Raw genomic sequence first — 72,089 nt, 5'->3', positions numbered from 1 at the left:
AGACATGACAAAGGGGTCATAGGGGAGAGCAAAACAAATCCAGTCTTACTTTGCCGGACACCACTGAGTGTTAAGGTATTTGAAGAATGTGTTGTTACCAGGAGCGGGTTCTTGGAGAACATCTGATTGACGGACACAATAAATATAAATCACCAAAGAATCCCGTAATGCAGTTTATTATTTGTTTTTACCCTCATGTTGGCAAGTTTAAATAGCGGTTCAAACTACAGGAGACTAGAATATTCCTCTGTTAAACGTACAAAAGTTTAGGATTAATGGCAGCAAGACCTGCTTTTAATACATAGAAGTGAAATGTGTTGGGCGCAAACCTCTAGTGGACTGAATGAGTAAAAGTATACATATTGATAGAGAATTGAAATAAGCATAATACTATTCTATCAACCATTTACTAGGTTTTCCAGCATCAGATGGTGAATCGACAGACTAAGGGCTTATCATCATGTTACTGTGTTTCTTACTTTGATTTATCCAATTAAAAAAAGAGCCATGAAGAGCTGTTAATACCCATATACAACAATTAGTGATGAGCGAATTTTTTCGGCAGGCATGGATCCGTAGTGAATTTCCGCATTTTGCCATTGGCGAATTGTTCCGCGAAACTTCTGTGAAAATTTGCTGCAGAAAAAAATCGCCATATGTAAAAAAATTTGTTGCTCGTCAAAAAAGGGGGTGTGGTCGTGTCAAATTGGGTGCTGTCACTTCAAAAAGTGAGGGCAACCAAAAAAGATGGGGGCAAAAAAAAAAAATTGTGCGACAAATGCGTTTTGCGAATTTTTCGTCGCTTCGCAAATCGGGACAGATTCGCTCATCTCTAACCACAATATGTTTGGTTCAGGCTACAGCTCTTATGTATTTCTTCCAAAATAACAATATAGACTCTCCCCAACCACACACCATACTTCACAAATCCCTCAGCACATGCAGGGTCTGTTTCTGTTATAAGGAGATACTTAATGGTAAAAGTATTCTAGCTACCTGCCAACTCTGTTTAGTGATTTCTAATACTTTTGGGTTAGGTGGCATGTAGAAATTTGTATTTCTCTATATCCTCTCAACTGCTAGTAAAGAGTGAAATTAGAGTTCACCACAGTAAAATTCTCCTATGATCTGCTCATTTGGCATAGTCACTAAATGAGCAGATTTTCCCCCAAAATGGCCGCCAAAGGTGCGGCCATAATCCGATTATTTGGCCATAGGGGATACAGGCCATTGGGGTGAGGACAGCATCAACAAACCAATGTGGTACTCAATCCAACAGGAAAATCAAACCTAATGTGCATCTGCCCAATTTTCAACCAGATAATGGTTGCATAGACCAATCGAATGACCACATATAAGCTGCCAAATTGGTCTAAAGGGGCCCCCTTCTTGGCCAAAATTAGTGATTCCTGCTCTGCCCTGAACCTACTTCTAGAAGAGATGTAATATTAAGCATTGAGCTCCTGTGCTACTATGGTCAACTACCCATAACTCCCCCACCCACACCAATTTTTTGCACCCTTGAGGCAAACTAGCATGGATGTAAAAGAGTTATCTCTCCCATTTCTTTTGCCCTAGACACCCTATTTCCTGTACAACCTGGGTGGATGGTATTGGCGTTTTCATTTTTTCGCACAAGTGAAATGTTGCAAGCTGATACCTTGCTAAGGGCAGGAAATCAACTACAGGGAATGTATAACTTGTGTGTTACAGAATGATAGATTTCTGTTGGTCTGGATTTTAGATGATTAGACTGACCGGGCTGCATAACATTAAGGTAATTTTATATTAAAGAATTAGGTATTTTGCAATGAGTATACAATTAATGAGCTGCTAAGGGAATGAATTTTCCTGTCAATTCTCAGTGTGATTTCTTCTTAAGAAACAATACGTATCAATAAGCAGTTAAATAGCTTGGATGGAACATTCTGCTGTGCAATTTTGTCTCATAGAAGCTCCATTGTCCCACAAGCATCGTGCTGACAGGCACATTCCTTCAGGTGCAGCGGGGCAGATGGATGAAGACCTGGCTTTTGTACAGGAGATGCAGGTGTACAGATTACTGCTTAGTTTTCCCGGCATTATGCCCAACAGCTGGTAATTAACCCTTGCATTGCTCAGTATCCCAGTGAATGGCTGTGGGGCTTGTTAGGTGCAATACAGTGATCAACAAACAATGGCACACTAGGTTTTTTTTATTAAATGTGCTCCTTGCACTTCCCTATAGTTAAGCTTGGTGCCACTTAATCTGTCCTGCCTTTTCTTTTCAATCGAGCGCTGCTATATCTATTGAAACAGGGGAATCCTATAGCCATCACTACCTCCTGACAAGATGGCAGCTCCATAGTTTCCTCAGAGCCCTGCACCAATCTTTGCAGTTTAGTTGTGCCAAAAGAATAAGGCATACACATCACTCACACGCTAAACACCAGATATGGAAATGACCCCAGGCAGAGTTAAAATATTGGGCCCAATTGCATACAATTTGCAACAAAGTGCAAGTAGTTGTGTTCATTTTGGCAAATCGCAAGCAATTGCAGTAGGGTGTTGCACTTGATGACAACTGAAATGACACTGGATTTTTGGGTAAAAACACTGAATTTTGGGAAAAATAACAAGGCGATTTCGCTCTCAATTGCCCTTTGCTCACTGCACATGTAGACATATGATGTGTGGGAGCATCCATATCTGTCTGCTTGAAATGGAGCAGGATCTGCTGTTGCTTCCAGTGTGCATGAGAGTAGTACCCCTTCTGTAGCTTTCAGCTGCCCCTACAAATGAAATAAGTGAAGAATGCTGATAGTACCAACTTGGACTCACTGGAGGGCAGAACATTTCCAACCTCTTTCCTTTGCTATCTAATTAATAAAAGCATAATTAATGCTAAAAGACTTTTCAAATATCAAGCAAATAAGGAGGTTTAGTTATAAAACATTGCAGGGGAAGAAATAACTGTGCTGTACAACCCTTTATTGTAAATAAAAAGTAAGTTTTCAAAATCATTGATCAACTCTTTATATGGTGAAAATGTTCAGGACAGAATGAGAATGTATGAAGTAGAATAGTTAGATAGAGTGGTGTAGAATGGTTAGATTGAGTTGGATAGAATGAATCCCATTTGTAGAAAGAAAGAAGTGTGTGGGGCTAAAGGAGAGAAGGTGCTGCAGTGTTGAAGTCAATCATTTTAAAGGGTGGCCTTTGGATTACTATACAGTATCTTAAGCCACTTAGTAAAGAATGGACCAAAGCCTATTCTGGTGATGACCTCCCAAAGATATGACCATTCAATAGAATCAAATAGAAGCTGTTATTTAGCATGTACTATATGAAATAACCTGTATAGTTGACTTTGGATTCTTCTTAACATCTTTAGTATGCTTTCACTCTGATTTTGTTTCAGGGAATAGGCTAAAATACAAAACAAAACAAAAGTCCTGTAAAAACAGTATATTGTCTTTTGTCTTTAGTTCTGTGTTCCTTTTTATAGACTTTTAACAGTCCATGCAGTTCTGTGCCTGCCAAGCCAAGCAGTGCTGAGCCGGAGTTCCCCCTCCCCACTCACGGTATGAAGCCGCTCATATATAGCCAGAGCTGGAAAAATATAATGGTCATTAGCCTGGAATGAAAGGTCATAGGAGAAGGAAGTGAGTGCAAAGTATTAGGAAAAATGCTTCTCAGGCAAGTTTTTTTATTGACGTGAACTTAATGTGATGTGAACCTTGCTAAACACGCATTATCACTGTGTATACATTTTAATGTGATCTTCTATAAATGACTTTGGAGGGTGAGGCTCTTTCGCTCCTAGATAGACAGGACTCTGTACCATGACCCATTTTCAGACACTTACTAGTTACTAGAGCAGAATGGAAATTGCTGGTGGTTAGTAGATCAGACAACTCCCATACACCCTAATGTATAAGTTACAGAGTCCTCTCTCTACAGTTTGAGAACCAAAGAAAACAGTGATATTCTGTGATGATTTGCAATTGGTCTTTATTCTGTGTGTTTTTTTTTTTGTGTTTACTTTTTGTTCAGCAACTCTCTAGTTTGGAACTAAAACAGCTATCTGGTTGCTTCGGTCCAGTATACCCTAGCAACCAGTGAACAGAAGATGAATAAAGGAGGGTTTGAATAGAATAAGTAATAAAAGCAACAATAGGAATAAAGTTGTAGCCTTACAGAGCAATAGTTTTTTAGCTGTTGGTGTCAGTGACCCCCATTTGAAAGATGGAGAGTCAGAAGAGGAATAAGTTTAAAGAGCATTGAAAATACTCAAAGTGGATAGCTCTTATAGTCTGAGGAAACATTTTAAATTGTAGCATAAAAAATTAGCACTACTACTGACACTTGTATATAGGGTGTTAATACGAATAAGTGCAACGTTTTTAAAATGATTTGTGACTCCTATTTTGAAAGGGGGAAGAATTGATCTGTTAATATTGCCCCATTTGCCACCCAATTAACTGCATTAAATTTGGGAGACAACTTATCTGCTTATTGTATAAATATAGCAAATTCAGCCCAGTTCAGAACACTACTTTTAGCTTTCCAAGCACCCAGCAGCAGAGAAAACACACAATTTGGCGTATATATTGCCAAGGAGCATTATATCTATATCAATATCACTATACAGTACATGCTATATTAATAAACTGTATGGTCATTTTCTTTTTGTTATACAGGTATGGGACCCATTATCCAGAATGCTCGGGACCAAGGGTATTTCGGATAAGGGGTCTTTCCGTAATTTGGATCTCAGTACCTTAAGTCTACTAAAAAATCAATAAAACATTAATTAAACCCAATAGTATTGTTTTGCATCCAATAAGGATTAATTATATCTTAGTTGGGATCAATTAAAAGGTTCTGTTTTATTTCTACATAGAAAAAGGAAATCAGTTTTAAAATTTTGAATTATTTGATTAAAATGGAGTCTATGGGAGACGGGCATTCCGTAATTCGGATTTCTGGATAACGGGTTTCCGGATAAGGGGTCCGATACCTGTATTTATATTTTTATTGAGTTTACCGAAAAAATAAGAGTGGAGATAGAAACCAAGATAATGTTTGTTATACCATCATGGAATATGAAGGAGTAAGGCTGAATAAAGAAACTTAAGCTTACTGCCTGGCTTGTTTGGTGCAAAATAATGTTGCTGGGGAATGAGCTGCATAAAATATGTGGATCCATGGCGGCTAAATAATACATTTTAGAAAGAACTGCAAGTGCCAAAAATGGAACATTTGCAATAGAATATAGACATACGATATACTAGTACAGGTTAGGAATTCTTTATCCAAAAACCTGTTGTCCAGAAAGCTCTGAATTACGAGAAAGGCCATACCGCATAGGCTCCATTTTAAGAAATTAATTCTAATTTTAAAAAATGATTTCCTTAATGCCGAATTATTTTTTAGTGGATTTGGGAGATCCAAATTACAGAAAGATCGTTAATCTGGAAAACCCAAGGTCCCCCACATACTGGATCACAGGTCCCATACCTGTATCGTATAATAGTAAATTTCTATTTTTAATACAGTTTATATCAACCTGCAACTGGAAATCAAACTCCTTTGAAAGAATATTCTCTCTTGCAAATTTCCACTATAGGACACATGTGGTCCTCTGCGCCACAGTAAAGGAGTTTATATAGTGTCTCCTTTGTATGAACAAGAACCAGGGGAATCCCCCCAGAGAGTTGTCAGTTGTTATTTTGTGGCATTGTTTCATCACCCCAGCATTTCATTTAAAAAAAAAAACTACACAAGTGGAAGTTGTCATCGCACCTCTATTTGCCCAATAAACCTACCCCCAAATAGAAGTAAGTGGGGATACTTGCTTTTCATTTTTATTTATAACATGGCAGTTTGCAATTCTTTCAATGTAGGAACAACTGAGCTCAAATGTTCCCATCTGTGGGGGAAGGTAAAGGAAGTCCAAAGCAGGCCGGGTTGCCCCGAACTATCATTTTCTATATGCACCCACTTGGAAGTAGCCATATAAGTGACCCTGTCTAGCTGGTTTTACTTGTGCCGCTGTCTAAACTTTCATAAACTTCTCCTTGGGGGGAATTCACAAAAGTGGTGATATTGAGACAAAATAAAAGTGGAGATAGATTTGTCAGATTTACCACCTTATTCACAAACCTCTATCTCCACTTCTGTGAATTTGTATTTTAAACACACACTTTTTAGATGTTGTCTTTCATGCAACATTTCAACCACATTTTTTGTGACTTTGTGCCTTGTACTAATGATTCTGCCTTACACAGTGCCAGTGCACAGACCCTTCATCCCCCTTCCCAACCGCATAAGTTACACTTGCACCCATTTACCTGGGACCCATTCCACATCCAGAACTGTAGAGACACACCACCATCTTTGGTCATGTGGCTTTTTGTAGCCATAAAATGTAGGCTGCACATAGCACCATGTGTCATTGCCATAATACAGAGTGCTTCTTCTATGTGCATTGTCTTAGCTGAAACTAACAGAAACTCATGAAGCATATATGCTGAATGAGTGTTATAGCTTACAACCTTTATTTTATCAATAAAACATAATGATGAAAAAACTTTGTACTAAAGAAGTTTAAAAGTCAGCATAACATTTTAGCAGAGAACACTTATACTATGTAGGTTGCAGTAACCTTTACTTAATGTTTTATTTTTCACAGTGTGATCCTTACCTACCAAAAAAACCCAGATCATTCAGTGGTTTGGACTCTGCGCTTTTAGTAAGCAGCTAAAGTACTGCTTCAAACCGCGCAGAAAAGAGAAAAAGCCTCTTGTCTGTGTCAAAGTGGTTGTGCTGTTACGGAAAATACTCCTCAATATACTATATATAATCACATTTATCAGTAAGCCACATACTTCCCCACATAATGTATATTTCCTGTAAATCATAAACCCATCTTGTGCTTGGCTATACTTCAACATTGATCAGTAGATTATATTGCTGTCTATAGTGAAAGTTGTAACAAAAACCAATATATACAGTATACTCCCACACATACCTGAAACATCATACATGTGCTTGCCTCCTATAATATAGTGCCTTGATAGATATTTTGGCCTCAGTGAACAAGTCACATTTCTCTAAATGCAAAATCAGACATTGTGTTCTATCTTTACAGACTTTTTGATAAAAATGTATTAATAGAACTATTATTTGTACAGGTGTAACCTTCCAGACCCCTCACATTATGTTGCAAGGTGCTCTTTGCAGCAATAGCTTTCATTCTTATTGTGCACAGAGCTAGCTGTGACCAACTAGTCACCATGCAACTGCCATGCTGTTTAGCTTTGTTAAAAGTAAAGATTTACAATTCAAAGGTATAAATAGTACAGGATACACTCTATGTAGTGGTAAAAATGTATTTTTCACAGAGGGGTTCCAAAACATATAACTGAGAAAGTAATAGCTATATTTGTAGTCCCTGCTGCTACTGATTCGTAAGTCAAATCAGACAGTCCCTGTGACATTTTCTCTTCTTTTGTGCTATTAACTGGCTTCACAACAGGAAATCTGCTGAACACCAGATTTAATTCTATATTAAATGTATAACTATACTCTCTTGAAGTCATCTTTGGTTTCTGTTACTAATATTTTTATCTTTAAGGGGAGCAGATTGTGGAATCAATGACACTGGCTTTAAAGAAACTAGCTACCAACACTTAGCTCTACTGCTGCCTACAATGTTTGATCCAAACAATAATATATTTTCTTCATAAATACTGACACCACACATGGGCCAACAAGCTACATTAGATAAATACATTTTTTTTTTATCCACATTGTAAAATCACAAAGTTGCACCACTTTCAAAGTTTATGCAGTTACTGGAATTTCCATTGGAATTAAAAGACAGTACAGGGGAATTCGGGAATTACTCAGCAATAGTGCAGCAGACATAAAGGGCACTGCCTCAGTGATTTGGGAACTCCCAGGGCATCAGAGTTTGGATGAGCGGTGTGTAAAAAAAAAAAAAAAGCCTAGTACTGAGTATGGTGTATAAATTTAACACAAAAACTAGCTAGGTGGCTACTGGGGCAACGAATGCACAAATTCATGTTCCTTAAAAAACTACATAAACCTGTGTATAAAGAGCCGATACTGCTTAGAAACAGGCCGATTGCATGGAGAGACAGAATACCCCCTTGTGAGTGCAGTGAATAATTCTTCGACTTGACTTATATCATGTGCCTTATAAGAACCATTTAGGTTTAATAAATAAAACTTGATCTTCATGATCACATATACTGAAACAAGTAGTTTTTGTCTGCATGTGTGCTCCTTAATTCAGATTAGGGTATTATTGGGTGCATGGCCATAGTACAAGGGGCAGAATGAACCTAGGGCATTTATCTATCTTAAAAGACAAGCCTTAAGTCACAAATTAGATATTTGAACCACCGGTCTCAAAATTGGCACTTCCAGTGATTTTAGTTTGCAGTTATATTACAAGTTATAAAGGTTTGATTTTCTTTTACCCTTACAAATATCTTTAGGAAGGAGTGAAAAGCTATCTGACCTGCACAGGGCATCTCAGTCTGCGCCTTAGGTTTACAGTAGGTAGTTCATTACACAGGTTTGTTATCTGGACACATTCTCCTAAGAACCAAGGTGAAGTAAATCGCAACACTTTTCCCAACACCATGCTAGTTACCCTGACCTTATGTCTCAGCCCTCCCTTTTAGAATGTAAGCTCTTGTGAGCATGGCCCTCCCCCTAGTGTCTCCGATCCTCATCCAATGCAACTGCAAACCATTTTTGTGAATTGTTTATATGTACATGTTAACTGTTCTGTCTTTTGAGCCCCTCTATTCTGTAAAGCACTGTGTAAATTGATGGCATTATATAAATAATAATAGTTCCATAGTTGAGTATAAAATAAAGCCCCACACAAGCAGTATTTATTGGTTTATTGTTGAAAGCAGGTAAGAGTTATCTGCAATTTGGAGCCCTAACCAAGTGTGCAGAGGCTTGTAAAAGACTACCACAAGGCAAGGCATAAAAAGAAAAAACCCACAACACAAGTTTGTTACAATGCTTTATTGACATGTATACAATCCCTTAATCATTGCAGAAATAGAGCAAAAGAATTACATTTAGGGCATGGGCATGGCATACAGTGAAGGTTTAAAGCAGAATTTAAAATAGCCCCTGCCTAACATAAAAAGCCATGTAAACATTAGGATTTTTCCTCTTAAAAACTAGTATTTGCAGTCATTCTAATTACCTATAACCTACATTACACATTAATATATGATAATTTGCAGTTATACTGCTAGTAGCCACTATATATTTCTTTGGCCTAAGTGCTATATTTTTGTCTACACTGCACCAACTTTAAGGTGAAAATCCACCATTTTGTTTGATATTAAAGGAAATTAACTTATCGCTGGAGAAACACCAGAAGGGAAAGATGCTGTAACACATTAAACTGTAGCGGCTACTTAATTCTTTCACAAATATGTTTGATCTTTTTCTTTTAGCTTGTTAAGCATTTGCTTCCTCAGCCTAACCTTTTCTCTACGTTAGGAAACGTAGGATTATTCATTTCTCTAAGTCCCTGCCAAAATGGGGCCATAGAACACAATCTCCCTGCAATACAAGAGAAACCACATAACATACAAGTAGGTTTTATTGAAGGTGGATATTGTCCCCATACTGCTACACACCAATATGGATTGCTATATCAAAAGAGGACTTTTACCCAATCACTCCTGACAACTGCTTCTTCAGCTGCTTTAATTTCAGACAGCAAACAAAGGTTCCACACTCCACACAACCTGCAAGACAAGAAAAGTATAAGAACCTTTGCATTTATAAGAATCCACAAAAACTAACAATCTATAAAATGTTTGAAGATCCTTTTTTGCCTCCAGCAATAAAAGCGGGATGGCAAGCCAATTATCTGCAATAACTTCTAAACACAAATTATCACCCAGAAAGTCAAGTAGTTAATCAACATTATCACTGAAACTTTCAGTGACTGGATATATTAACCGCCAAAAACGCTCCCATTTTGAGTTTTAAAATGGGGAAAAAGGTGAAGCCAACAGTGGAACATTGTACTTGGAAGGAAATTACAAAAATAGGCATTGCACCTTCCCAGTAAGCAGATTTTTAACAAGCTTGTATTGCTCACGACAGGATTCAGAGCAAAAACTTCCATTTTGCTTAGAGTTTTAGAGAGCTCTTTAATATACCCCCCTGTGTTGGCCACTTAAAAGAATGTAGCCTTAAAGTGGGCAAAGCTAAAAGGGGATGTGAAAGTCCTGCCCAACACAACAGTAAAATATCAGTCAGAAGGCCTGCAGGATTGTCAGTACCAAGTGCTCACTGACAAGTCCTCTTTTATTAAGTAAAGACACAGTAGAAACAAATCTCACGCTTTACCTATGTTTGATGGCAGCAAGGCTCCAAGAATCTGTCGGCATCTTAAAGCAGCCTGTGGAGAAGATAGACATCACATTAGCATCCTTTTTTTATTTAGAAGGGAAATTTAAAGATTTAGTAGGAGGTAGATGAGAAATGGAACATATGGTCCTGGGGCAGGCCAAGGGTTGAGAGAATGGGTTAAGGTATATGGCACACTGACAATAACAGCCTATTCTGGGGAGATCTTAAGGGTAATAAAAGCCTTAACTGCAACCACATCCCCTTAGTAGGAAAGGAGCCGACAATGCTCCTTTCCAAATACTTTTCCAGAAGTAAACAGACAACTGGCTAAGAACTAGCATTAATATAAGCAAAAAAGGCCCAGCAGAATTATACCTTTCAGAAAGATACACCCAGCTCACAGCCATACCATCCCCAGGCAGATTGGACAGTGTGTACCTCACGACAGGATACAGGGGGAAGTGTTTGCCCTCAATCCCTGTGTTTTAGTGAGGCCATGATCTACCCCCCTGTGTTAGCCACTGCGATGCATCAGGAGAAAGCGTCGAATGGGCAATGAAGGGGCTGCCGGGATCAGCGACACAAACACACAGCCAGCATGCATCCATGCTTAATAAACAGCAATAGCAGGCATTGCAAGAAAGATCATACACAGTTAGGGCTATGTCATTAAACACCACAGGAAATCTTGAGTTTTTTTTAAAAAATGAGGGCAAGGAAAATCTGCATCAGCCTCTTGTGTTGTCTGACTGATAATCACACACATCTGGATAGAAGGATTAGGGCATATTAGGGTGAAAATGACAGTTAGCTGGCCTATACAGTACCATAGCCGATTTCTGAGAGTTAAAGACTAGGACGTTGGGGGAGGAAGTTATTTGATGCAGTGATCATTAAGGCAGGCTGGGTAAGTAATCATGTGTAACGGGCCCCGGCCAAACATTAGGCCTCAAAGGGCTGTAAAGGGCTAGAAAGCCCCTGCCCTGGGGAGCAGACGCTAAGACACCACATGGAAGCAACTGCTTGTGTTATACAGAGGGGAAAAAGACATGGCCGCATGTATAAAACACTGCCCCACCCCTATACCGCTACAGTTGAGTTTATGTGTAAACAAACAGCTATATTTTACTGCGATAGTTATTTTTCCCTAACAAGCGCCCTGCGAGGGTCTAGGCCCAGGGTAAAGGCCCCCTCCGCACTTATCTAAATCGGGCCTACACGTTTGGATGGAGAAGGCACACGATGAGAAAGCAGCCCCACATGCCCCCATACACCGCAAGGCTATAATAACCTTCGCAATTACGATGATTTATCGCTACCAACTAGGCCTGCGTTGCACTCAAGGAAAAGGAACATACACGCTCACTCACCGCCGCCAAGTACGGAAAGGAACGCACCGCCCCTCTCGCTCTTACTTAAACAATGTGAAATATCGCGATACTAGCCTGTGACGTGCCCGGTACATATCACGTGATGATTAGTGAGGCCGCGGAGGGCTAAGATGACGCAAACGTCGCTGCGGCAGGGAATTAAGGCGCAGGCTTTGTCCAGCGTTCTAATAAAGGGCCCTGCCCTGCCCAGTTCTGATTATTATTCCGAGTAGTTTGTGTGTGCAGTTTGGATTTTCTGAGAAATAAACATGTTTAGCGAAAGCAGCTTTAGTCTTTTGGTTAAAGCAACAGGTTGTTTAATATAGTGTAGTACTGAATGATAGGGTCATGCAATGAATACTTATGCACTAAAAAAACCTGACCAAAGTATATGAAGTAGTGTAGTTCTGCAAGCTAACGTGAGCAAACATATGTTTTGTACATTGCTTGAAGCTATTAAATTATTTCTTGTTATTATAAAGTCCACAAAGCTCCAGAACAGAAGGCTGTATGTTCAACATAATAATAGGGGCACATTTATCCACGAACGTTCCGAGCGTTCCGATCTGTTCAATAGTATTTTCCGCAACTTTCTCATACCTTGTGCGACTTTTTAGTATTTTTAGCACGAAAAAATCGGATCGGTTTTCCCGCTGTTTACAATCATTCGGTATGAAAATTTTGTGACTTTCGGATCGGCAATACGATATTATTGTGACTAATACGTTTTTTTCATAAGCATTTTCCTGATATTTGCGATCTTCGGAAATTTTTGTTTCCAATCCAAATTTTTACCATTTGTGGTTTGAACGCATGTTTTGATAAATCTGCCCCATAGAATACAAAATACTGATAGAGTTAAGGTGGCCATACACAGTAAAATTCACTCATTTGGCAAGGTCGTGAAATCAGCGGATCTTCTCCCGATATGTCTAAAGGTTGGTGATATCAGTCTAATTCGATTATTTGGCCCTAGGGCCAAACGATTGAATTACAATGACGGGCGTAGGCGCAGTTGGACCGAGGATCGCAACAATGAGCCAGTCAGGCAGATGTCAGGTAAGCTGCTGTATCAGTCTAAAGGGCCAGAATCAGCAGCTTAAATCTGTCCATGTATGGTCACCTTTAAAGAGAATCCTCCTACTTAATTGGAGAAGGTGTGGGAAAATAGCCTTCCTTTCTAAGTTAAGCTGGCCATATGTTAAAAGATACACTTGTTTGGTGAGGTTGCACAACACGTAGATCTTTCAATGTTTTGTCCACCTTGAGGTGGGTGATATGGGCCAATGGGGTGAGGACTCCATCACCAATGTGAAAATTGGCTAGATATCGATCAGGCGGGTTTAAATAATCCGATGGGGGCAATGCACACATCATCTTGTTGATACGGCCCTCGTCCAAACAGCCGACATCCTGTCAATGTGATCCAATTGTTTGACCCAAGAGCCAAATCATCGCATCTATAAGATATTGCCCACCTCAAGGTGGGCTGATTGGGAAAAGAACAATCTTGCCAAACAAGCGGCCAGCAACAATGTATGGCCAGCTTAAGGAGTGCCTTAACATAAGTAAGGGGAAAGGCATTTTTCCTAGTCTACCATGACCCTAAATGATTTAGAGCCAAATAATTCTAATTACAGGAACTCAAAAATGTATTGTATTTTTTTTAATGTGTTACTACATCCCCAATATGGGAGGCACTAGGACCCAGAGATTGCATAATGCAGTAGCAGGTTTACCTGCTCCATGGTGACCAGTTCTCACAGCAATAGAAGAATAACACTGCTGCCAGGTATGGATTGTTTCAGCTCTTTCTCTTCTTCTGAGAAACTTTAGATTCACTTTCACACATTAATTACTGTAACTTTGTATTAACTGGCCTTCCCCTCCAAACACTGTCACCTATCCACTCTATAATGAATACTACTGCTAAGCTTAAACACGTCAGAAACCGCTCCTTCTCTGCCATGCAGCCTCTGCACTGGCTTCCGCTACCATCCAGAATCAAATTCAAACTATTGACCCTCAGTAGTTCTTAGCTCTGATACTCACCTAACCTTTTGTTATGCTCCTCTAATGCCCTGCTCCTCAGTTCCTCACTCACTGCCCCCTCAAACATTTGCACCCCATCTCTGGGATTGTCTCTCATGTTCTGTTTAACTGTTTCCCAAACTCTTTGCCTTTAAAAGATCTCAAACCACATTTCATGGTTTGCCCTCATCTATCCTAGCAGGGATTCAGTGTGCGCTATATGCAATGCTCTGTGCCACATCTCTTACCCGATATTGCCCATCCTCACTCCTCATGTCTTAAAGGGGAAGGAAAGGCAAAGTCACTTGGGGGTGCCAAAATGTTAAGCACCCCCAAGTGACTTTAACCGCTAACCTTGTACCCCGGGCTGGTGCCCCTGTTAGGAGAAAATAGCACCAGCCCGGGGCACCTGGAGCGCAGCGCTTCCTCCTTCCGCCTTCCACTTCCTAAACTGCCGGTGGCCGGGCATGCACAGTAGAGCGAAAAAGCCGACTTAAATGTTTAAGTTCGGCTTTTCACTCTACTGCGCATGCGCGCGAAGCGAAGCCGGAAGGAGGAAGCGCCGGCAGCTACCCCGGGCTGGTGCTGTTTTCTCCTGACAGCGGCACCAGCCCGGGGTAAAAGGTAGGCGGTTAAAGTCACTTGGGGGTGCCTAACATTTTGGCACCCCCAAGTGACTTTACCTTTCTTTTTCCTTTAATCTTTTAGATCGAAAGCTTTCTTGGCAGGGCCCCCTTTCCCTCTTGTATTTGTTGTTTTGTATGTTTTTTTTTGTATACAGGTATGGGATCCGTTATCCGGAAACCCATTATCCTGAAAGTGCCGAATTACGGAAAGGCCGTGTCCCATATACTCCATTTTAATCAAATAATTCAGATTTTTAAAATTTATTTCCTTTTTCTCTGTAATAATAAAATTGTATCTTGTATTTGACCCCCAACTAAGATATAACAAATCCTTATTGGATGCAACACAATCCTATTGGGTTTAATTAACCTTTCGATTTTTTTAATAGACTTAAGGTATGAAGATCCAAATTACAGAAAGACCCCTTATCCAGAAAACCCTTGGTCCCGAGCATTCTGGATAACAAGTCCCATACCTGTATTTAATGTATTTTATAAATATTTTATAATAATAATAGTAATAAGATGTACTCAACACTTGATCATTAGGAAGTGCTGTCACTGATAGGTATGATTAGCTGAAGCAGTTTGTCAGCTGAACTAGAATTACTGAATGGCACCCTTCAACATTTGCGGGCCGCAAATGGTAGAACAGAGGAACAAAAAATTCAGAAAACTAGAAATAGCAAGATGTACTTAACAAAAAAAGACTATGGTTAAACATGTACCATCTGTAATTATTTTGTTCCAAGATTCTAAAAAAAAAAAAAAAAGGTTTAGCGGGGAACTGCAAGTAAAATATACACATAGGATTTTCCTTTGAGCTATAGAATGCATTCATCTCTGCTGGCCGTAGTCTAAAGTTGACTAAGGATTTATAGTTTACATATTTTATAGAAATTGTTTAAAAAAAAAGATGTGTAAATTTCTAAGCTTTTTTGTTTTTAAATTGTGCTGCCATCTCTCCACAATTATAATAATTACATATGACCAGATGTTTAGATAGACAGATACAGTACATCTATAAACCTGTGTCTTTTTTTGTTTCTTCTCTTGCCTGCTAGAAACTTGTTTACACCAGTGCAACTAATCAAATATTTGGTTTTATAATTTTACCTGTGGGTGACTGATCACAGCTTATTGTTGACTGGTTGTCATAAACAGGTTCAGACTCAGATTCAAAATAGTCCCTGGCACTTCAAGTATGCAGAGGGCCAAACAGCCTGGCACTAGGCCACTAAATAGGTGTTTTATCTTTTGCTTTCCCAAACTGAATGGAGACCTTGAACCTACCTCTATCAACAGTGGATTTTACTTACCTCTGCATATCTTAACTACCATCTGGTGAGTGTGCAACTACACCACTCTGCCATTTGTATATTTTATCTGCACTTTGCCATTATTTAGAGTTATAGGCATAACTCTTTCTTTTCAGTTTCATTAACTTTTGAAACATATTGCACTATTTTGTATTTTTATTTTTTATTTTTCATGCGCTTCCAACACACTGGGTCTGCACACTAAATAGGGACTGTCTGTGGATTGCCAGTCCAGTCCTGACCATAAGATTTAAAATTGGGCAGTTTTAATATTCTGGTTTGGCCACTGTCTTATGTGTATAATATGACCATGTATAACACACTATGACCTTCACTAAGTCCTTCATTAAATGTAAACCAAAAAGTATATGAAGCAAAAGTATATACATATATACCTTATATACTCGAGTATAAGCAGAGTTTTTCAGCACCAAAAATGTGTACTTTTATACTTAGTATGGCAGCTTCGATGGGAGCGCACACAGCAGGATGGCATAAACTGAGAGCAGAGAAATCCTGTTAGGCTAATGCCAGACGAGGCATAGGGCAGATATTTTCGGCAAGCGGAAAAGTGCTTGCTGAAAATTCCGCCCTACGCCTCCTTCATGTGCCTGCACCCGAATGAATGAGATACGCTCGGGTGCAGGCACATGTAGCCGATATACGCATGAAAACGCGAGATAATGCAAAGTCTCGCGTTTTTATGCGTATATCGGCTACATGTGCCTGCACCTGAGCGTATCTCATTCATTCGGGTGCAGGAGGCGTAGGGCGGACTTTTCAGCATGCGCTTTTCCACTTGCCGAAAATATCCGTCCTAAGCCTCGTCTGGCATTAGCCTTACAGGTAATCAGTTCCCCACTTTTAGAGGACCTGGCTGGATGAAAAGCACAGGTGGGCTGAGAATAAATAGCCAGGAAGAAGGTAGTGCCCTCAGTGGTTTTATTCCATCACTCTAGAGTGTGCATTCCGCCCATTACAGATTCCTTAGCCTCCCCAAACTTGCCTGACAGTTAAAAAAATAAATAAAAGGTAAAACAATGAAAACTATGCAGCAAACTTTTCTCACCCCCATCCAGAAACTTGTTAATCTGAAGGATCTTTACCTAGAACTTCTGACAAGCAGCAGTTGAGAACACTGCTCTGATTGGTGGGAGATTCAGTGCTTTGCTCACAGTAGCTGCTTATCAGAAGTTCTAGGCATCGGGCACAGCCTTACAGATGGGGGTGAGTAAAATTATCTAGGCTCCAACTCCATGCTGTTTATGTATTTAACCTAGCCCCATAGTAAAACCTGCTTTTGTCTGCAGCTGTAGCGTTTTTTCTTTCCCTGAAGTTATCAGCAGTGCCGTAACTCTTTAAGGCAGGAGGGTCAAAGGGTCCTCCATCCACCTTTCCCTAATCACCTTTCCCTAATCTGCAGCTGCCAACATTATATATTTATGAAGAGTTCACAGGGGGTCACGCTGAGTGTCCTTTATTAATTATTTGATTATTGAAACTTAGCAGTAGCTGCTGCATTTCCCACCCTAGGCTTAAACTCGAGTCAATAAGTTTTTCCAGTTTTCTTAGGTAAAATTAGGTACCTCGGCTTCTATTCAGATCGGCTTATACAGTACGCTTTTCTTTTCAGGGTAATGCGTATTTTGTTCTAGTGTTTTTCAGCAGATGAGGAAGCGTATAAACCCAGCCATGCAGCCTTTCACTTTAACAAAAAACTGTCTGTCAAATACATGTTTTTGGGTTGATATCCACCCAGTGGTTTCTATTAAACCAAATAACAGGCTGTATGGCAGGTTCAGGCCCCTTTTCCCCAAATGAAAAATGTCATGGGAGAATAAACCATGTGTGCCATGATCTTAAAAATTCAGTCTTATCTGCATTATCTTATCATATAGCCATTCAAGTCTAATTGAGATCTTAAAGGAGAAAGAAAGGTAAAAACTAAGTAAGCTTTATCAGAAAGGTCAGCCATAAGCACTCACAGAAACGCTGCACTGACTTCTCTGTCAAAAGATTTCTTGTGTCTGTAATACATGTGCCAGAGACAGGCAGCTCTCTGCTCTCTCCCCTTTCCTGCTCCCCCCCTCAAGAATGCTAAGAACTCACCCCCCCTTAGGAATGTGGATCTGAGCCAATCAGCAGGAAGCTGACACATAGGGGCTGATTAACTAATCCACAAATCCGAATCCCGAATGGGAAAAAATCGGATTGGAAACGAACATTTTGCAACTTTTTCGTATTTTTTGTGATTTTTTCGTCGCCGTTGCTACTTTTTCATGAATTGTCGCGACTTTTTCTTAGCCGTTATGACTTGCGCAAATTGTTGCGACATTTTCGTAGCCATTACGACTTGCGCGAATTGTCGTGACTTTTTCGTATTGAGCGCTAGTAAACAGCGGGCAAACCTTTCCGATTTTTTCGCGACGGCTACGAAAAAGTTGCGACAATTCGCGCAAGTCGTAACGGCTACGAAAAAGTCGCAACAATTTACGAAAAAGTCGCAACAATTTACGAAAAAGTCGCGACGGCGACAAAAAAAACGCAAAATACCGATCTTTACGAAAAAAATGCATTCAAACGCTTTTGATCTGTTCGTGGATTAGTAAATGTGCCCCATAGTCTTACTAACTGAGCATGTACACTTGGTCTCGGTCTCGGTGCAGGAGTGAGGAACTTTCTTTACACAGCTCAACGTTTTTTCTTCCTGTTTGGTTTCTGATCATCTGAACAGGTGAAATATGGGGAGACTTAAGGGCACTATTGAGAGAACTGAAGGTATGCCTGCAGCTTGAGATGAACTCTTTATTAGCCTTTCCTTCTCCTATAATACATTTGTAGAGATAATCTGCACCTATGTATTGTTGTATCTAAAGTAAATGCCAGATGCCTGGATAAAGGCAGACCAAGAATCAGCCCCTATGCTGACCTTTCCCTTTGCCTACACCTAGAGCCATTGTGTTGGCCTGGGTGCAGGCACATAGAGTGGATTTAAGCACCAAAATGCATACTTCTATGTATGTATGTATAACTTTATTTATAAAGCGCCACAAGGGTACACAGTGCTGTACAATCTTACAAAATACAAAATTACACACAGGGAGGACAAGTGTTATAATAAATAAATACAATAAATATATATAAATGCACAGGAAATAAGTGCCATGTGCTATGAGACAACAGTAGGAAGAAGGTCCCTGCCCCGTAGAGCTTACAATCTAAGTACTTGTGCATTTCAAAGCCCAAATCTGCTCAGTGTACCTGTACCTGGGCTGACGTAATGACTTGGTGCAGGCACAGAAAAAGGCTGATGCCAGCAATGGGGCTGATTCTCAGACTGACATGAGCCTTAGAATACTAAAAGGGCTACTTTCAATAATGTTTGGGGTCTTTTCAGCGAAGCCATTTTCAACTCTTTTCGCCACCTAGTGGCAGAATGCAGAATCTAGTGTTCTATAAATTGAAAGGCTGTATATCTGGCTCAAGTCACTTACACTGCATAAGTGGCACCTTCTCTTGCTGTTCATTTTGATTTAAAATCCATTTATACAGTGTCAGCTAGGGCATTTATGGGCCAAAAGAAACATAAATATGCCTTATATATATGTAACTTGTTTTCATTTCCTCTGCTCCTCTTAGAAGACAGAGAGCCCGTTCTGGCACACTTTGACAAATGCCAGAAACGTCTGTATGAGCACTTGGAACATTGTGAGTACATTGTTTCTAAAGAGTGTTGTAAATAATGGTGTCACTTGTAGTTAAACTGCTACAGGAAGGCAAGTGTGCGTGCCATGGCCCTTCTTCTTACACTGCACTTCCTATGTTGAAATAAGGTACAAACCCACAAATTATACTGTCTATGCTTATGAGTTTCAAATGGTGGTTTCTTGTGCAGCTCTGCAATGTATTTTTCTTTAGCATTGCTCAAACACCTTTTACTGGAAGACTGGAAAACTGTTCATGATCTTTCTGTCCATAAGGCTATATACTTTTATATGGCATAGGTGCAGGCATTCATAAACGCAGGCCAAGAATCATCCCCCTATAGCAGTAGCCTTATACCCATACAACTATTCTAGTAGCAGAGGATTACTGAAAAAGGAGACATATTAATTCAGAATTGAAGACATTACTTAAATCTTTTTTTGGGGAATCCAAACATACAGCGCCAGCACAGACGTTTCAACTCCCATACTGAGTAGTGGGGAGAGGACCCCATTGCTCCTTATGGGACCAAAATTTCAAATCAAATTTCACCCTCATTAAAGAGTGCCAGAATATGCCACAATAGAACGCTGTGTTATGGACAGGGCCACTTTGTGCTCACTAGGGCATTTTGCAGCCAGACCCTATATGCAAGTGCACTTTGAATGAACACTAGCACTTGCATCCAGGGTCATAGTAAATGACCACTATGGGCTATCAAGCCCTGTGTAATATGTTCCCACTGTATAAATTAATAATGTCATTACAATTACTTATTGCCAAAGTCTTAAATAATTCTAATTCTTTCTGTATACCCCAATAATAAGTAGGTTAAATTAGTTTCTACACCTGTGTGCTACTAGAGAAGAGGTCACCCTGCAATTTTCTGTATGTTGACCTCTTCCTGGTATGTCAGATGCAGAGGTAGGTACCCATAATCCTACCCAAACCAAATCATACTGTCCTTACAGACTTGAATATAGCAATAAATGGCATTTTATTATACCACGCTCACACACTGTACTTGCCTTTTGTTACTCCCAGCAAAATGTTCCAAAGAATAAAATGTCTGTTTTTAGCATGATGCCAAGCGGTAATTGCAGTTATTTTTGTCGTACTTTCATTGCATTGCAGTGGTTTCAGCAGTCTGTGCTAAGCCACGGAACACTCCATGCCTTTCCTAAAATAAATGTGTAATTGATATGTGGGGTAGTAAAAGTGTTATATTTACAGTGAAATCTTTCTCATTTCCTCAGAACACTGAATCAGGCTCATTCTTTGGAATTGGGGGTTGGACATTGTAAATGTGTGGAAACAAGAACAGCAGAAGGAAGTTTATAATATCTCTACTGTATCCAGTCAGCTTGAAGCTATTCACTGTGCCCTTTCATTTTTAGCAACGTTTAAGCAAATTGAAACACTGAGCCCAAAGGAGGTGAGATTCGGAGGGCTATTTGCCATATAATTACCGTCTGCACTAAAGCTGGTTATAACTATAGGGCATTTGTTCCTGCACCATTTTCTCTCTGGTTACACACCTCATATAGTATAGGATGAAGACTAGACACCCAGGAACCCAGACAGTACCCTACTTTCTCTATGGTTATTCAAGGCCACAAGAGGGCACAGAAGTTGATGCAAGAAGAGGTGAAACCAAGGGGGAAGCAGCAAAGACAACCGAGATGCCATGTGGGCTACTTTGGCTCCAGATACATTTGTGCAAAATGTGGTTAACCCCTGCTGCACTGCACTGCTCAACCAAACTTTACTCAGTTGTTGCTGGACTTCAAATCCCAGAATAATGTAACATTTTATCAAGGCAGAGGCATGCTGGGAGCTGTAGTCCAGCAACAGCAAGGTTGTATTCTTAAAGCAATATTGCACAAAAAAACTTTCCCTGAACTTTTCCCCAAATCTCTAGGGTCAGCGGCTGAAATAAAAATCCACCAATGAGAATCCCAGCTCATCTGTGTAAATCTAGCTCCATGTTCTTTGTTCCTGCAATTGGGAGCTTTAAGCTCAGTTTCCCAGCATTGAACAAGTCTATCCTTTATCCCCATGTCTGATTTCAGTGTAATATATTGAAGACCAAATTACATATTTGTTTTTTTGTATGTGAGGTAACAGCAAGATGCCTGACACAGTGCTGGAAATCAGCATTCTCATTGGTCAGTTTTCATTGGTGAATTTTCTTTTATCTATAATTACATTATTTTGGCAACTTCTATAGCAAATCTAGGGGGCGCAGTTTGACAGCATCATGGTTGAGTTTACAACCCCTTTTTATCACACAAGTTGTGGTGCCTGCTAGAGTCATGTGTTCATGATTGTTATGATTCAAATAACCAAGAGTATTTCGCCTGATGGAGGGGCCTAGGTGCTCCAAAAGCTTGTAGTGTATTTTTTTGTTAGCCAATATAGGTATCATTCGACAATACTTTTGTTCTTGTTTGATCATAATTTTTGCCACTTGCTAACACTGTACCAGTTTTTGTTTTGTGAACGCAATGATTCTCAATTCAGTTCTCAATTTTTTTTGTAGATGGATGAAATTCGTTTAATTCAGAGCTGGTCTAGGTACAATGCTAAAGTGCATACTCTCCAGCAGACTCTGGGGCTTCATTCAACACAAAAAGCAAAGGTAATAGTGATATGGCAATTTAGCCATATTTCAGCAACTGAATTGTGTGCAGTTAAATTATTTTCAAGTGTTTTTGTAAATACAATTGTAACTGAAAGCAATATTTGTTTATCCCTCTCTGTTCCTTGTTTCTAACTCTTGAAAAACTCTAGCAGACAGTTTTCCCCCCTCAATCTGTTTGGCTTTTAACACATTGATTCAGGAGTCAAAACTAGCAGTGCAGAGAATAGAAATGGGCAGACGGATACTGCTTTCAATAACAATTACATTTATAAATAACTTTCAATTAATTGTTATTTATAAGTGGTAGGAATTACATGCATTATTCAAAAACAGTTGAAAAAACAAGTTAAAAAACATCTATCTATCTTAACCTATCCTGATATAGGTATCTATCTATCTTTACACCCTTTATCCTCATTAGTGATCCACATGTGTCTGGTTCTGGCATTGTTAAATAATCGGATAAGGGATCCGTTGGTAATTTGGAATTCAATACTCTAAAGGTCCCCATACACGGCCGATTCTAGCTGCCGATAACAGTCCCTTAGACTGATTCGTCTGTATGGGCACTACCGATGGGCCTGCTCTAAAATCGGCCAGATCTCCATCGGGCAGGTTAAAAAATCTAGTCGGATCGGGGACTAGATGCAGTCCCCGGACCAACTTTGCCTATACCCGCCGTAATAATTTGATCGTTTGGCCCCAGGGCCATGTGAAATATGTTGGTGCTTTATAAATACATGTTAGTAATAGTAATAATAATAATCCAGTGGCCAACTCTCCGCGGTGTATAGTTTACTGATCCATTAGGAGAGCACACAGATTATAGTATTAGTTTGCTAAATGTAGATTGTGTTTTACTTTTCTAGAATAATGGCTGGGAAAAGGGCCAGAGGTGGAGCAGGTACAATGATCAAGTGAATACTCTGCAACAAAAACTTGGACTCCAGTCATATGACTTCCAAAGGGTAACTTTTTAGCTGAATTTGGAATCAGGTTGTAGCATGACAAACCCAAAACAGACCATTTTGTGTCATATTTTAGAGTGTTATTTAAAAGATTAACAGACAACTGTAATAAACCCAAAGAAATTATAGCTTATTGCTTACATTGTAGAAGTATAATTTTAAATTCTTTCAATTGCCCTGAAAATTTTGGGTTTATTCCCTATGTGTTTTCATATTTTATGTGTGGGATTTTTAGAAGACCCTGTGACATTAGGACATTGGGCTTCATGTTTATAAAGATTAATTTACTCAATCTGATGTCGATCACTGATGTTGGCAATACTGAATTAGGACTGTACTCCTTCACTAGGGCCACCATTATTAATTGTGGGGCTCCATAGTTACACCCTCCCTAGGGGGTCTCCATTATTTGCCCACCAGTCCTCTGGGCTCCCTGGGTGGTGGGCCCTGCCAACAAGAAAAATGTGGCCCAACTAAAAAAAAAAAATGCCCCTCACACACACACAGTCATACCTCTGATCAGACAAGGTCACTCCCAAATTATAATCTACCCAAACTCCACCCACTCTCCCACAAAATCCACCCCTTTGGTAGCCCATGATTTATGCTTTTCCATCTTGGGGTCACCCTATGCCATACAGCCTCTGACTGTTTACCCACATGATGACGGTTTTTACTGTGCTAAGGAAGCCTACTAAAACCAAAACATTTGATGATAATAGATGCAAAACAAATGGCATTTACATTTATTTAAATGCTATATACTACATGCAAAGCATTGCCTTTACTCTTTTTTTTGTCCCAGTGGCCAGTGGCCCCTTTACAGAGCGCTGGTAAGGCCCCATCTAGAATATGCTGTTCAGTTTTGGTCTCCAGTGCTCAAACGGGACATTATTGAATTAGAGAGGGTCCAGAGAAGGGCAACTAAGCTGGTAAAGGGTATGGAAAGTCTCAGTTATGAAGAAAGGCCAAGTTGGGTTTGTTTACACTGGAGAAGAGGCGCTTAAGAGGTGACATGATAACTATGTATAAATATGTAAGGGGATCAATAACCTCTCTAATGCCTTATTTACCCGTAGGTCCTTCCAAAGGACACAAGGGCACCCACTCCGTTTAGAAGAAGGGAGGTTCCGTTTAAATATTCGGAAAGGATTTTTTACTGTGAGAGCTGTGAAGTTGTGGAATTCCCTCCCCGGGAGGCTGATACATTATATAACTTTAAGAAGGGGCTGGATGGATTCTTAGCAAGTGAGGGAATACAGGGTTATGGGAGATAGCTCTTAGTACAAGTTGATCCAGGGACTGGTCCGATTGACATCTTGGAGTCAGGAATGAATTTTTTTCCCCTTTGATGCAAATTAGAGAGGCTTCAGATGGGGTTTTTGCCTTCCTCTGGATCAACTAGAAGTTAGGCATTATGGTTGAACGTGATGGACGTACGTCTTTTTTCAACCTAACTTACTATGTTACTATACAGTGGCTTGCAAAAGTATTTTGCAGTTTGCAGTTATTTATTTGCAGTATATTACATTTATTTGTAAAAAATGTTTGGAATCATGTATGATTTTCGTTCCACTTCTCACGTGTACACCACTTTGTATTGGTCTTTCACGTGGAATTCCAATAAAATTGATTCATGTTTGTGGCTGTAATGTGACAAAATGTGGAAAAGTTCAAGGGGGCCGAATACTTTTGCAAGCCACTGTATATGCTGAACTAATGGTTTAATACCTAAATTGTGGATGTAGAAATCCAAACTTGCAGAGAGCTGTTTCTGATATCTTGCACAGATATTACAGTTCTCCACAGGTCTTGATTTTTGGCTCTGAGCTATTAAACCAGGGCATCTGAATGCATAGTTGGTCATAGTAATAATTTGAGAGCCCTCTTTAACTGCCCAACCCATGCAATATTAGGGACTGCCAGAAAAGAAATCTAAGCTATTGTTAAAGTGATACTGGCACATTCCTATGCTTATGTGGAATGTGTCTGTATTGCCAGTCATGCAGCACAAAGTAACAAAACTACCGTACTTCTAAGCTGCCCCCATTCTAGCACTACTTACCCCTTGGGCTGCAACCTGGCCAATATTTTAGCACTTGCCCCCTGGGGAATGAAAAATGAGTCCTAAAGTGTATCAAGAAGTCAGTTTCCCCCCCAAAAAAAAATATTACCAGGAATAATATAAGACTTATGACAGTTGATTCACTAAAGGTCGATAAGTTTTATCGCACGTTTTTTGCGTTAAAATTGACACGAAAAAAAAAACCACGCGATTCGCGAAAGTATTAACGCACGCGGTATGTCGCATATCGCGTGCGGTAAATTTCGCGCTACCGCATGCATTAATTTGAGCGCCGAAATAATACTAACACATGATTCACAAACACTTAGACACACGCTAAATATCGCATTTGTCTGTGTGAAAATTAACACCTACTTGGGGCAGGCGGTAATTATAGAAAAGTACAGTTAATGAGCTTTTGGCAACACAATATGGACTTTGCAGTGGGATTTATTCAAGTCTGTGTTGGCCCTAGAGTGATGCAGCCTCCAGTTTGCAGGGAAATGGGCATTTTCATAAAAGTAGTTTTACGAAAGTAATGCCGGTTATGGCTAATATGGTGTGCGTTTTTTATTTGTGCGCGATGCGTTGATTAGCGCGTCTTTGCGACTTAAATAACGCAAACAGCATCGCATCTAAATTAACGCAAGTATCCTTTTAGTGAATCGTGCGTTAAGACGTAAAAAATTAGACGCAATAACATTTTTAACGCATGCTATAAATAGCGCACGTTTTAACGCACTTTAGTGAATCAGCCCTATGATGTCGTATTTAAGTGACTGGTATAAGTTGAAAAAAAATAAACCATTTAATGTCTTTCTCAAATAAACCACTTATGTGACATGCGCCACCAAGTCTAAGAGTGTGCCCTTTTCAGAGATTCCTTACATTGCTAGCAGCTGATATAAGCACCGGATGGACAAGGCAGGCCTGCAGCTGATTAAGAGAAGCCATGGTGTGTTACTATAGTCTTCAAACACTGCACTTATATCAGATGGAACACACACAGCTGGGGAAATCCACGTTTTCAAGCAGATACGTTTGACATATATTTCCTGTTCTCTCATGGCAGCGTCAAATGTTTGGCCAAGCATCTACTCCACTTACACCTACAGCTTCAGCAGCAGCGTTTCTGCCCAGTAAGCAGTATACGACTGGACGGGCCCTGTCAAAGGAGGTTCTGAAATACTTTGGCCCTAGAGCACATGAAACAATGATACAGAGTTACTGTGAAGGTTAGCAGTATATGAGCAAAATAATTGTATTTTTTATTATTATTTTCCTGTTATTAATATACCGTATGTAAAAGCTGCCCCATATTAAAGAGATACTAAAACCAGAAAGTAAACCTTTTTTTAAACCTAGCATAACATTGTTGTTGCATTTAAATTAGAATTTTGCCATAAAAGTATTTTCCTGATGCTTTTACATTTCTTATCTGATCCCCTGTGTTCCTCTATGAGGGGGCGGCCATGTTTGTGCAGCAGGAGTCCGTTAGCATTAGAAGCTATAACTGACAGGCTGAGAAGGGACAGTCAGGTTGACAAAAAAGTCAGGTTTAGGAAGTTCAAGTAACAATTACAAAAGCAGCCATATCAGTGAAAAACAATCAACATGGTAAATTGTAATGTACAGTAATATTTTAAAGTTTTTTAGTCACATTATCACTTTAAAATGGGCGTAACAGAATAACAATGTCAAAAAGTTATGAAGTTTTTTTTTTTAGATGTCTAGTAATCATTAGCAACCAATTAGCATTTACTGGCCTAGTATGCTCTGAATGACTAGCAGTGGTCTAATGAGCAGGGCCTATTTTATATATAACTGCAGGCTTACTGGTCTTGAGTGTCTGCATTAAGTAGTCATAAGTAGTAATATGTGCTGCCACACCCCCCTGTACTGTATCCTGAATGACTGCATTGGTCTAAGGGCCAAAACTGAATAGCAAGTAATGGACTCCTCCCTTGATACAGAATCAGAATGTTAGCTCCTGCCTAGCTATCTTGATGACGTGTGAGAGAAGTTTGTAATGCAGTATTACCATAAAGTTAGTGGTGAAGATCTGTGCCTCTGAAGTTGCCTTCCCCTCCCGCCTCCAGTAGCTTCCCAATTTCTCTTATGTTGATTTTCACACGTGCTCTGTGCTGCTGTCAGTTACCTGAGCTTAGGGATTGAATCACAATATACTGTGTATATGGAATATAAAGGTTGGTAATTAATTCACATTCACATTAAATGGCAGCTTAGAAACCAGTGTTATTAGCATCAGTATTTAATAATCAGCTCTTTAGCATCAGCTTCTATGAAACGTGAATCTCATTTTCTGCTGGATAATTTGCAACAACTCCTAATCTTAAATTCTCGACAGCTACTCAGACCACACTGAGCATGTACAGTGTTACTGAGACTCCAAACAAAATCTAAGATGGTGCCCCCCCATGCACAACTTTAAAGGCCTGAATCATTCCTGTTATAGAGATTCTAAAACGTAAGGCGTGTGCAGCAGTATATAAAATGCAGCATTTCTAGCCATATTTGTTTTTAGGGGTTAGTGCTCCTTTAAAGAGCCAATAAAACAGGTTGTAGGGGAAAATTCACTGAACGTTTTGATGTCATTAAATCAGAATCTGTTCAGTGCATTACCTAAAGCTCTTGTACATATGTTTCTCCAAAGGTACTGCACACCGTGCTGCTGTTTCTCCTCCAGGCCAAAAGATGATTGACAGAATTTTGATCAGAAGAAACAATGCACGAGCAGAACAGCAAAAAAACAATGATAAAGCTCTCAGGTCTCTGATAAAAATACTTTATGGGTTCTGAATATAAACATGGACACTCAAGAATTCAATCAGTTTTCACGTTATCACCCTTCCCTCATATTAATGAATGCAAATGATAAATAAAGCTCTGTGAGCAGACTGTTATGCATGGCTATAATTTGTAATGAACATTTAGAGAAAAATAAAGATAAAGCCAACATTGCAGATACATTATCTGTTTAAAATGTGGGTTTTTATTATTTAACATCTACCCCTCCCCAAAAACATGTTCTCTTATATACTGTATTTTTTTATTTATTTTAGAAAACTGAACAAGGACAAAGAGCGTTTAAGTAAAGCAATTAAGACTTTGGAAATGCAGAATGAATTCTTCAGAAATGGTAGGTCCAGTGAGCTAAGTTACTTAAGTTACAATTTACATGCTTATTAAAAAAACATATTAAAATGATTCGAATATAGCAACAATATACAGCATGGACCTATTGTTTGATGTCGTTTAAAAAGTGGAAAACTGGAAGCCATGTAAAAGAAAAGCATTTTACTTTATTGATAATTCTGTTTAAAGAAAAACTATACCACTAAACAATGTAGGTCTCTATAAAAATGTATTGCACAAAGCAATGAACCATCTAAATAAACCATTTTCATAAAAAATTACTTTTTTAGTAGTATGTGCCATTACTAAGGGCCGCCCCCAGGAATCATACAATTCACAGTGCACACAAACAAACCAAGGGCACATGTATATATGTTAGGTCACATTAGGCAATTAATAGACAAAATTCTTTCTTTTACTCCCACACTTCTTCCTGTTACAGTTAGAGCTGCATCACTTCCTGTCAGCTGATCTCTGAGGGAGCACACAGCCCATCACTAAATGGCGGCTCAAGGGAGAGGATGTAAAAGGGCAATATTTATCGATATATATATATTCCAGTTTAGCAAGATTCTTTAATAGGTCACTTAACATGATATAAAGGATATCTTGTACTCATTATGGGGGTATAGTGTCCCTTTAATATTTATGCAGGCTTACTTTTTTATCCTGTAATTACATGGTGTGTATATGCTTTCATTTAATTTGGTCAGTCAGTCACATCAACCCCTGTCTAAAGAATGCTCACAAATATAATTGTCTTGTCACAGTTACGCACTATGATAAATGTTTTAATCAGAAGCCAATAAGCCTACCAGTAAGTTTTTAGACTGCAGTTAGAAACTAGCACACCCAAAAGACACCAGCATAATCACAGGGGGAACATGTACATAGCATTTGCTTGGAAGTTGCTATCAAACCCAAGAACCCAAACCCTGTAAGGCTGCTCTACTAATTCATTTTCATGAGTTTGGTTCCTCCGTTTACATTGTTTTCTGACTCAATAATTATTCTTTTTACACTCTGAAGTAGTATAAGCAATGTATTTAGGTAAAGAACGCTAACTGGTGACTGAACTGGGGTCCTTCACCTTTAAGTTAACTTTTAGTATGTTATAGAATGGCTAGTTCTTAGCAACATTTCTATTGGTCTTAACTTTTTAGTTTTTATTGTTTTTTTTTTAAACAAATCCTTGCCTTCGTCTTCTGACTCTTCAGCTTTTAAAAGGGGGTCACTGACCCCGGGTTGCGAAAAACTATCACTCTGTGAGGCTACAACAGGGATCTTCAAACTATGGCTCGTGGCCCGTATACAGCCCCCCAAGGTGATTTACCTGGCCCCTGTTGCGTCCTCACCCCTGGCTACTACCTGTCTGCAGACGCAGCGGGGACCAGGGAGCCGGAGCACGCAGCACGGAGCGGGTGAGCAGGGAGTGGGAGGACGCAGCAGGGAGGGAGCCGGAGTTTTGAGGATGCACAGGGGTGGGGGGGGGGGGGTCGTAGTTTGAGGACTACAGTTTGGCCCCCAACAGTCTGAGGGACCATTAACTGGGCCCATGATTAAAAAGTTTGAGGACCCCTGGGCTACAATTTCACTGTTATGGTTACTTTTTATTACTTATCTTTCTATTCAGACCTACTCCTATTTATATTCTAGTTTCTACCATGCCTGGTTGCTATGGTAATTTGGACCCTAGCAACCATATAGCTGCTAAAATTCCAAACTGGAGGCTTGCTGAATAAAAAGTTAAATAATTAAAATACAAATAATAAAAATAAAGACTAATTGCAATTTTTTTTCAGGATAACACTATCTACAACATACTAAAAGTTAATTAAAAGGTGAACAACTCCTTTAAATGTATGTACAAATAAAATGATGAACATTAGTACATCATGTAGATACATGGAGAAGTAAGTAGAATTTTGGGTGGAGATATACAGTACAGACAGTGCATTTTGCAACTGCTTTGCCAAGCCTATCAGATAGTACAATGACACTACAGCTGAATCGTACATTCCCGCACTTCTTTAATAGGCCGAGAACATGCCAGGTGTGCCATAGTCCAAAATGTTAGGCCCATGCACCTCAAATGGAGGCAGGATGGCCTTTACAAAAACGTGATACCATTGTACATCATTCAACTATTTCTCTTTGTGGATTTCTAATTAGCATTTTATTTGGCTCATCATGGTAGGGTAGCAAAATAAGCAACTGCAAATGACATACATCATGGCATGCAATATTTATCTCACATGATTAAGGAAACTCATGAGAATGTGTCTGGGAATTTTAGAGCTAACTGCCACATTAACGAGTGCAGTCTCCCAAAAAAGCTGCATGCCAACTGACTGGACTCAGGGTCCCGTGTTATGCGACTACGGTACTTATTCTTTATGTTTATTCCCATCTTTACTATGTGCTGTCTGCTTGCAGAAAGAACCAATGTCTTTCAGCCCGAGACACCCCCTGCAGAGCAACGTCCAACTGACCCCAGGTTAGTTTATTGCTTTGTTTGTTTTTATTTACAGCACAGTTCATGAGGAATGTCTTAATTAATTCAGGGCAAGACTAGTAAAATAGACAGGGCCACAAACAGGGGCATTGTTTATTATAACAGGGTAGCTATTAAATTCAAACCTACTTGGCCAGACAAAGTACATTTTCAGTTAACTTCCACTTATAGCAACATTTTAAGTGAGTCCCGATATGGCAGAACAGAGACTGCATTATGGAAGTAGCTGAGTACACTGGCATGCAAATTCTTGCTTTTGTTGATAGCATAAGCAATTTTTAATTTTGGCTTGAAAGCACAGTATAAATCACTGCATGTGTTATAAATATACATATCACATAAGAAGCATGCTGCTGTTTCATACAGTTAAAGATGTAAATATTTAGGGCAATAAATGAAAGGGTTTCATTTATATAAGATATACTGTTACACTGATTTTGCACAAATTGTGTATATGCTTCAGCAGCTATGTTAGCATTTACATAAATATCCTCCATTAATCAGTAGAGATCACCATGCACGGCTATAGAATATGCCTGATTTTAACACAAATGCTATTTCATATACAGGTACTTATTTATAGACACTGAACAGAGAGAAATTATCTTTGAAAGTGCACTTTTTGATGATACTAGTGAATCAGGCAAAAGCTGGCCATACATAAGCCAATAAAAGTTACTGATGTAGCTTATCCGCCCGTGTTTGGGGCCCTCAGACGGGCATGGCCTACCAATATCTGGAAAAACTCATTTGGCAACCTTGTCAAACAAGCAGATCTTAATGTGTATGGATGCCTAAAGATGTGATTATTACGCTGTAGGGGATAATGCTGCTGGTTTTCTGAGTTCTCTCACCCACACCATATTATTTGGGGTGGGGGGCAAGATAAGTCCATAATAACAACTGCAGGCCTTTAATGTATCATGCAATTCATGTGACACAGGTTTTTAAGTGAAACTCACATGTATTACAAGGTAACAGATAGATGAGTAGTGGGTTGAAACCATCTCCCCTATTGGAATCTATGGCAAATAAATAGACTCTCTGTGCAAGTAACCATTGCCATATGCAGGACTGTCCTTAGAAATTGTAAGGCTCTGGGGAAATTGCCTGTTTGATGGACTATTTACATTTACAAGGTAAAAAAACTATGCTATGTAGTACTCCAGCAGTTTTTTAACTATTTCCAGCATCCAAAGACAGCCTTTAATGTTGGTGGATATTAGATATTACTTCAGCAGTAGCTAGAAGACACAATCTTACTGTTCATACCACATTTGCAGTTGCATTGCATATTGCATGTACATGCTTACAGTTATAGCCTCTGCCTCTAGCACTGTCTCAGCTTATTATGCACTCCATTCCACAGAATATAGACGAGCCTATTAAGAGCACTGATGATTCTTTACTTTCCATCAGTGTTTAACCTCTGCTGATAGCTCCACATACAGTGGCTTGCAAAAGTATTCGGCCCCTTGAACTTTTCCACATTTTGTCACATTACAGCCACAAACATGAATCAATTTTATTAGAATTCCACGTGAAAGACCAATACAAAGTGGTGTACACGTGAGAAGTGGAACGAAAATCATACATGATTCCAAACATTTTTTACAAATAAATAACTGCAAAGTGGGTTGTGCGTAATTATTCAGCCCCCTGAGTCAATACTTTGTAGAACCACCTTTTGCTGCAATTACAGCTGCCAGGCTTTTAGGGTATGTCTCTACCAGCTTTGCACATCTAGAGACTGAAATCCTTGCCCATTCTTCTTTGCAAAACAGCTCCAGCTCAGTCAGATTAGATGGACAGCGTTTGTGAACAGCAGTTTTCAGATCTTGCCACAGATTCTCGATTGGATTTAGATCTGGACTTTGACTGGGCCATTCTAACACATGGATATGTTTTGGTTTAAACCATTCCATTGTTGCCCTGGCTTTATGTTCAGGGTTGTTGTCCAGCTGGAAGGTGAACCTCCGCCCCTGTGTTCAGAGTGATGTGCAGTGTTAGTTTTCCGCCACACATAGCGTTTTGCATTTTGGGCAAAAAGTTCCATTTTGGCCTCATCTGACCAGAGCACCTTCTTCCACATGTTTGCTGTGTCCCCCACATGGCTTGTGGCAAACTGCAAACGGGACTTCTTATGGTTTTCTGTTAACAATGGCTTTCTTCTTGCCACTCTTCCATAAAGGCCAACTTTGTGCAGTGCACGACTAATAGTTGCCCTATGGACAGATTCCCCCACCTGAGCTGTAGATCTCTGCAGCTCATCCTGAGTCACCATGGGCCTCTTGGCTGCATTTCTGATCAGCGCTCTACTTGTTCGGCCTGTGAGTTTAGGGGGACGGCCTTGTCTTGGTAGGTTTACAGTTGTGCCATACTCCTTCCATTTCTGAATGATCGCTTGAACAGTGTTCCGTGGGATGTTCAAGGCTTTGGAAATCTTTTTGTAGCCTAAGCCTGCTTTAAATTTCAGGCAATGTCTATGGGCAACTGACTGCACTCAGACCAAAGGGGGCTGAATAATTACGCACACCCCACTTTGCAGTTATTTATTTGAAAAAAAATGTTTGGAATCATGTATGATTTTCGTTCCACTTCTCACGTGTACACAACTTTGTATTGGTCTTTCACGTGGAATTCCAATAAAATTGATTCATGTTTGTGGCTGTAATATGACAAAATGTGGAAAAGTTCAAGGGGGCCGAATACTTTTGCAAGCCACTGTATAAATGGTGCTTTTGCTCAGGCCAACCCTAAGGCAGCTTGGCTCATATATTTTTGTAAAGAATTTAAAAACACTAATTAAACAACCCCTGAATGTATTTATGTTGCAATCTTTGCTACTAGAGCAACTTCTGTACAGTCTGTTTAAAGGAATACATTTATTAGAGGCTGATTTATTAATGCTTGTGTGTCCTGGCTATCTGTGTCTGTGTAAAAGTACATTTATACTGATTTCTGGATGTTCAGATAGTGTTTATGCACTTTTTCTGCATAAATCCAAATGAATGAGCTCATGTCAAAAAGGGAATATATTTTCCCTTTAAATTCATTATAAAAAAACAATAAGAATATGGCACAACCACCACTCTACTTAGGGAATGCCATCCACCAAAACTTAGTGGCTGAATAAGGACAACACTAAGCAGAGAAGTAACGAAGAGGCTAGGGGTAACTGGAGGAGCTAAAGATCCACAGCTGAGATGGTAGAAACATACACGGGATGATTATACTGAGTAAATCTGAGCTTTACTGAAGAGCAGAGAGAAGAAATCCATTGCTGAAAAAAAATCATATCTCGGCCCATTCAGAGTTTGCCAAATGGCACACTGGATGTTCAGCAAATATTAAACAATTGTTGATTGCTGAAAACTGCTGTCTATCAGTGATCCCCACTTGCCATGCACACCTTGACCTATTTTGCCAATAATGCCTAAGAACTGCAGGATCCAGATGGGCAAAGCTTGAAGAGCCTCGGGGGATACATTTGTGTCTGATTAACTTTTGCACCTCTAAAGTCTTGAGTATTTTTTTCGTAACACAAGTAAATGTGAAAACATGCAAAGTACTGTATTGTAAAATATGCATGGTTAGTGACAGAGTGGCCATAGGTTAAAATTCATTTTACACTATATGAGCCAGATGAATGAAATCAGATGGGAAGACAGGCAAAGCTTTAAAGAATTATTTTGTGGGATGCGTACAGCTCTGGAAACCTGCCAGGGTACATTACACTCAGCACATCCAATAAAATACCATGAGATGCTCATTAATTTAAACAAAGGCTCTCACAATAAATCTAATATGTTACAGTTTTTCAGCTGGCTTTTATGAAACAATATTGCCAGCGGTATTTGCATGCATTTTGTCAGATACAAGACCAACAAGAGAAATCCGTAACATTTAGCAATTTTCTTCAAGTATTGGACAACCTTACTGCCTTTCATTACACTTGGGATATTAGCATTAGCATTAGTGGTGCATCTGTACTTTAGTATATGATATAAAGTGCTGCATGCTCACATTCCATATCACCAAAAGGCAGTAGATAAGTGTTGTTCAGTGACTTCTTTGGCCTATTTAAAATCCATTGAAATTAAATTTCAATACTCTGACAACTGGGGCGGAAACAGAAATGGCTGTTTATACGGTAAGCAAGCAAATCTGTTGAATTACTGTCAATATTGGAAACTATATAAAAAAGCTATAGTGTTAGTTGAAATGTGCTTTCATTATATCAGACCTGGAGAAATACCTGCCAGATGTGGCAGTCAAAGGCATTTTATGGTTCCCAGCCTGCCCATTGGCTCCACTGACTTTTGCATGACATCATCTAATAAATTGTATCTGGCCAGCAAACATGTATATTGGATTAGCCCACAGCTTAGAAAAAGCTGATCAGCGCTGCTTTATTCCATTTCAATTACACATTTTCTTTGAAGAAAACAGAACGCAATGAAACGGAATGTACTATATAAACAGGCCGAAATGATTCACAAAAAAAGGAAAATCGTATCATAAATAAAACATATTTTATCAATGTAACACTTTTATAAATAATAGTGGTGAAGAAGCAATATAAGATAACTATACCATTGTGACCAAACTGTGAAGGCAGAGTCATTTATGAGATTCAGCTGCAAATTTTGTGTGGCTGTAGTCTGGCTCCTTGCTTCTTGTATATATTCCAAACACTATTCGGTCCCTTAAGGCTAATGTCCCACACAGAGATTAGTCACACAGTGAAAAATCTCTGCTACTGTGGTTGACTAATCTCTCTGTAATGCCTTTTCACCTCCAACAAACTGAATCACCGGTGGAAAGGCATGCACGTTGCTTTGTTTTCCGAAGTCTTGTGAAGTTGACTGCAAGAGGAAAAAACATGGTGATATGAAATTGCATAAATGATCTTTAGTTTCTACATTGGAAAATTAACATGGTGATAGCATTTACTTTAATGTATAGGACCGGGTAAATGTAGGGTATATGGTAGAAAGAGGATATGGGTCTGGTCTCTAGTAATGGATTTCAACTATCCAAAACTACATCTGCCATCTTAACCTTAAGCCTATGGACAGACCAGGCTGGGGATAAACACAGGCAGAGGAACTGTTTGACTGCTTACTTCCACTCCATGATGGTTCTGCACCTGTAGGCACAGTGTCAGCCTGGGTGCAGACACACACACAGAGCGGATTTTGGCATAAAAATGCAATCTCTGGTGTGCAGAGCTGTCACAAAGCAGAGGTAAGCGGTCAAGCCAAGAAACAGCCTTGTCTTACTATAGCCTAATTATATCCATAAAATCTGCATAAGTTTGCCATATAATGAAGACATTCAAACCAGTTATTACACAGTAATGGAAAATGCAATATGTTTATGTCACATACAAAAACTGTTTGATAACAATCAGTCTTTCTATTATGTTTTTATAGGAAAAAAAATCAAATCATAAAGCCAGCTGGGACTGACCTTCTAAAAAACGTTGACATGGTATGCTTATTTGGATGGCAGGGATGATTTTTTTTTTTTAAAATATTTATGTTGCTTTTATACAGTATATGTTGTATTAGAGTTAACTGGCCTTAACACAAACATAAAGCCTGTAGAAAGACAGAATGCTGTGATGGGGATAGTGAACATTAACTTATTTCTTAAACAGTATTATTAGTGATTAAATGTTGACAGTTCATTTCCATGAGCTACAACATATAGTAAATTTTGGTTTTCATGATAATTTCCATTGAGCTGTCTTATAAATGGTCACATCTTCAACTGATCATGTAATTTTTGCCAACGGATCTTGTAAAATTTGGCAAATTTTTGCCAAAACAAGTATGTTTTTCATCCTTCAGTCCAACAAATACAGTAAGCAAGGTCCCCCCTAACCCTTTGCTTTCAACTATTTATTCTTTGGCTCTGCAGATGAAACCCCTACGTCAAGGACCATCCTACAGTATATCTAACTGTCATTCTAACTCTCATACATGCACTGAATAGTGTTGTTGTTTTTTGTTATATATAGGGGTGGTGGTAGTTAAATCATTTGCTTATTCTAAAATGTCATCTTTAGCTGGGGTATATACAGCTCCTTGCATGCAATCTGAGTTCCTTATACTTTTAATCAGATAGGTACAACATACTAACTGCACTTTTAAATTAGTCCTTGCCCCATCTAAGATCCCTATCACATTCACTAGGAACCAATTTACCTGTCAGTATAGTTTTGGGGTGTGGGAGGAAACCAGAGTATCCAAGGGAAACCTAGTGCACTGGCTGGAATTGAACCCTGGGCACCAAGTAGTAGCCAGTGCTCACCATTAGCCACCATCCATTCCAGGTACAAGGTTGTGCATGCACACTGGGTTCTTTAGTACAGCTCTGCATGCACAGGCTCCTTCAGCCAGCTCACAAAGTATAGGATGTATTATTCAAATCTGATTAATTGAGCAGGTCAGTGTGACAGCACACCCTAATTTGTTGTCTGTTCCTGCCCCCTCCATTCTGGCTCAAGTAGCAGGGGAGTATACAAGCTGGCCCCATTCATTTTTGCCTCTGTTGAATTTAATTGTTATCTCTCTAAATTACTTAGAAGCGAACTATATGGATTTTATCTTGTATCCAACAACATAATGAATTGTCAGCGAATGTTCTGCATGTCTTTCTCTTTCAGGATTATTTATTTCTTGATGAAGTAGTAGAGGAAGTTATGAACATCCATTTATCTCTTGCGCCCAGACAGATGTCTCCAGTCACAGAGTATCCTTTCTCGCAAATATAACTCTATATAGCCTTTCTACAGACCTGTATATGTGCCTTCTATAATGTCAGGGTTTCATATTTATTAAAAAATATACACATTTCTCAACAGAGGGTGCTTAATATAATAATGTACAGTACTTCACAGATGAAATACACATCTCCCTGACAATCCTGCTGCTCAAATACAACTGGTATACGTATCAGTTTTGCTAAAATTAATTGGTTGACATTGCTTGAAGTCTGTCCAGTGCTTGATGTGCCTTACATACACTAGTGATTTTCTGCCTCTTTGTAATATGGGGAGCCCTCTGCACAAAACTTTTAAAAGGTAATATATTGTATTACCCCCAAATATAGGGATATTACAAGTCACGTTCCGTAGCATATATGTGAGCTCACCGGGAATCCAGCTTGATGATGCTCCACTTTTTTGGTAAAGGAACATGCATTTTTTAAAATTGTTAAATACAAAGACAAGTCCACATAGTAGTCATTTAGGGTGGACAGCCCAGCTTCTGACCCAAATGTTGCAGGAAAGAAGGGGAGGTGAGTTTATAAGTAAATGAGGCACTTTTAAATTTTAGAATCATTGTCTATCCTTCTAGCCAGGAGGGCAAATAAATGACGTGGAGAAGGGAATAGAGGGACATACTTCATTACAGTTTACTTCATTGGCAACAGTATGGGGGATAGGGTTGGGGATGGGCATTGGCTCCGTCAGACCAAATTAATAAGGCGATGTGATCCTTGATCCAACAGAAAATCAAACCTTTCCAATTGAGATCTGCCCAATTTTAGGCCAGTAATCGGAGGGATAGGCCCATCAGGGGTGCTCATACATGGGCAGATAAACTGCATTCTGAAGGACCCGAATCAGCAACTGAAATCTGCCTGTGTATGGCCACATTTATTTTACTGTACAGGGCAAACATGTGTATAGAATTATTAAACACCTTCAAATTTAAGCATTCTGCTAAACTATCTTTTATCCCAATTCATTTAATTTTTGCCTTAAGTTAACCAATCAAAGAAAAAAGCATAAAAAGGTCATGTCAGAATTGTTTATGGATCGGGCTGTCCAGCTGATTATGGAGGAAATCATTCTTGAGGTTAGTACTAAAAATGGAAATATGAGCAGTATCATTGTATGTATTTAAAACTATTATCTGAAGTGGTAAATTGCTGCATCATTAGTCAGCAAGGACTCCTGATTTCATGTATGCTCTTAACATATAAGACTACACCAAATGTTATGAATTTTATAAACAAATAATTTAGCTATTCAGATAACTGCTCTTCCCATAAGTTTGCTTTCACTATAAATCTAAAGACTGCCCGCTATAGTGCCAGGAAGCAAGACATGGCTACTGTTCACATTTGCCAGAATTGCAGTATACAGATCAATGTATTGCCACAAGATCAATGGTAATTACATTTATGTCTGCCCTTGATACAAAGTAAGAATGATTTTTCTTTCCCTAAAATTGCAACACATAGTTTAAAGTAATTAGTAACAATTTTATTATTGATTTAAAAACTCTAGCCATTTAAGTATAAATATATTCACCCACCCATAAAAATATCTTTTACCCTTGTAGTATAAAATTGAATGCTTCTGTTTGGGTTGCATGGTACTATGCACATCCTTACATTCTAGTTTAGAACCCCTTTTACAGTGGCACATGATCTCCACATTTTTACACAGGTATTGTGTATACAGTGTGTAATGGTCAATGCATCAATGGTGCTGAATAGTGATATGGACAGTACTATACTTGTTCCCTGAAACTCCCACCTGTTCCTTGAGAGGTCTGGTTTTTGCACTTCTGTCTGGGCTAATGCTTGATTTTTTTGGTTTGGATTCTTTGTCACTGAAAGCTTGATTTTGTTGTGGGGAAAAAAGTGAATTTGTTTGGATTTATTATGCAACAAAACTGCAACAGTTCTAGACGCAAAAATACACAAAAAAACTTAAACTTGTTTAGATCATGTAGAAGTCAGTGGCAGATGTCTCTTTTACAACTGGAAGATCTTTCTATGCTTTTTTAAAAGGTTTTTGTGTTTTTTTGACGCTGGCAACAATACAAAAAGTTTTGGTTTTCAAGTCAAAAAAAGTTGCAGTTTTTGCATTTTTTCTGTGTCTTTTTTTGTTCACGCTTTTTTTCCTTCAGATTATTTGGTAAATGACTCTCATTAGTGGAAATGAGTTTAGTTGTGGTTTTAAACAAAGATAAAACCACAATCTGAATGTTAATAAATCCCCTCCCAATCTAGGTTCACTGAACTGAAAGAGAGTGATATGTGTTACTGGTACATGAACATGTGAACAGGCCACTGATCATGCAGACATACATGTTATTCCCATTATCCTGTAAATTCTTCTGTATAAGTCTCTAATAGCTTTTACAACTCTACCATTGCAACTCTACCAAAGTTCCTGAGGGAGCCCTAACCCCTTGTTATCTAGCTGTGTGGCCTTAGGGCAACTGGATCATTGTATTCCACATATGCTGGTAAACTGTAATTGACGGGGTTCTGATCCCTACAGGGCAATACGGGAATCTACTTACATGTCATTAGATTTACATTTCATCTTCAGCCCAGATGCATTTAAAATTTCATAAAGGTCAAAATCTTACAAATTAAAAGACTTTTGTCATAAAAAGGGCAGTTTGGTACATCAAAGTATTTTAAATTACTCAAATGCGAACATCATTAAATATAATTTAGCACAAAGCTGCTGCATTGATGTGAATTATGGTGGCCACGTGAGCATATTTAATTGCTTAATAAAGTATGTACCTAACATTAATGTGTCAAACAGCCATTTGATTTACTTTTTATTAGCAGAAAGCAACGGCTATTATTATATCTAGAAGAACTAAAAACAAAGAAAGAGAAGTGGGAGTGCAAGAGGCAAGCTGAGGGACAGATAGTGCAAGGGCATCAACAAACTCTTGGTAAAGAGGAATTAATGTACTTTGTGATCTGTTCATAAGCAGATGTTAAACCAATATTGTTCCTATACCCAGGCCATAAATATTAGCATCTCGCTGTTTCACTAGCCAATAAAACTCTATTCAATTAAGGTAATAGCCGCAAACTCCTGCCTTGCTTCTTTATTATATTTTAATGAAAGCTGCATGTGAAGCAGTCGTAATGGGATGTGTATGAGGCAGGTACATAAAATGGGAAATATACAGATGACAAATTGGGCTCCACGTTAAATCTAATGCAGGAATGTGTATGAAAGAAATTCCCCTCTAGCTGGCTAAAAAACATATTACAGAACAATGTTTAATATTCCTTAATATTAGATGAGGCCTCTGCTACATTGGCTGGCATACACCCAAGCTTATATACTGAATATATATGTGTGTATATATATATATATATATATATATATATATATATATATGATAGATAGATTTAGATAGATGATAGATACATAGATAAATAGACAGATAGATACAGTATGTATATTTCTTGGTCATTCTTTCATCCCTCAATAAAGACATGCATTCTTTCCAAGTAATACAATCTTCCTGTTGACAAGGACACTACTCTAATTACAGAAGCATTTGATGCTCTGTGTGTCAAAGGGAAATGATCATGGGACAAGCTCAGTAGAATTCCCTATTACAAATGGCTACCCTTTTATCACTGTACTTTAATAATTCAAAATATGTTATTCTTATAAACAAATAAGTGCACAACAAGTGCAGTGGATTTAATAAAGGAATTAAATCCTATCTTCTCCCCAATCCAAAACTAAATAGGGCAGGGGAGCAGAGGCAATAAGGGTCTGACCCAACACTAAAAGAGGTAGAGGTCACTTACAGGCCTTCTTTGTCTTGTGTAGTAGGTAGGTCATGTACCATAGTCGATAGTAGTTTATGTCATGTGATGTAATGTGATGTTTCATTTGGTCTGTGTAAAAATCTTAAAGGAATACTGTCATGGGAAAACATGTTTTTTTCAGAATGCTTCAGTTAATAGAGCTTCTCCAGCAGAATCCTGCATTGAAATCCGTAATTTCGAAATTTCACATTGGACTAGCCATATTCTTCATTTCCCAGGGTGCTACAGCCATGTGACCTGTGCTCTGATAAACGTCAGTCACACTTTACTGCTGCGCTGCAAGTTGTTGTGATTTCACCCCCTCCCTTTCTCCCCAGCAGCCAATCAGCAGAACAATGGGAAGGCAGCAGGATAGCAGCTCCCAGTAGATATCAGAATAGCACTCAATAGTAAGAAATCCAAGTCCAGCTTGGGACTCCTCCACTTACATGGGAGTAGGATAAACAATAGGTTACCTAAAAGCAGTTCTAATGTGTAGCGCTGGCTCCTTCTGAAAACTCAGACTCAGGCACAATGCACTGAGATGGAGCCTACACACCAATATTACAGCTAAAAGAAAATACATTTGTTGTTTCTAGAATAAAATTTTAAATGCTAAAGTGAATTATTTGCAATGTAAACAGTATAATTTAGAAATAAAAAGCACACCATAAAAATCATGACAGTATCACTAATAAACTTTCTAGAAATCCAAATGTTTGAGCCTGGTCTGTGAGAAAAGGGAAATACTTCCAAACCAAATGGCTTCAGTTGCCAGATTCTCAGACCCAGTTTGTTTTTTTTGTTTCATTACTGCATTTTAGGATCGCTTCTTCTCTCATAGGGGAATATTTACTAAAGAAAGAATTTTCTCCTCATCTAACTTCACCTTAGTTCACCTCAATTATTTTCACAACACATCTCAGATTTATTAAAACTCAGTGCACTGTTGTAAGATAAATATTGTGCATTTTTACCCTGGCGTAAATTCTCAGTGAAAATTCACCAGTGATTTTCTCCATGCAAGTGGGAAGTGGGAAAAAATTTCAGGCAAATTTTTGCTATAGAAATCATGTATGTGTCATATTAGCAATATTAGCATGGTGGAGGTCATGTAGATAATGAAATGCAAAAATGGCTGCTCTGCCTTTATAATGGCAGTTCTCCAGCCTCAAGCTGGAGACATTTCTCTAAGCAGAAATTCATTCTTGTGCTCTTAGTAAATTGGAGAATGTTCAGTTGAGAAATTTTACCTAGAGAAGAGAAATTTCCAAAATTCTACAAAACTTGTCATACCCTTCTTTTTGTACATTGGCAATGAAGTGGGGAATTTTTATTTTTTAGGGAAGATATTCCAAAATGTTCAGCCTTTAGTAAATATGCCCCTGAATCTAAAGTAACATTTATGGTGTGGAGTTGAGGACATTCTGCCAGGTTAGTGTGCCAGGGTGCTATTGTATGTAACCAAATTAAAATGAAAGATTGCAGTTGTTGTTGGGCCATTAAAGCTTGTTTAGCAAGTGATGCCAGTCAGACAGATACTTTTTCCCACTAATGGCTTCCATTAGTATAAACAAAAGCTCTTTGGCATTTAAAACAGTCAGTAGACGTAAGAGGTAATTCCTGAGAATAGAGTTACAGGGATACTGGCACACACGGAAGGTGACACTGATATCTGGGCACCCGTTGTCCCATTCTACAGATTAGAAGTGTTGCACATATATGTTAAGGTATTCAGGTCTGTGACTGTGGTGAGCTTAATATATCTATCTTCTTACTCACCAATTAGGGCAGTTAGTGAGTAGCCCAAAACTACAGACCACCCCAATATATTTACTGATGCTTAGTTTAAAGGGATAATCTATCATGGTAGAAAACCCTTTTTTTGGTTTGATACTGAACAGTGGAAAGACCCTAACTGCTAGGGGTTGTATAATGTTATTACATCAAGTTTCACTGCAGCACACCAAAAAGACAAAAATGAGTGATGTAAAAGTTCTTTAATGGCTCCACAATGTAGATAAAAAGGCAATGTTTTGGGCCACACTGGGCCCTTTTTTCAAGGCTTTTCCCCGAAATGTTGCCTTTTTGTATCTACAAAATGCAGGATTCCACTGGAGAGGCTCTATTAACTGACAGTATTCCTTTAATAATGTTCAGTTACTATATAAAGTCAACTCATACAAGGCAGGACCCGGCAGGGAGCTGTGCTGCTAGTTAGTGCTGAATATCTTACACATCCCAACATTAGAATCAAGAATCATAATCACTTGGAAGGTTAGTAAGGTCATCACTGGTCACTATGGAAAGTCACCAGTACTGGGGCTCTGGGTCTCTTGTGTTCTAAGGCAGTGGTCCCCAACCTTTCTTGCAGCAGGGACCGGTGTCAAGCACAAAAAATTTTCCACAGACCAGGTGGGGGGGTGGGCCTGCGCGCGTTCACTCGCACCTTTATATGCGCAACACGTTCTTCCGCGCCTTTATATGTGCAGGGTGGTCATCCATGCTGCGCTTTTCTCCCCCAGCGCATTCATTTAATTGCTGGTGAATATGCTGTGTACGCCAAGCGCCACCTGAAGAAAGGCGCATATAAAAGCATTGCGCCTATAAAGACGTTACGCTTTTCTACGCGCCTTTCTTCAGGCGGCGCTTCGCGCACACAGCATATTCACAGAGGCGGCCCGTTAGAACGCAGGCCACGGTTGGGGACCCCTATTCTAAGGTATTTCATTGCCAGTAAGGCAGGGCATTGTAAAGCTATAGCCTTACCATAAATATGCTAACATTTAAATTTTTTTCTGCTTTAAACCTTTCTGTGAAGTATACAGTGCCCTAGTGCTTTGTTTAGAGAGGAAACACATGCAATCTTTTAATGGCTGTACCTTGGGATTCTGCATCATTTTTTACATTTACTGTAAAGCAGATCAGCAAGATGCCATGAAACTGTGTTAACAGTGTGTAAAGGATGTGTTTCTCTCTTTTTATTCTCTTCAGGCTTTAACGTTGCTTTCACAAAGAACCAAACTTAAAAGTACCCAGAGCATAGATTTTTTTAAAAAAGTGCCAGCATATTCAACAGTACTATACAATGCACTGGGGTAGGGAATACAGACAGTATGACAGATAGTAGCAAAACAAAAAGACATAAATAAATCAACATATGAGGTCAGAGGACTTAATTCTCTGGATACATATAGGCAGGCTACATTAACTATTACAGCCAAGTCAAAGACTTACCATATGAATCACATTAACAAAATACACAGAGAAATGAATTAGTCTGCATTATTGTAATCCCGCTTCTTACACATGCTTTCTTTGAAAGAGAAACTTGGAAGTACATTAAATGCTGCCAAGTACAATCAGTGTTGGATTGGCCTACCAGGATACCAGGAAATCTCCCGGTGGGCCCAGGTGTCAGTGGGCCCTCCTGCCCTTTACCAAATGGCCTGCTATATGGTCATTACCTATTTCTAAATGGAAATGAAGAGGAGAAATAGATGGAAGAATAGATGCTAGCATGTACAGTAAATAAAAGAAACTAGGAGAATAAAGAGGTTGGGTGAGGAAAGGAGGAAAAATAGTTTGGAGAGGGGGCCTATGATATAAGGTTTTCTGGTGGGCCCCTGGGGTCCCAGTCCAACACTGCTTAGGTGCAAGGAGAGTAAAATCCTTCCCTGACTGACACTTACTGGCACACTAAGGGGAACCTGCAGTTGGTGCAACCTTTCCTGCACTTTTTCCAACCATGCATCCCAGGGGGTCTCTCTCTCTCCCTTCTGCCAGATCTGTGCATGCTCTCTCCTTGCCTTATTGCCTTGGCTTCCTCTTTCCCATCTCTCCTTGCAAAGTCACATGGTATCAGCCTTACTGTTTCCAGATTGTCTAAGGCTGCCCATCTGCAGGCTGGAGGTGACATTTGCACAGTCCTCATTTGCCTGCCTGTTACAGTATTATACATATGTACCTCTAGTCTACTCCACTAATCGAATACACAGTTTTACGATTTTACCTTCAATGTTGCAGTTAATGTATATATATTAAGATAATACCCATATTTACAGTTTTATACAATTTTCCAACCCTTACTTGGCTCTCCATGGCTTCAATGACATTTTAGAGTTTAGGCCATACTCCCATGCTTGCTTTGTGCAACACCCCAAAAGCACTTTATAGGGGGATAAGAAAGGCTGAGGCAAGCCTGACAATAATGAGTTTTGGCAAGACTGAAACTGCAGTCTAAGCCAGTTGGGAAATGACAGTAAGTTAAGACAAGTATACATTGGCTATCATTAATTAATGCAATGGGAAAATCAGAAGTGGTTTTCAAAGTCAATGTTTCAATGAAACATAACTGTATTTACAATTAAGCCTACATTATGTACATGAGCCTGCTATATATCCTGATAAAGCTGGACATTTCCTGTCTATGAATTAGACATTAAGGTTAATGTACTTTCAATTAAATTAGGGTATCTGTTAGCCCAAAAGAAATGAAATCTCTTGACCCATAGTTACATAGGGTTGAAAAAAGACCAGAGTCCATCAAGTTCAACCTTTCCAAGTAAACCCAGCACACACAAACCCATACTGACCTATCGATCCACTCACATACAGACCCATACTGACCTATCTATCCACTCACATACAGACCCATACTGACCTATCTATCCACTCACATACAGACCCATACTGACCTATCTATACACTCATATACAGACCATACTGACCTATCTATCCACTCACATACAGACCCATACTGACCTATCTATCCACTCACATAGAGACCCATACTGACTTATCTATCCACTCACATAGAGACCCATACTGACCTATCTATACACTCACATACAGACCCATACTGACCTATCTATACACTCACATACAGACCCACACTGACCTATCTATACACTCACATACAGACCCACACTGACCTATCTATCCACTCACATACAGACCCATACTGACCTATCTATACACTCACATACAGACCCATACTGACCTATCTATACACTCACATACAGACCCATACTGACCTATCTATACACTCACATACAGACCCATACTGACCTATCTATCCACTCAACCATATATACAACTACTAATACTAACTGTAAATATTAGTATCACTCTGCCCTGGGGGCTCAGGCGTTTGAAACAGTGTAACACAAGCAGCAGACTGACAGACCTGACTTGCTGGAGGAGCCTGGCACTTGCAACATTGTTTAAAAAGTAACAACCAGGAGTTCAGCAAATGCTGCTTTCAATAGCAATTACATATACAAACTAGAAAAGTAAGTTTGAGAACTGAATGGGCTCTGCCCACTTTCTCTAACCTTGGGCCACAGTTATATAGTAAAAACCACTGTGCAAAGTTTGGGGACCCTGGTTTTAATAGTGTCTAAATGGCAGCAATTTAAATTTCCCCACTGAAAGCCAACGAGTGATATCTGATTGGCGGTTGGTGGCTCCACCCCCTACTGAAGCCTCTACAATATGCCCCAGAGGGTGAGAAATTTCCGTAATGACTCAAAGATGTTAATCAGATCAGTCCTCAGATCAGCTTTGAGCTATGAGCTTTCATAACCCTGTATCCTCACTTGCTAAAAAGCCATCCAACCTCTTCTTGAAGCTATCTAATGTATCAGCCAGTACGACTGGTTCAGGGAGGGAATTTCACAACTTCACAGCTCAGAACTACTGGTTTATAATGTATTTGAGTGATTATTATATGATCCTCTTATATATTTATACATAGTTATTATATACCCCTTAACTAATCTTCACCAGCGTAAACAACCACAGCTTAGCCAGTCTTTATTCATAATTGAGACTTCCCTTACCCTTTACCAGCTTAATTTGCCTTCTTTGGGACCTCTCTAACCCAATCATATCCCGTTTGAGCAGTGGAGACCAAATCTGAATGGCATATTCTAGATGGGGCCTTACCAGTGCTCTGTACAGTGGAAGAATATTCCCCTCCCAAATCTATGCCCCTTTTAATACAGCTCAAAACCTTGTTTGCCCTTGCAGCTGCTGCCTGGCATTGCTTGCTACAGCCAAGTTTATTATCTACAACTACTCTCCCTTCTCCATTATGGATTCGCCTAGTGAAGTCCTATTAAGGGGCTGCATATAACAGGTGCATGACCCTACATTTATTGACATTAAATCTCATTTGCCACTTAGCTGCCCAGATTGCCAGTTTGTCTTGATCCTGCTGCAAGGATGCCACATTGGATGGAATTAATTGTGCTGCAGAGTTTTGTGTCATCTGCAAACACTGATACATTACTTATAATACCCTCCCCTAAGTCATTTATGAACAAATGAAATATAAGTGGCCCCATTACAGAACCCTGAGGGACCCCACTGAGAACCTTACTCCAAGAAGTGAATGTACCATAAACAACCACCCTCTGTACCCGATCCTGTAGCCAGTTTTCTATCCATGTGCAAACGACTTCACTAAGACCAACAGACCTTAGTTTAGAAAGCAGTCGTTTGTAGGGCACTGTATCAAACGCTTTGGCAAAATCCAAATAGATCACATCTACTGCAACCCCCCTGTCCAGTTCTTACTAACCTCATAATAAAAAGCAATTAAATTTGTCTGAAATGACCTGCCCTTCATAAAGCCATGCTGATTACTGCTCGTAATGCCATTCTCCAAAACATAATTTTGAATGTGATCCCTTAACAGCTCATCAAATGACTTGCCCGTAGGGTTTCTAATTCTTCAGCAGTGACAGCCTCTTAAATTCTGGAAATTGCAGTTCAACATCATCATACAGGGAATCATTTGTCTATGTCTATTGTAAAGTAATGGGCACAGAAACATCATATTTGAACACCAAATCCAGGTATTCAGCCTTGCAGGAATATTTCTGGCCTTTAATCTTTGTAATGTAAACTAATTACATACTATAGAATGTCAGCCTAATGACTCAACCCTACATCAATTCATTTCAAATATTATAATAGCGCTTTTAACTCTTGCTGCCAGTTTGGTTTGACAGTTCTCTACATGCTGCATATTCTTTATCCTTTTGAACTTTCTGTGTGTAGTTGTTCATTATCATCTCAGAATGCTAAAGCTTTCGGATCCTATCTCTCTGATTGATATATACAATGCCAGGCCCCTCACACATTCATTTTGCAGACAGGTTTAACTGAACCTTTTCCATCTTTCCTCGTGTCTAATTCCCTCTAATCACTCCTGTCACTCACTGTACTTTTATCACAATTCAAAGAAACACTTTTCAGGGCAAAGGTTTTTCTTTAATGTCTTATATATATAAGAATTTTTGTTGGCATTGGAAGATCACATAAGCAAGAACATTTGCAAAACTTCTTCAAAATACTCTCCTCTGTTTTTTTTTTTTTTCTTCTAAATTCTGCTTGAAAACAACAGCGTTAAGACACATTCTGTCACTCCCTTTAAATCACTCTCAGCAGTAATGAAAGCTTCTACACTTACTGGCAGCAACAGTGAAAGTTTTCTTCTAAAACACTTAGGGGTAAGGAAATAAAAGTCAGAACGTGTAACAGGTCCATTAACAAATATCAATCAGTCAGATGTCCAGTAAATGCTGCCGGCTGGTTGGTCGCTATGGACTACTTACTAGACATGATGCAAACCTTTCAACTTTTATTACATTACTCCCAGTACCATTAGTAAAGCAAATGAAGAAATGTTTATTAGTGAAAATGTTTTTCAGGGGTCTCAGGTGAGCAATTATATTATTTCTCCTTTAACTGATTATGACTCATTATGACTGAACTTAAAGTAAAGGTCTAGTATTCATGGCTAAAGGATAATCAGGAATAATCAAAAAAATAATCTATATAATAGTTATGGGTTTGGAGTGCAAAACTGCAACACTCCTTTGAGTTTTCTTTTCTGGATACTGTGAGTGGACAAGATGTGCTTTGACATTCCAAAATCCCAGTATTCTTTTTTTTTTTAATTCAGAGCTCACTACAGTAAAACTCTACCGCTCTCTACTCATTTCTACGGTATGTGTATAGTTGTATTTATCAATGGATGAAAGTCAGAGTTCACCATTAGTTAGTGGGAGGCAAATCTGCCTTGTGTCTTAAAGGAGAAGGAAAGGTAAAATCACTGGGGGTGCAAAAACGCTTACCTGATACTCCAGATTGGTGCTCCTGTTAGGAGAAAACTGCACCAGCCTCGGTCCTGGGGTAGCTGTGAACAAGCAATCCTCTTCCTCCTGTCTTTTGTCTTCACAATTCTGGGGCCGAGGCATGTGTAGTAGAGTGAAAATGTCGGCTTTTTTGTTTTGCTTTTCACTCTACTGCCCATGCGCAAGTGATACGAAGAGGGTCACTCCCTCGCAGCTACCGCGGGCAGGAGCACCAGCCTGGGGCATAAGGTAAGCGATTACAGTCACTGGGGGTGCCTAACATTTTGCCCCCCCCAATGATTGTACCTTTCCTTCTCCAATAAGCCTGATTCTGAATTGAGCACTATCTGCAAAGAGATTGTGTGTTCATCCAGTGCAAGTCCAGATACAGAATAGGCCTTGACATTTCAAGTACACAGAGGCCCAAACAGCCCCCCACCAGCCCAATAAATAGTGACTGTCTATGGCATTTTATAGCAGCCCCTCTGGCATTTGCCAGAATCCACAGATTGCCAGTCTGGGCCTGTTCCTGTGCCTGTGTAGGTTAACTCCCACACTCCAAATACATACAGGTAGGTTAATTTGCCAATATAATTGCCCTAAGGGGCACATTTACTAACCCACGAACGGGCCGAATGCGTCCGATTGTGTTTTTTTCGTAATGATCGGTAATTTTGCGAATTTTTTCGCCGTCTTTACGATTTTTGCGTAAAAACGCGAGTTTTTCGGCGTCTTTACGTTTTTTGCGTAAAAACGCGAGTTTTTCGTAGCCATTAGGAAAGTTGCGCAAAGTCGCGATTTTTTCGTAGCGTTAAAACTTGCGCGAAACGTCGCGCCTTTTAAGTTTTAACGCTACGAAAAAGGCGCGACTTTGCGCGCAAGTGTTAACGCTACGAATAAATCGCGACTTTGCGCAACTTTCGTAAAGGCTACGAAAAACTCGCGTTTTTACGCAAAAATCGTAAAAACGCTGAAAAAATCGCAAAAAATACAAAAAAGTCGCAAAATGTTCGTTTCCAATCGGAATTTTTCCAATTCAAATTCGAAATCGTGTCTTAGTAAATCAGCCCCATAGTGTATGTGAATGTGATAGGGACCTTAGCCTATGTGGCTCCATCCACTCCCCTCTTACCAGTACGGTGTTGCTGAAAAGAGGCAGTGCTGTACCCATGTGGGATTGACACAGGTTCTTGCACTCCAAGCCTGTGAGCATAGATACTGACTATGGGGAAAGTGACAAATGCAATGGTTTTTTTTTGCATTTTCTGCACCATCAGTACATGACCCTTTTAATGCCCTATTTAACAAGTAATTCTTAAGACAGATTTTTTGACTCTGTGTACCAATAATAATACAGTACCTTGTACTTACTGTTAACCAAGCTAGCAACAATCTATGGCAATAGCAAATGATTCTATTCCACCGACTTTTGGCTCAAATCATGAATGTGTTTTATCTAATGCTCAGCTAAAAAGAATCAGTAATGATAAGGGCATAGAAGATGCACTGTTTAATAAAAAGGGACTTTGCCTCCAAAAGATAGCATTGTACAAGTATCAGTTCAATACAACTGATATTTTTTCCTGTTAAATGGGCCTTTAACATTGTTGTATTTATGACAACCCCTAACCACCATCAAACATCAAAAAGGATAACATAATACAAATAGATAAATGAGTTCAGTTTTACTTTATTTTACAATACTTTCACCTGCTACTTACATGAAAGGAGACCAAAACAAATTGGAATGTGGCCTCTATTACGTACCACAGTGCTTTGGTATATCAGATTCCGCTGTAATGTAAGAGGAATGTCTATGTCATTCTATGTCCATTCTATGTTGTATCCCAAAATGAGAATGAGACTTTACACATATTTTGGACATCTCTCAGTTCTCTGTACTTGCATGTGCACTTGGGTGAAAAAGTTGTCTATATGCACTCAAGAAAACTGTCTATCATACAATCTATCAGTCAATGAGGCCAACAGAAAATTCAACTTTCCTTACAGAATTATGTGTCATAAAGGATTGCGCTGTTTAATTACCTATAATAGAGAGTAAAGCATTTTGCATATTGTAGGATTAGATATCCTGCTGCTCCAAGGCATTATTTACCAAGGTCAAGTTGAACTATCCTATTTTAAATCCACAACAGCTCAGTATAATGTCCCTTTAAGGTTACGCTACATCTAATAGCAAGAGAGTATTACCTATATTAATATACAGGTATGGGACCTTTTACCTATGGTGACCTGTTTTTTCCCAAGGTCTTTCTGTAATTTATTTCTCCATATGTTAAGTCTATTTAAATTCATTTAAACATTAAATAAACCCAGTAGGAATATTTTGCCTCCAATAAGGATTCATTATATTTTAGTCAGGATCAAGTACAAGGTACTGTCTTATTATTACAAAGAAAAAGGTCATCATTTTTAAAAAATTGAATTACTTTATTAAAATTGAGTCTTTGGGACCTGACCTTTCTGTAATTTCAATGTTTCTGGATAAAGGGTTTCCAGAAAATAGATCCAATACCTATTCTTATAGGCATACTACGGCAATGAATGACTTGTTTCACAGATGTATATTGAAACTGGAAATCATTTAGGTGCTCATTGGTCCATCTTCACTACTGGGCCCCCCGAAGTTGTAGGGTCTGCTACCCCAAGTGTTAAATGTTTGTAGCAGTTTTTTTTTCCCTTCCCCTTCATTTGCTTTTAAATAGTCTTACTTGCATTTTTGTGTTGATTTCAAGAAATGTCATTTTTGTACAAATTGTTCTTTCCTGACATTGCAGCTTTAATTGGCTTCCAAATAGGTTATTGTACAGAGTTTGGAAGAGGCTTTATTTTGCTCTCATTATTAAGAGGTGAATATTGAAAGCTTCAAAAGGGCCGTGTATTGTGGAGGCCAATACAAATAATAAAAGGTTCTGCCTTTCTCAGAATAAATAATTGTAGAGCATATTGGAGGAAAGTTCGTGGAATTTGGACATTTGTTTTGCTTTTCCATGTTCTGTATGGGAGGAAAATCATAAATAACAAATTCGTTTCAGCTTTTGGCGAATGACTCAAATTTATATTGTTTTCTTTGTTAAAAGCAAAATGGCATTCATTATTTTTGTCCTGCAGATTTCAATGTTTCATTCATTTCCTAAAGTCAATGCGCTCATACATAGGTTTTTTTTTTCCAACAATAAATTAATGGCTGCATTAAACATACAAACCTAATCAAGCTAGAGAAAACATACTGTAACGTGGAAATAAAACAAATTGTGGGCTATAGTGCATTGTCCCTCCAGTTTGGCTTAGTCCTATCAAAAGACTTTTTAGAAATATGAGCTTGGAATGGAGCCCAGGGCTGACACAATTCAGAGCCTATGCAGTTTAAGAGTTGAATTTAAATCACTTAGGGACTAATGCACTGCTGATAAACTGCATTATCAAACCATGAACTCTGGTCCTATGCCTTCTAACAAAGTAATCTGTAGTTCTCTGCCTCGGACATTAAGAATAGATTGTAAGCTCTGTGGGAAATTCAGAAAACTTCCTTAACAAACAAAAAATGGGAATATGTTTGTTTCTAGTTTTTGTCTTATGAGCTTTTAAAAAAGTATTATAATTTATTTACTGTCTACACCTGCGCTGCCATGTTTATGTGTACAGTTAGGTGGTGATTTATCAACAGTCGAGTTTGGTATTTTATTTCTATTCAAGTGTTTTTGCACTTAATTTGAGTTATGGTTTAAAAACTCAAATGTCTGGTATTTATTAAGTGCAAAAAAAACAAAAACCCAACTGCAAACATTCGCCATATAAAAGCTTGTGAGTTTCTAAAGAAATCTATGGGACTTGTCATAGGCAAAGTCAAGCTATACGGTCAGTTCGAGTTTGAGTTTTGTTTCAAACTCAAAAATGTGAGTATTTGAGTTTTTTTCATTTCATCATAACTGTTGAAATCTAATTGCTGATTGGTTGCCCTGGGCAACATCACTGGTAAAGCTTCACTCCACTTGTTACACAACATGACATGATGCAGACCACAGCATCAGCATTCTCTAATAGGGGGTGTGAGGGGGTGTAAATGCCTTTTTTCACTTTTCCAAACTGCCTTGGAAGTAATAAATATATATTATATTTAATGGATAATTCTTATAAACATGATAGATAATATATTATCCTGCAAATTGTTTCGCAATAACATATGAGCATAACAAACTAATTAGAACACTGAAATCAAAAATGTAAAGCCACGGATAATCAGTAAAGTGGAGAGTGCTAATAAAAGTGCTGAGTTAATTAAGTTGTTGATGTAAATTAAACACCCTTGATTAGAAATGGTAGAATTGGTAAAATGAAAAAAATAGAAGGGTGAGATATCCCAAACAAACAGATTCATTATTTTCTAGTCCCTATGGATACTACCAAGTGGGACAAGGCAGGAACCCACTATTGGGTAATGATAGGCTAATTAACTTAAAAAACAGCAAACCCAAGGGGCCATGGAAAAGAATTTATTTAGAGACATAAGTTAGGAGAATAAGGGCTGTGACAGACGCGACTAATCTCCCCCAAACACCATCCCACCAGCTAGAATGTAAATCTCCGGTGGGATGGCATATGCGGCGCAGCGATTTGCAAAATCGCCAGTACTTGTCTTCACAGGCAATTTCAGCGCTGCGTATGCCATCCCATCTGTGATTTACATTCTAGCCGGTGGGATGGCATTTTGGGGAGATTAATCGCCCGCAACAATGGGGATTTGTATCGGGCGACTAATAATAATCTCCCTGTATATCCCCATCTGTCACAGCCGTAAAGGGGAATATGTTCAGTAAAAATGTTAAATGGCCAGTAAGATAGATGCCTTGCTAATACCCAATAATACTTTGGAGTCTTCCAAGTTAAGTTAAAAATAGGAGAAAGGACCCCACACGTGCCCTTTAATAAACTCTCAGTTTGCATATTTTAGACAACGGTGCAGATGGCTAAGCACCTTGCAACTGATGCTATCAAGAGAATCTCCTTGAGTACAGAATTTGCCTCCCAATTCTATTCTACAAAGGTAAGACATTTCTGTAAATCTCGCCTCCGCAGCTTTTCATGTGTTGAAAAGGAATAAATCACTTGATCTTAGGGGACTTAGGAGAAACCCCCTACCCTTAACCTATGTACAGGGGTTCCAATAAAGAAAATCAGCAAGCTAGAACCATGGCACCATGGAGTTTCTCCTGTATAAATGCAGTATGTGTTGCAAGACAAAACAGCCCACAAGCAACTGATAACAACAAGGTCTACTTTCTCTATCGTTGTAGAGACATCCCCCCCTCCCCCGCTGCTCTCCTACCTGAGAGTGAACTGGCGGGGAGTGGGGGGTGCATCTGGGTGAGCACGTGGTTCTTGCAATGCGCATCAGGCCCCTCCAAAGTATTTTTTGCTGGGGGGCTGGCACAATACAGTTACTCCACTGCTTTGGATAAAAGCCAAGCCATTTATTGTTGGCCTTCTAGTGTATGAATAAAGATGTAATTAATGAGGAACCACAATTGTTCTCATGTTCAACATATTATTGAATAAGATAAAGGACATAATGATGAACCATTTTATTCCTGTCTGTTTTTCAGGTTCAAGATTATTTAAAAGAAGCCAAACCCTTACATTTTTGAGTTTGTATAAGTGTCTTTATAGTGTTCTGTAAAATGTATATTCATAAATGTTTACAATAAACCATACATTTTTTTTTTATTATAAATCAATTAATGTTTTTTGTTTCTTTCTGCATGTCTTGCATGGCCAAGTTCCCAACAGCCAAACACACACAATTGGTCATAGCAAAAATGACAAATAAATATATTATAAACTGCTGCTGCTGGACTAATGGCTTCAATAAATATGACAGGTACATGCATTTATAGGTGTCAGGGGGTTACAGTGGTAAATACTGCTACCTTGTGCTTGTGTGGGTGCAAGTGGTTACAATTCTACTGTGGCCTATGCAGCTACATAAGTATCTGGGTTTGGGGGTCAGTAGCAAGTCTGGAGAATCACCCTTGCGTCAGACATATGTGTCAGCTAAATGAAGCTAATATAAAACATATGATGGTAAAGAATGTGCTTCCTTATCAAGTCTTTTGACATGCTGGTTTTCCTACATTTCATCATTATGGTTTAAATAAAACTGCGGTTATGGAAGCAAAGTGGATATCCAATTATAAACCTTAAAAAGCACATAAATTAATGAAACTAATGGGTATAAAGAGTAATGAGAACATTGTATTCCGGTGACTCCTATTCTTACTGGCAAGGTTATGAAATTTTGAAAAGCAATAAGAAAATGTAAATGATAAAATTATCAGAAAGTGAAAGTGGATTCCTCCCATTAAACTATGTTAGGTGAGTTCAGATAAAAAGATTTCAAAATGTCTTATACCTGGGAAAAAGTTGGGAAAATACAGAAATGAGGTTAGGGATGTGGAACAATGGAGACTCCAGAAAAGTGGAACAACAACAGAGCTGCATTGAGCCAGCACCCATGCTTGTCCACATACCCACCCTACTTAAGGTGGCCATACACGGGCTTTCAGCTGCCGATTTGGGTTTCTCAGACAGACTCTGCAGCTTATCTGCCCATGTGGGGACCCCCTACGGGCCTACTCGACTAGTGCTGTATTGATAGAGAGGGGCATGTAGGCAATTTTTTTGTCCAGTATGATGTGCACAGCGCAGCCATTCCCCCTGGGCAAACGTGCTGCCTGAATGAGCACTAAGGGTGCAATCTTGCCTCCCCTTCTTCCGGGGGTATTTTAAATGACCCCTATAGTCTATTTTCATTTACTAAGAAGCACAGCTATGTTTACAGAGTTTTTACATTTTTGCTCCTAAACTGTGTCACTAGTTTATCTTGGAGGTCTGTTAACAAATCACAGCTTCCACATATGCGCCTAGAGTCTGCGCTAATAGTTTAGCTAATTAACATGTTTAATGAACTCAGTCTCATTTCCTAGGAGCACTATCAGTAGCAGGGTAAGTAGCCAATGTCTCCATTTTTGGAGATAAAAATAGCGAATGAATGAATTGTTAGACACAGTAGTGTAACATTTACATGACCCACACCACCAAATATGACAATAATGAATGAAGCACTATTTTTATTTAATATGAATAATGCATTTTCTTGCTAGGAGAGTACCCAGTGTAGATGTATCACTTCTCACTGCCTGCTCTGGTAGGAACTTACTGTGACCTTGTAAATACAAGCACAGGATCTTTTATCCAGAAACCCATTTCTAACTGAATTACTTTTTCTCTGTAATTAGAAGACAATTCAGTGCACTTGTTATTAAGTAGACTTGTATAAAATGCAACCTTGATGGGAAAACAATACAATTTTTTCTATTTAGTTGCAAGGTCTTAATATAAGTCACCTCTATTGATTTCAGAAACACAAATCTATATGTGTGTGCCAGGTTGTACTGTGCTTGTGGCCACCTCAGACCCATACAAGAAATACCTAAGAGATGAGTATGCCAAGTCAAGTGGGGGGACCCTTTTTGTGTATTCAGGAAGAGGATATAAAATTCCACTCCCACCGGGCTAGGTTAGAAGTATCCATCCTTGTATATTTCTCTACATACATGTTGTTAATAATCCTTTCTCTTAAAGCAACACCAATGTCCCTGTCTCTGAGGGGTCCAGTGAAAACTACTAGAGTTCATTTAAAGGAGTTCAACACTGTAGTCACTCTGCACAGAAAGCTCACACTCCAGCAACACATTCACTCGGAATGGAATCCTCAATCTACAGCACTGCATTCACATAGTGAGTTTAGTACCTACAGATTCACACTGGAAGAACATAGTCATATATGACACCCATACACACACTATATCCTGTATGCTCAGATAATGGTCACATTCACAAACCAAGCAGCCAAACACTGGATACCTAGGGCCAGATTCACTAAGGTACGAATCCGAATTACGAAATCCCATCATTTCTGATGATCACAAATGTCACGAAAATTCTTTTTGTTTGAATATGAAAATTTCGTACTTACAATCCGAAATTTTTGTATTGAAACGATTGTTTGTGATAGTCACAAAATTTTCGTATCCTAACGATCATCAATAGCGGGAGTTTGAACCTTCTGTGCATGATTTTGGAAGCCTCCCACAGGACTCAGTAGCACTCTGCAGCTCCAACCTGGCCCAAGGAAAGTCTCCCATAGGGCTCAATGGCATTCTGCAGCTCCAACCTGGCCCAAGGAAAGTCTCCCATAGGGCTCAATGGCACTCTGCAGCTCCAACCTGGCCCAAGGAAAGTCTCCCATAGGGCTCAATGGCACTCTGCAGCTCCAACCTGGCCCAAGGAAAGTCTCCCATAGGACTCAATGGCACTCTGCAGCTCCAACCTGGCCCAAGGAAAGTCTCCCATAGGGCTCAATGGCACTCTGCAGCTCCAACCCGGCCCAAGGAAAGTCTCCCATAGGGCTCAATGGCACTCTGCAGCTCCAACCCGGCCCAAGGAAAGTCTCCCATAGGGCTCAATGGCACTCTGCAGCTCCAGCCTGGCCCAAGGAAAGTCTCCCATAGGGCTCAATGGCACTCTGCAGCTCCAACCTGGCCCAAGGAAAGTCTCCCTTAGGGCTCAATGGCACTCTGCAGCTCCAACCCGGCCCAAGGAAAGTCTCCCATAGGGCTCAATGGCACTCTGCAGCTCCAACCCGGCCCAAGGAAAGTCTCCCATAGGGCTCAATGGCACTCTGCAGCTCCAACCCGGCCCAAGGAAAGTCTCCCATAGGGCTCAATGGCACTCTGTAGCTCCAACCCGGCCCAAGGAAAGTCTCCCATAGGGCTCAATGGCACTCTGCAGCTCCAACCCGGCCCAAGGAAAGTCTCCCATAGGGCTCAATGGCACTCTGCAGCTCCAACCCGGCCCAAGGAAAGTCTCCCATAGGGCTCAATGGCACTCTGCAGCTCCAACCTGGCCCAAGGAAAGTCTCCCATAGGGCTCAATGGCACTCTGCAGCTCCAACCTGGCCCAAGGAAAGTCTCCCATAGGGCTCAATGGCACTCTGCAGCTCCAACCTGGCCCAAGGAAAGTCACAATAACAAAGCTTTAATGAATCCGAAACTTTTGTACTCGTTGCAACATATGTTGCGCAGATTGTCGCAAAATACAAAAAAGTTGCGAAAAATTAATGAAAAAAATCGCACAGTTCTAAAACTGTACGATTTTTTTGTATTCAGACTCAATCGTACTTTGATGAATGTGCCCCCTATATTGGACCAGCTTGAAATCAATGAGAAAATGTTGGATAATCACATGAAAACTTATGGGTGAGATTCAGTTTGAGGAGGTAAAAAACTTTTATCCTTGTTCAGTTCCAGTTTTCATGTGATAAACAGTGAGCTACGTTTTTCTCATTGAATTGCATCTGGCTCTATGGGAAAATCTGAAAATGAATCAGGAGATAAGCTTTTCTCATTAAATTTAATCCGGCCCAAAACACAGAATCCAATGGTTTTTCTACAGGCATTTCAACTCAAGCGGAAGTATGAAAATGTCCCGTTTGTAGCATTGGAAGGAATGATGGAATGATGTACTGAGCCTGTTCTCTGCTTTACAATGGCACCTTGCCTGCAGGCGCATTATCTTCAATGTGATAATTATAGTTCTATATATATAATGATAATTCTGTAGTTCTATACAAACTGTATGCTTTGTATATATATATGCGCCTCACTGCTGCATTTCAACAGCCGCATGTACTTGTGCAGCCAATGATTTGCTGCAGTGAATCATTCTCCTGCTAAAGCTGTGGCTATATTTGGCCCTGCTCTATTATAGGCAGCACAAGCAGACAAAGAACCTTACAGTGAGAGAAAGCAGGACTCATGGACACAATAATGTATCAGAGAGATAAGGAAATATATATAATTGGGTGCAGTCCTCTTTGGTGGATATAAACTGTATCCAGGATTTATTCCTTTTGGCTTTTGTTTACAAGTCTCCGGTATCATCGCTGCTAGTACCAGATACCAAGTTTTTATATTTCCTACATAAATCCTTATAACTGCCGATTGCGCATTATGACTTCAGTTATGTTAAAGCTTTGAGCACAAATGGTCAGATGCCGCACAGATAATTCAGAGCAGCTGAATAAAAACTGTTTATTATAAACATTTTCAGCAATTCCTCTTAGACAGGGATCCCCAACCTTTTTTACCCGTGAGCCACATTTAGGTGTGAAAACACTTGGGGAGCAACACAAGCATGAAACATGTACCTGGGGGTGCCAAATAAGGACTGTTATTGGCTATTTGGCAGCCCCTATGTGGACTGCCAGCCTATAGGAGACTCTGTTTGGCAGTACACCTGGTTTTATGCAACCAAAACTTGCCCCCAAGCCAAGAATTCAAAAATAAGCACCTGCTTTGAGGTTACTGGGAGCAACATCCAAAGGGTTGGAGAGCAACATGTTGCTCACGATCCACTGGTTGGGGACCACTGCTCTTAGAGAACTCTCCGGGCTTATTTTGCATTAAATCTGAGGTTCTCACAATTGATAGTACTGTTTAACTGTAAGACTTATATTAGATTTGCAAGGTACAGCACTAGGGGAAAATATCAATGTAGATTTATGCCAATTAGAAAGCTATGCAGTAAAGCACTCTGGGTATAAGGTTGCATTGTTTGTAAAATACAAATAATCATGTGTACCAAAGTTTTGCATTAGTAACGTTGCACTTCTATGTTCTTTAAAGACAAACAGGAGTTTTAGATGGTGATAATTGATACTAAGATAACAAATAATTCACTCTAACTGGTCTTGCTTTAAACTTATGGATTAATCTTTAAAACATTTCACAGCTCATCCAAGCAGCCTTTTCATTTTATAAGGCTAATGGCACTTGGGTGTAATCTATGAACTTGCCAAGAAGCCTTTCAATGGGAGTCCAAACATGTACATTCCACCCAAATACACCACCTGTCAATCTCCTCGCCCAAAAGAGATTACACATCTTTGCAGAATTAGTTCTGCCAATTTTTCTCAATAGTAGTATCTGACACTGCTGCAGGGTTTTCTATAGGATTGCAAGGCCCAGGGCAAGACAATTTGCAAGGACACATTATTTAAATAAATGGTAGGATTATCTGATCTGTGTTTCTTCAGGTTTTGACCACAAGAAGGAACGGGAATGGGCAGTGGATGGTCAGTACATGGGAGTTGTACTTTACCAACAACAGAAGGAATGTTGGATGGGCAACACGGATACAAAGAGTTATCCTCCCCATCCTGGCCTGCCTCTTGCCTACTATAAATCTGCCGTGCATTTTCTACTCACAGCTGCTGCTTTTAGAGTCTCACTTTATACAGGGTACTGAGACTCATACTTACAAGGCTCGGATTCACTGATGGATTCCCATATGGGGGCGCTGGACGTAAGCAGCTAAAATGCACCTATGAAACACCAAAATGCTCCCTGTGAGTCTCATTGTGTGATTTCACTTGCCTTTCCATCTACCGCAGTGTTACTTGTATGTTTCCAATAAACTTACCCCAATGTTTGTGCTACATATTTTGTGCTAGCATTTCTCTGTGTAGTTTCACACCAAGAATGACACCTTCTGATATTCCATTTATTATTTTGAAATATAAACAAGCAGAGCTATCTCATTTAACAGTTCATTATATGGATAAATTAGATTCCAGTCCCTGGACAAGACCTCTATGGGCCTTTAACAAAATTATAAATCAGGGGATTTATGGAAGATTAAAAACTGTCGTTGCTGAGTAACTCCTACATACTACTGTATATATAACATTTATCTCTTGCTTCTTCGCTTTACTTTTCTTGCATGAGTTGTACAAAGCTCAATGTGCATTAATGCCCACTGCATAAATATTCCCTGTAAATGTACAGGGTGGGCCATTTATATGGATACACCTTAACATAATGGGAATGGATTCCCATTATGTTAAGGTGTATCCATATAAATGGCCCACCCTGTATAAATATTAATGTATATGGCTGGAAATATTAAATGGCGGGCATAGGTGCCATTGGACCACGGACTGCATCAACAATCCAATGCGGTCCCTGATCCAACTGAAGATCAAACCTGCCCGGTCAAGGTCTGGCCCAGTTTTAGGCCTGATCTCGGTCAGGTAGACCCCTTCGGGGTGCCCATACATTGGCAGATAAACTGCTGACTTCTGAATCTGCCTTTGTATGGCCACCTTAACACTACTGATTGTACTGTATTTATTTACATGGTACCACAGATGTATTCAGTGCTTTACAATGTGTAAACACAAACAGGGTACAGTTATAAATTAAGCAGGGACATTAAATAGTGTGTGATGGGAGTGAATTCACAGTTAGAATGAGGCCCCTGCCCAAAGAGCTTACAATCTATTGGGATAGAGGAGAAAGACAGAATCTAATTGGGGAGGGGAAGACGTGCATAAGTCAAATAACTGGACAGAATACCAGTCGCTATATATGGGCTGAAGTGTTTGAATGCAAGTTATGAGTAATATAAAATTAGCACTGCATCTTTTCCTGACATAAACCATATGCTGAATTTATATTGAGTGCTTTTGTTCCCTGTCATAGATTATAATGGAGAAGGAAGTCACTCTTTACATTAATTATTCCTGTGTTATTCATATTAGTAGATGCTGTGACACATCCACAAATAAAAGCCATAAAAAGATGCTTTCAAGGCGCAGCCAAGTCACCCAGTTTTCTAAGGGAGACAAATGCGCTGGGACCTTGGAAATTCCTGTCTTGCACATGGTCTTGCTTCATTTCAGCTACATTTAACTTGTCCCATTACGCAGCATTCTTTCCCCTGCTGTCATTCAGACTGTGATTAATAATTCCGCCAGTATAACGACCCTTTTGCAAAACAGAGGCATCTCATTCTGTCGCTGTATTTGGGTAGTGTTATTGTACAACATCTTCTCATTTCCCTGCTTACTTCCTGGTTTTTCACGTGTAGAGGTTGTGGCCAAGGTAGCAGCCCAGCCCTTTGGTGCCCCTGAAATTGCTCATTTGTGATTAGCACCAGTAGACATACTCATACTCAGCTGTATTAAGCATTCAAATATGCTGGCCACTCCAGTGTATCAAGATATGCATGTGTTTACTTGCTCAGTATGGTGGCCTCCAATTTGCCCCCAGTTCATCAAAGCACATATTTTGTGCTTATCTTCTCCATCCCACCTATGTCTGACTCCCACTCTATTTGTAACGGTATTCTGCTACTACACAGTCTTTCAATTTTATCAGCTCTAAGTGCTTAAGACACCCAACCCTATGTTGAAGTTCTGATGTCTCCTGGTTAATGTAGAGCCCAGCCTGAAGGGCAAATGGTCATTTAAGGTATAAATTCACATAAATACATAAAGAAGGGAAGAGTGCTTACTGCCAAGTCACCCACAGTCTTCTAAGGAGGGACGGGTGCTTACTGGAATAGGTCATCTGCCACACAGATCCTTCACTAGAACAACATGTACATCTTGAGTTGGTTTTCTCCTGTGGGGACTTGAGAATCTTAATTATCCTTTTCCAGTAAATCGTAATTATAACCAGTTAGAATGTACAGTTACCATGAGATCTGTCTGTATGTTATGAATGGCAATAAAATGGTTTTACTGAATACTATACAAAACCATTGATATCCCCTTTGAGACCTCTGCACTGTTCCATTTTCTTGTTTATTCTAGTGAAATACACACAAATCTGATTCATAACATAGGAAAATCTTTAGGGCGATAAAAAAAAAGGAAAGATTCATCCAACTGACTGAATTCTAAGTATCTAGCCTAAGAAATGCCAGCCATTTTGGAGATCAGATTGGTGCATATATATCAATTCAGAAACATTTCATGGACTTTTCATGTTGAAAATCAGTCAGTTTAGAAGGTGGTTGGGGAGGAACAGATGTGCAAAAACCATAAAGCACAGGGAAAATCCCCAGAGTTCCCCAGTAGTAAAATCTAATCTCCATCAAGAACATTGCTGATATCTGTAGCTGAAAATACAGCATAACTGGAGGTCTTCATGAAATCAAAAGTGAAAGGGAATACAAACGGTAAGCAAACTGAGTTTTGGCCTTGAAAATCATTTCATTAATAGAGCAGTACCTGACACCAGATGTGTAAGGGCTGAAGGTAAGCCTGCTGGAATGTAATTCAAATTATCTCACAATATAACCAGCCATTATTATAACTTCATGAATGCTGCAACTGCTGAACTGTTGGACAAATGGAAATAATACTTTAAAGCATCATTAGACTCTCAAACAGGGTCTTTGTGTAGTGATGCTGCCATACTAACGCATAATTCACAGACATATTTGAAGTGTTAAAAGCATAAAATGTGGCGATAATTACTGTGAAACATAACGCCTCCCAGGAGTAGGCGTTACTAAACAACATAAATATATCGCAAGCTTTAAAATATCGCTTAAAAATCTGTCATCACCAGATAAATAACGACAATAACATCGCTTCTTAATTCAAAACCTATAAAAAACAATGAAGACCAGTTGAAATGTTGCTTTGAACTGGTCAGTCTATAACAAACTAACAGTTAACCAAGGTGAACCGCCCCTTTATATATTGTACATTGTCTGGAAAAGGCAAGAAAAAACCCAGAAACATGAGTAATTATAAGTAGTAGTGGTTCATGTGTCACTTGGTACTATTGGCAACTGCGCTGATACAATGTAGCACCAATGTAACCAAATAAGTCCTATTGTCCTTTTGAAGGCAAACATTTAACCTATCAATATCAAAACAGAACAGTTCTTTAACATAACTTATTCACCTTACAAATTAAATTTGACACTTCCATACAGGAAAATAATTCTATTGTTTTCACTCTTGAGTAAATCTTCCAGCTCTTTGTGTTCCTGTGCAAAGTGAGATTCATGGCAAACTAATCAGTCTTTCATATTAAACTCATAACACTAAAATATGTCGCAAAATATGTATAATTGGCCAATTGCCCCGTAGAAAAGACATACTTTTTATGGAGCAATTAGTCCAATGAAACCTATATTAACAAGCAATAATTTGTGCTACAAATCTCCCTGGTATGTCATAACCCTTGCACTGTGTAGATTCTGTTCATGTTATGTATGTGATCATTGAGAAACTATCTGGCTTAGTATGTGTGCAAGTGTCACTGTAAATCTCTTAGCTGTATCTTCAGTTATTCCCTAATTGCAGCTGAAGTGTTATAACTGGGCGTGTTGGTGCGAGGGCTGCAATTCGTTACTAACACAGTGCAAGCCAATGGCAGGGGTGACATTCCATAAAGCACATACATCTGTAGAACACGTCTGTCTGGCCAGTCTGGGACTTCTATAAGGAGGTTCATGGAGTGAACAGGCTAACTGGGAGCACAATAGGATATGGAGAAGGCGTGGGAGTCTTGCATATCATACATCAGCGCATACAGTATACGAGCATGGACATTTGTTTAAAGGGGACCTGTCATCCTGTCAAGACATAATTCCAGATTATTTTCTATTGTATTTGTCAAGCAAAATAAACTTCACATACACTATAAAAATAATAAAAAAATCCTGTTTCCTCCAGGCTTGGAATTCACAATCCCAGCAAGCAGGCAGCTGCCATTTTGTGGACGCTGTTATTAAGAGAAGCTTTGCATCCTGCCAAACTCTTGTTTATGTGATAGAATGGAGGAGTCAAAAACATCTAATATCATGAATCTGTAACGTCCCCTGTTTTTGTGTCTGGGCCTGGATCTTTGTTTACCAACAGTTAAAGTATTTACAAGCATTTATCCTTTATTCAACTTGTTGAAGGACAGATTTTTAGCAACATTTAGTATTATTAATGTTTGCTATACAATAGAAAATGACACTGTAAGCCCGTATACATTCATTCTTCATATTTTATTTCTGGTGGTTTTTGAACATTTAATCTTTCATGAACAATTCATCAGGTCTCCAGCGTAAGTTAAACTGCTAACTGGTTGCTAGGATCAGTAAACCCAGCAACCAGTTATTCACACGTTAGACTAAAGGATGAATGGGAAAGTGACATAGTAGAAATTATCAGTGAAAGAATTAATAATGAAACTTCATTCACAATTATTCTGCTTTCCGGTTGCCAGCACCCCGTAGCATTTCACCTGAGAAAGATGCAGAATGGAAAGACAAATAAAAACACACAAATCCTAAAATATAACGACACCATTTGCAAAGATGCTGACACTGCACCCATCTATAAAAACCCGTGCTACAATTCAAAGCCAAAATTATGTTTGCCATAAATCTCCTGGGTTTTTATGATTCCCTTGTAGAAATAATACATTTCTCCAGGCATTTAGAGTCGTAAAGTTAAGTTTTAGTACAGGCTGGCAGTACTGTACATGGAGGATATGAAAGAGATTTAAAGGGGTAGTTCATTTTAAATTGAACTTTTAGTATTGTAGACAGTGATCTTCTAAGACAATTGGTCTTCATTTACTATTTTTATAGTTTTGAAGTTATTTAAGTTTTATCAGCAGCTCTCCTATTTGGTCATTATCTGGTTCCTAAGGTCCCACACACTTAATTAAGTCCAAATAATGTGCAGCGTGCCTATTGATGCTGAGAAACCCCAGAGCTACTGATTCCTCCAAAGGTGGCCGTAGTTCCACGGTAGCCACAGTGGCCTGGGCCAGTAGATACAGCAGACTTGTGCCTAAAGAATCAGTCCCACTCATCACTTTGATGGTGAAAGTTGGAAATGATGGTCAACTGGAATTAGGAAATTTCCGCTCCAGTGTCTGATTTGCTTTGTAGTGCAAGCGTGACCAAGTGAATTCTGGCACATTAGCCAGGCGCAACTGCAATTACACTGTATTTATAGGAAAAAACACTGTATTGTGGGTAAAAAACATGGGGATTGCATCCAAAATCCACTTTGCACTAGAGTCCCGTGAAACGCAGACCTGACCCACAACTGTGATCCGCAACCCACATTTTCAGGCCCACTGGCCACCATTAAACCGGAAGTTACATCATCTGGCAAAAAAACTTGAAAAAAAAGATAAAACTTGCTTATATTGAGACCCAACAAGTTGTATCCATACCCGCATTTGCATGGTAGGTTCCCTGCTTCTTGTATGCTGCACTTGGTGATCATAAAAAACCTTTTTAAACATTAAATAAACCCATCAGGTTTATTGTGCCTCCAATATGGATTAATGTGGCTTGGTTAGGCTCAAAAAGTAAATTTAAAAAAAAAACCATTTGCTTATAATACACTCTATGGGAAATGGCCTTTCCTTAATTCAGAGCTTTTTTGGATAACAGGTTGCCAGCTAAGGGATCCTATACCTGTATATACTTTTGTTTATTTGTTCTGGGAAAGTGTGAGTTGCAGCAAATTTCTGGTATAATATTTCTGTTCCATGTGACGTGTTTCAGTTTGTAATAAACACAATATGACTTTAGACTTCCTGAATCCCATATAGTACAGTCTGCATGAAATAGACCCATTACTCTGCTTGGTACAGTTTTACTGGTTCTAGTACAGCGTAGGTGGGTGTGAGGCAGCCGATAATTTATGCACCAGGGAGCTTGTCTTCTTACCATTTAGAACATACTGTGGGTGTATTCCTCTTGCTAATGTTATTGTTATGAAGGTCAGAGGCTGCACCCTTTGTTCCCTGTAGCGGGCTCCAATACCAGCTCATTTAGCTGCCTCTTATTGCAAACTGGACCCAACACGCAAGGGCCTTCCCTTGTGCCTAATGAGAGAGGGTGGCCACACAAGATGAAGTTCAGCCTCGGTGAACTTTTGTTCCTATTGCTTGAGGGGTAGAAGAGAGCAGCGCTGGGGAACACAGGTGCACAAATAATTTACTGTGGGGGTTAAACTCAGGGTTTCTAATTGAGGGGAAAAAAAAGCTAATATCCTCCGAATTTCCTGGCAGCTCCCACAGCTGGGCAACCTTAGTACCAGTAAATCCCAGCCCTAAGGAGCCTATGCACTCCTCCAAAAACAATGCAGCCTGTTTGTTATTTCTCTCTGAAGAAGAATGCAGAGAATTTTATTCAGGCTACACGTGGTTTTCCTGATTCCTGTAGCAGATAACAGTTTGTCTTTCAGAGCGATTGTGCTGTCACTTAGCTGCTAATTAGAGTATTAAATGCATACAGCAGAACTGTATAACATAGATACCTGCCAGTGCTTCCAAAACTGCCGGCGGCTCCCAGTAGGGGTGCTCATAGTAGTGCCTAGGGGAGGAAGGGAGGGCCAAAGGCCATTTAGGGTGAATTAAATTATTTACTGTCTATATACCATTGCATGTTAAAATAGGCCCTGGCATTTCATGTACACAGAGGCCCAAACAGCCCCCCACCAGCCCACTAAATAGGACTGTCTATGGCACCTTACAGCAGCCCCTCTGGCATTTGCCAGTATCCACAGATGCTGGTTTGACCAATGTTTCACCTGGTTGGATTTCAGTCCAATTAGGGAGTCCTTACTTAAGCTGCCATACACTTAAAGATATCAGATCTTTTACCATTTTGCCCACCTTGAGGAGGTAAATGACAGTAAATGCAGGCCATCGGGGAGAAGACTCCATCGACAATACAATGAGGTCCTAGCCCTAATTGAATTTTTAAACCTGTGCGATCAGCCAGATATCAGTTGGGCAGACATGTCAGAGGACCCCATACATGAGCTGATACACTGCCGAGTCTGGAAGGACTAATTCTGCAGTTGTTATTGGCCTGTGTATGGTCTCTTTTTCATAAGCAAGTATAACAAAATACCATCCTCTGGGATCAAAAAGCCACAAATGTCAAAATGCAGGGTTTAGTGTGCCCCTAATAGAAGATGATAAAGAAGATAAAAATAATAATAAAGAGCAAGTCTGCCGTGTCGGATTTGTAATCCACAGTCCAGAGGCTGCTCTGATTACCTGCCTGTAATGCGCATCCTATTCCCAGTGCTCCATATGCAAACAATGTGTATGTGCTGCCGGGAGGCATGCCGCCCCTAAAATTGTGCCACCCTAGGCCCAGGCCTTTGTGGCCTCTCCTCAAAGCCAGTCCTGCAAGTCTGACAATCAATCCACTTTTATTAAAGATGCAGCTTTTCAGGTGAGAACCATGCTAATATCTCCCTTGCTGGATTTCGCACAATTTCTAATGGCATATTCACCAAGAATAAACACACATATTACTACAGCTCTATTCACTTCTATAGGAATTGTAGTATTTTCCTCTGGTGAACTTTCTATGACCATGCCGCTATGTGTGCCCCTATGTGTGCCGAGTCTGCAGCAGGAGAACATGACATGTGAGCCAGGGATTACTGCTAATGGATACTATAGAATAAGTTGCAATAAATTGTGGTTCGGCTTCACATCTTGGCAAGAAACTTGCCTTTTCATTTTTTCCATTTACACCATTGCCCTGACTATTAGTTTGGGATTCTGTAGGGAATAGGCATTTTCAGTCATTTACTAAAGGAAAATGGTTATGGTTATTATCACGTGCAAGTTGTTTTCTATGATTGAAATGTGCTATTGTTCAGCTTCTGGAATACCTGCCATGGAGTCTAAATAGCTTCTTATTTTAAGGTGAGATTTAGGGATTTTTCCTGTTATGCAATATTTCTCGCTTCAGCTACAAGCTTGCCACGCACATGATAAATATCCCAGGTGAGCAGACAAATGTAGAACAACTTTCTTTCATCTACACTTAAAGGATACAGAACAGGACAGTTTGTAAGCTGATAATAAGTAGCAGACATTTCTGTGCCTTCAGGCAGAAGAATACCTCAGCTTCAAAATAATAACATCTCAACTGAAGGAGACTTTGGACTTCTATAAATAGCCTTCCGTGAGTCTGTGTGCCTATTATATAAACTATTCCTAGGAGCTGGCACGGCCAAAAGGATTACATTCAAATTAGATAATAACGATGCCTCCTAGCTCTATTAATAAAAGGAAATTGGTGCTAAATTATCATTTGTGCTTCACTAAAAGAGTTTAATACTTACAATAATATTTAGCAAACCTTGCAGGGACACTATAGCATAGACTGTTACATCTGGGTGCAAATGGCATAAAGTACCCTATATATTTGGCCTGGGTTCATAGTGCCCAACCTACCTATGTTCTATGTTTATGGAATATAGTTACATAGTTACATAGGGTTGAAAAAAGACCATTGTCCATCAAGTTCAACCCATCCGAGTAAACCCAGCACACAACCTATACTAACCAATCTATACACTCACATACATAAACTATATATACAAACACTAATACTAACTGTAGATATTAGTATCACAATAGCCTTGGATATTCTGCTTGTTCAAAAACTCATCCAGACCCCTCTTAAAGGCATTAACAGAGTCTGCCATTACCACATCACTAGGAAGGGCATTCCCCAACCTCACTGCCCTCACCGTGAAAAACCACCTACGCTGCTTCAAATGGAAGCTCCGTTCCTCTAATCTATAGGGGTGACCTCTGGTGCGCTGATTGTTTTTATGGGAAAAAAGAACATCCCCCAACTGCCTATAATCCCCTCTAATGTACTTGTACAGAGTAATCATGTCCCCTCGCAAGCGCCTCTTTTCCAGAGAAAACAACCCCAACCTCAACAGTCTCACCTCATAGTTTAAATCTTCCATCCCCTTTACCAGTTTAGTTGCAGTCTCTGCACTCTCTCCAGCTCATTAATATCCTTCTTAAGGACTGGAGCCCAAAACTGCACTGCATACTCAAGGTGAGGCCTTACCAGGGACCTATAAAGGGGCAAAATTATGTTCTCATCCCTTGAGTCAATGCCCTTTTTTATACAAGACAGCACTTTATTTGCTGTAGTAGCCACAGAATGACACTGCCTGGAATTGGACAACTTGTTATCTACAAAAACCCCTAGATCCTTCTCCATTAAGGATGCCCCCAACACACTAACATTCAGTAGATAGTTTGCGTTTATATTATTTCTACCAAAGTGCATAACTTTGCACTTGTCAACATTGAACCTCATTTTCCAGTTTGCTGCCCAGTTTTCCAATTTTGTCAAATCGCTCTGCAAAGCGGCAGCATCCTGCATGGAACTTATAGTTTTGCACAATTTTGTGTCATCAGCAAAAATAGAAACAGTACTCTCTATGCCCACCTCCAGGTCATTAATAAACAAGTTAAAAAGCAAAGGACCAAGGACTGACCCCTGCGGTACTCCACTAACCACACTGGTCCAATTAGAAAATGTTCCATTTACAACCACTCTTTGTACTCTATCCTTTAGCCAGTTCTCTATCCAATTACAAATATTATGTTCTAGGCCAATATTCCTCAATTTGATCATTAACCTTCTGTGAGGTACAGTATCAAACGCTTTAGCAAAATCTAAGTAGATGACATCAACTGCCATTCCAGCATCAAGGTTCCTGCTCACCTCCTCATAAAAGGCAACTAAATTAGTCTGGCAAGATCTGTTACGCATAAAACCATGCTGGCACAAACTAATAGTATTGTGAACTGCAATGTATTCAAGTACCCTATCCCTTATTACCCCTTCCAGAAGCTTTCCTACTACTGATGTCAGACTAACTGGCCTATAGTTTTCAGGCAGAGAACGAGATCCCTTTTTAAATAACGGCACCACATTAGCAATCCGCCAGTCTCTCAGCACCATGCCAAACCTCAACGAATCCTGAAAAATTATGTGAAGAGGCTTGGCAATCACAGTGCTCAGCTCATTTAATACCATGGGATGAATCCCTTCCGGTCCTGGACCTTTGTTTACCTTTACATGTTCAAGTCTCTTTTGAATTTCCTCCCGAGTGACCCATGCATCAGTAGCTAAATTACTAGAACTGGGCATATTACAAGGGAAGCCTTCATTATCTGGCTCCTCAGATGTATAGACAGATGAAAAATAAGAGTTCAAAATTTCTGCTTTTTCCCCGTTCTCATCAACCAACGTACCCCCCCGTGATAATAAGGTTCCCACCCCTTCTTGCTTCATTTTTTTACTATTCACATAATTAAAAAATAATTTTGGATTCTTTTTACTCCTAGCTGCAATATCCCTTTCCATCTCTATTTTAGCTTGCTTGATAGCTTTTTTGCATGCTTTATTTGCTTCCTTGTACCTGATGAAAGTTTCTGCTGTCCCAGCTAACTTGAATGCTTTAAAAGCACGTTTTTTATTACCAACCTCGACACTAACTCTTTTATTCAGCCATAAAGGTTTTGCTTTGCGATGCCTCTCCTTGCTTACAAGGGGAATATACTGTTGTGTATACCTGCAAAGCAATGTTTTAAAGATGTTCCATTTTCCTTCTGTGTCTAACCCCATGAAAAGCCTTTCCCAGTTGACACATTGCAGAGATGCCCTTATACTGGCAAAGTCTGCACGTCTAAAATTGAGCGTTTTAGTTACTCCCTTATAGAGCTGTCTCTGCAGCATTATCTCAAAGGAGACCGTGTTGTGATCACTGTTCCCCAAATGCTCACCAAAA

The 72,089-nt window shown here is 39.4% G+C and overlaps 1 protein-coding gene, 1 long non-coding RNA gene and 2 other non-coding genes across 5 annotated transcripts; 1 reads left to right on the top strand and 3 right to left on the bottom strand.

Annotated features, from left to right (window-relative positions):
* Nucleotides 1-9,039: 9,039 nt before the first annotated feature.
* On the bottom strand, nucleotides 9,040-11,917 carry LOC100487199. Its single transcript, XR_208256.4, has 2 exons — nucleotides 10,405-11,917; nucleotides 9,040-9,794 (listed from the first exon to the last, which is right to left on the bottom strand). It is a non-coding gene; the product is annotated as an uncharacterized LOC100487199 (long non-coding RNA).
* On the bottom strand, nucleotides 10,141-10,260 carry LOC116408507. The gene has a single exon (XR_004221010.1). It is a non-coding gene; the product is annotated as a small nucleolar RNA SNORA26 (small nucleolar RNA).
* Nucleotides 10,838-10,963, bottom strand: LOC116408508. The gene has a single exon (XR_004221011.1). It is a non-coding gene; the product is annotated as a small nucleolar RNA SNORA26 (small nucleolar RNA).
* Nucleotides 11,918-19,375: 7,458 nt separating the features above from the next.
* LOC100486035 lies at nucleotides 19,376-55,310 on the top strand. 2 transcript variants are annotated; one of them, XM_031895404.1, is made up of 13 exons: nucleotides 19,376-19,461; nucleotides 20,715-20,893; nucleotides 22,001-22,099; nucleotides 22,972-23,070; nucleotides 26,208-26,370; nucleotides 27,810-27,924; nucleotides 28,219-28,295; nucleotides 30,728-30,788; nucleotides 36,245-36,302; nucleotides 37,483-37,568; nucleotides 38,602-38,680; nucleotides 54,531-54,623; nucleotides 55,183-55,310. In XM_031895404.1, the coding sequence occupies exons 3-13, from the start codon at nucleotides 22,001-22,003 to the stop codon at nucleotides 55,222-55,224; spliced, it is 972 nt and encodes a 323-aa protein (XP_031751264.1). In that variant the 5' UTR covers nucleotides 19,376-19,461; nucleotides 20,715-20,893; the 3' UTR covers nucleotides 55,225-55,310. The 2 variants fall into 2 exon arrangements, with proteins under 2 accessions (XP_031751264.1, XP_017950993.2); XM_018095504.2 differs by lacking the exon at nucleotides 20,715-20,893 and having other exon boundaries at nucleotides 19,380-19,461.
* Nucleotides 55,311-72,089: the final 16,779 nt, after the last annotated feature.

The sequence above is a fragment of the Xenopus tropicalis genome, chromosome 1 (assembly GCF_000004195.4).
Source record: "Xenopus tropicalis strain Nigerian chromosome 1, UCB_Xtro_10.0, whole genome shotgun sequence".
Taxonomy (NCBI): Eukaryota; Metazoa; Chordata; class Amphibia; order Anura; family Pipidae; genus Xenopus; species Xenopus tropicalis.
Note: the sequence above shows the minus strand (reverse complement) of the source record. Positions and strands in the feature narration are given on the sequence as shown.

What these genes read in the sequence shown, in the direction of transcription:
- LOC100486035 (XM_018095504.2), top strand. An exon ending in GAATGAATTCTTCAGAAATG is followed by an intron (nt 28,296 to 30,727) that starts GTAGGTCCAGTG and finishes GTCTGCTTGCAG; the next exon opens with AAAGAACCAATGTCTTTCAG. An exon ending in TGGAGGAAATCATTCTTGAG is followed by an intron (nt 38,681 to 54,530) that starts GTTAGTACTAAA and finishes TGCATATTTTAG; the next exon opens with ACAACGGTGCAGATGGCTAA.